Here is a 72089-nt window from a genome sequence, read left to right as displayed (position 1 = left end):
TGTTTCCTTCACATTTCACAGAACTGGTTCAAGAACAGTTCTCATCAGGGGTTGAAGCTTGACTAGTTGAAATACTGAGGTCAGACAACAACAAAAGAAAAGATACAACTTAAATCTTAGCAAATATAGAAGAATAATAATCTTGTCACTATTGGGGTCTCAAATGAGAGAACTTAAAGAATGATTAAAATGTCCTTATAGCTTTCTATCATCTGTTTGTAGTGACAGACAGGGAAGCCTGGCATGCTGCGGTCCTTGGGGTTGCAAAGACTGGGACACAACTGAGCGACTGAACTGAACTAAACTGATGGAAGTTCAGAAATCATCAGCTCCAAAACTCTAAGAACCCATAACCCAAGATGCAACTGTGTTCACAACTAAAGCTTCATACAGCTATAGAAAGTAACATAAAACCCTACTTTCTTGATAGAGTGGTAAATGATTTATTATAAATGATGAGTATTCTTTCTTTCATGATTGGCTTAAGAAACTTAGTTATTGACATGTGACAAAAATGAAATCAGCATGCTGAAGTGATTCCATTCCAATACTATAAGTAACATTTTGTGTGCGTTTGTTTGTGTTGGACTCTACCCAAGCCCATGGACTGTATGTAGCCTGCCAGGCTACTCTGTCCATGGGATTTTCCAGGCAAGAGTATTGGAGCGGGTTGCCATTTCCATCTCCAGGGAATCTTCCCAATCCACAGATTGAACCCATGTTGCTTACGTCTTCTGCATTGGAGGGTGAATTTTTTACCACTGTGCCACCTGGGAAGCCCATAAATGACATTAGTTTTGCTTTAATGTGTTTTGAAGCTAACATTAAAGCCACCTTTGACAATTCCATCTATTATCTTAACATGGAATATTGTGTAGTCAAGTTTATAGTGCCCTGCCACTAGTAATAACCAATGAGACATTTGTTAGCAGTTCCCCAAATAATGTCTTGCATGTTATCTTCAAACTTAAAATATACAGATTCCCCACATTTTTCCATTTTCCTAGTTCTTTACTTCATCTTATGCTAAGGTTGAACAAAGAATTGTCTCTATGTTTCTTTGCAGCTGTGAAAGTTTATTCTAGATACAGAACACCATGGGGAAGAAACACTTCTTTTCACAGTGTTCTCCATAGATTGTCTTCAATTTAGCTTAAATTAAACATTCTATATATGAAACAGTATAGGTCACTTGGGGGGAAGACAAAAGTAAATCATGTCTAGTTGGAGGAAAAAGCTTTAAAATGAAAAAAGAAACTCTTTAAAGGGACTCCTCATATACTTAGCCCACATCCAAGCTAGCATCCCTGACTTTAAATATGTCCTCTTTGATGTTTAAGAGAACTTCCCAGGTGGTGTAGTGGTAAAGAACATGCCTGCAGGAGACACAAGAGGTGTGGGTTTGATCCTTGGGTCTGGAAGATCCCCTGGAAGAGGAAACAGCAACCCACTCCAGAATTCTTGCCTGGAGAATTCCATGAAGAGAGGAAACTGGTCAGCCCATGGCATCGAAAAGAGGCAGACACAACTGAACAACTTAGCACACATACCTGTTTAAGAGAAATAGGGCCAGATTGAAATAAAAAACAAACAAACAAACAAAAAAAAAAACAAGCACATTCCTTTTCTCAGGATATGGGTTGGCTCTATAAATTCTGTCAACCTTCTCTCATTCTTCTTTCCATCACCAACATCAGCAGGGTAAAGCAAGACAGAATTACATTATCAAGGCCAAGAATAGCCAAGGTATTATTCAAGAAGAACAAAGTGAAAGACTTCCCTGTTGGTCCAGTGGTTGTGACTCCCTGCTTCCAATGCATGAGTGCCAGGGATGCAGGTTTGGTCCCTGGTCGGGGAACTAAGACTACACATGCCACATGGCATAGTCAAGAAAATAAAAAATAAAAAGAGGAAGAACAAAGTGAGCCAGTACTAGATAGTTATTTCTATTATAGAGATATAATCTTCAAAAGAAGAGTGTAGCAATTTACCAAGAATACACAAATTATGCAATGAAACACAATAAAGATATGTACATAACGTGTTAAACCAATTCATTAAATAGGTGACACCAGAGAATAATGGTGAAAGGAGAGTATTTAATTTTATTTGGCTTTGTTTTTAATTGTGTTGGTTTCTGCCATACATCAACATGAATCAGCCATAGGTACGCCTATGTCCCCTCCCTCTTGAACTTCACTCCTACCTTCCACTCCATCCTACCCCTCTAGGTTGTTGTGGAGCACTGGGTTGAGCTCTCTGTCACACGGAAAATTCCCACTGGCTATCTACATTTTATATAGTAATGTATGTGTTTTCATGCTACTCTCTCAGCTCATCCCACCTTCACCTTCCCTCATGTGTCCCCAAGTCTGACCTCTGTATCTGCAGCTCCATTGCTTCCCTGTAAATAGGTTCATCAGTACTGTCTTTCTAGATTCCACACGTGTGTGCTCAGTCGCTTCAGCCACGTCCAACTCTTTGCCACCTCATGGACTGTAGCTCACCAGGCTCCTCTGTCCAAGGGATTCTCCAGGAAATAACACTGGAGTAGGTTGCCATGCCCTCTTCAAGAAGATCTTTCCAACCCTGGGACTGAATCCATGTCTCCTGCATCTCCTATATCATAGGCAAATTTTTTTACCCACTGAGCAACCTGGAAATCTCTCTAGACTCCATGTATATGTGCAAATATATGATATTTGTTTTTCTCTTTCTGACTTACTATACTCAGTATAATAGGCTATAAGCTTATCCACTTTGTGAAAACTGATTCAAATGCATTCCTTTTTATGGCCAGATAATATTCCATTGCATATATGTGCCACAGCATCTGAGAAAGGAAATTTTAAATAAATTTTAAATAAAGGCTGTTAGGTAAGTTGACATTCATATAGGAAATAAAGGAACTTCATTCTTCCTGTGATAGCAAAGGTTCATTAATAGATGTGCTGCTGACATTGTTATGAAAGGTAAATTTAATACAAACTTTTGAAGAAAACATAGAGAATACCTCTGAAACTCAGATTAGACATAGCTATCTCATGCTGAATTTTTAAAAATACTTCTAAAAAGGGAAGAAAAATACATAGCAATGTATGAAGAAGATGAAGAATTTTTTCCATCAAAATGGGTTCTAAGAATGAAAAGGCAACATACAGAAAGGAATAAGATATTTGTAGCACATATATTTGACAAGCATCTAGACCTCAAAAGATAGCAGAGGAAAGTTTTACAACTTGATCAAAAATTAGTTTTAAAAAAAGCAAATTTAAGGAGGTATTTTGTAAAAGAAGGATGAATTTAAGTGGCCAAAAACATATGAAAAGTGTCCTGTTGTATTTATTATCAGTTCAGTTCAGTTGCTCAGTCATGTCCAACTCTGTGTGACCGCATGAACTGCAGCAAGCCAGGCCTCCCTGTCTATCACTAACCCCCGGAGTCTACACAAACCCATGTCCATTGAGTCAGTGATGCCATCCAACCATCTCATCCTCTGTCATCCCTTTCTCCTCCTGCCCCCAATCCCTCCCAGCATCAGGATCTTTTCCAATGAGTCAACTCTTCTCATGAGGTGCCCAAATTATTGGAGTTTCAGCTTCAACATCAGTCCTTCTAATGAACACCCAGGACTGATCTCCTTTAGGATGGACTGGTTGGATGTCCTTGCAGTCCAAGGGACTTTCAAGAGTCTTCCCAACATCACAGTTCAAAAGCATCAGTTCTTCAGCACTCAGTTTTCTCCACAGTCCAATGCTCACATCCATACATGACCACTGGAAAAACCATAGCTTTGACTAGATGGACCTTGGTTGGCAAAGTAATGTCTCTGCTTTTGAATATGCTATCTAGGTTGGTCATAACTTTCCTTCCAAGGAGTAAGTGTCTTTTAATTTCATGGCTGCACTCACCATCTGCAGTGATTTTGGAGCCAAAAATACAAAGTCTGACACTGTTTCCCCATCTATTTCCCACGAAGTGATGGGACCGGATGCCATGATCTTAGTTTTCTGATTGTTGAGCTTTAAGCCAACTTTTTAACTGTCCTGTTTCACTTTCATCAAGACAGTTTTTAGTTCTTCTTCACTTTAATGCCATAAGGATGGTGTCATCTGCATATCTGAGGTTATTGACATTTCTCATTTCTCCTGGCAATCTTGATTCCAGCTTGTGCTTCTTACATCCCAGTCTTTCTCATGATGTACTCTGCATATATGTTAAATAAGCAGGGTGACAATATACAGCCTTGATGTACTTTTCCTATTTGGAACCAGTCTGTTGTTCCATCTCCGTTCTAACTGTTGCTTCCCAACCTGCTTATAGGTTTCTCAAGAGGCAGGTCAGGTGATCTGCTATTCCCATCTCTTTCAGAATTTTCCACAGTTTATTGTGATCCACACAGACAAAGGCTTTGGCATAGTCAATAAAGCAGAAATAAATGTTTTTCTGCAACTCTCTTGCTTTTTCAATGATCCAGCAGATGTTGGCAATTTGACCTTTGGTTCCTCTGCCTTTTCTAAAACCAGCTTGAACATCTGGAAGTTCACGGTTCATGTATTGCTGAAGCCTGGCTTGGAGAATTTTGAGCATTACTTTACTAGCATGTGAGATGAGCACAATTGTGCGGTAGTTCAAGTATTCTTTCACATTGCCTTTCTTTGGGATTGAACTTTTCCAGTCCTGTGGCCACTGCTGAGTTTTCCAAATTTGCTGGCATATTGAGTTCAGTACTTTTACATCATCATCTTTCTGGATTTGAAATAGCTCAACTGGAATTCCATCACCTCAACTAGGTTTGCTTATAGTGATGCTTTCTAAGGCCCACTTGACTTCGCATTCCAGGATTTTTGGCTCTAGGTGAGTGATCACACCAGAGTGATCACTTGTTATCAGGGAAATGCAAATTTAGATTACAATAAAATTTCACTAGACATTTAAGGGACATTCTATAATGTAAAAGTGACCATAGCAAGAGGTATCAGGTAATTGAAGTGCTAGGGTGTCTCATTTTATACTGCTGGTGGGTAATACATTGTTAACAAACTTTTTAGAAAATTTCTTGGTAGTACAAACCTACACTGAATGTAGTCTACTAACTATCAATTTCATTTCTGAGTTTGTTACTAGTAGAAATGTGCACACCACACTAGAATGTTGAAGCAGCACTATTCAGAAGAGACACAAATTGAAACAATGCAAATCCCCATCAAGAGCTGAAGGAATAAAGTATGACCATTCTGTGGTCAAACATGGAATAATCTACAGAAATGACAATGAATGATTTATAACTTCCTGCAACAACATGGTTAAACCTCAGACATATTATTTTGAGCCAAAGAAGCCAAATACCAAAATATAAGGTTTTATTGATGTATAGTTTAAAAACAGGCAAAAATAATTTATGATATGAAAATCAAAATATTAATTACCCAAGGAGAGAAATGAAGAGATGACTGCATGTTAGATTTTTTTGGCATGTTCCTAATATTCTAGCCCTATATCCCACTGCTGGTCATAGGTGTAGTCAGTTTATAAATTGAACCCCGACTTTAAATTTGCATTTTTTTTGTTTATATGTTATATTTACAAAAATGTCAAAAAAGAAAAAAATATTTTCAACATTTTTCCAAAATCTTGCACCAATACATTTCCCCAAATTGTGATATTCAGTTTAAGAATAATATCATTTTCAATATGTTACTTGAAGGACAAAGTGATTTCAGCAAAAGAGTTGTTTGGGCTAGATTATACCCTCCAAGTTCTGCCCCAACTTCTCCTATCAAAGGTGAAATGATGTCACCTTAATCTTCTTAAAAGTCCAAGTGTTCCTCCAGAAATCACCATATAAAACACACACACACACACACACACACACACACTCTCTCTCTCTCTCTCTCTCTCTCTCTCTCTCTCTCTCCCCAGAGACACACACTCACATACAGCTTCTAAGGAAATAAAATTATTCTCAGACTCAATGAGGTCTAAATCCATATTAATAAAGACTGATTGTCTTCCTAAAGCAATAATCGGTAGAGATATTACATGCCACAAATGAAGAAACTCTTTTATATTATTATGCAAAGCAATTTCGATCTTATTTATAGCTATATCTGGCTTTCCCAAACTATATCCAGAGACATAATTGTTCATAATAAAGTGTCCTGTTATTGTCATTTCTCCTCCCAGACACCATTTGTTTCTCTTCGTTCAGGCTAAATAAGAAACTTCGTAAAGAAGCTAGAGTTTTCAGTGTTCCACTAACACAAGTTGGAAATGATTAGGCAAGGGCAACACACACTGCACCGAGACGAGTGCTGACATTTACAGCAAATGTCCCCGTGGCACGTCTCACCTGACTGAAGAGGGACTAAGGTTGCCAACAAAGGTCCGTCTGGTCAAGGCTGTGGTTCTCCCAGTGTCAGGTATGGGTGTGAGAGCTGGACGGTGAAGAGGGCTGAGCGCCAAAAAATTGATGCTTTTGAACTGTGGTGTTGGGGAAGACTCTTGAGAGTCCCTTGGACTGCAAGGAGATCCAACCAGTCCATCCTAAAGGAGATCAGTCCTGGGTGTTCATTGGAAGGACTGATGCTGAGGCTGAAAATCCAGTACTTTGGCCACCTCATGCGAAGAGTTGACTCATTGGAAAAGATCCTGATGCTGGGAGGGATTGGGGGCAGGAGAAGAAGGGGACGACAGAGGATGAGATGGTTGGATGGCATCACCGACTCCATGGGCATGAGTTCGAGTAAACTCCAGGAGTTGGTGATGGACAGGGAGGCCTGGTGTGCTGCAATTCATGGGGTCGCAAAGAGTCAGACATGACTGAGCGACTGAACAGAACTGAAGGTTTCCCAGGAAGTGCTAATGGTAAGGAATCCACATACTAATGCAAGAGATGTAAGAGACACAGGTTCTATCCCTGGGTCGGGAAGATCCCTTGGAGGAGGGCACGGCAATGCACTCCAGTATTCTTGCTGGAAATCCTATGGCCAGAGGAGGCTGGCAGTCTAGGGTTCATGCGGTCACAAAAGTCAGACACGACTGAAGTGACTTAGCAGTAGGGATAGTAAGTCTTCTATGTTCTTTGAGCCAGGAGAAACTTGCAGATGTTGACTATTTTTGGCATATAAAGCTATCCTAAAAATATCATTATTTTAAAATACAGTTTTTAGAAAAATGGTTAGAAAAATTAAGGTTGGATCTTTATTTTATATCATAGAACATCTAATCTATATGCTACCCAATAAATTTAGAAGTATGCATAAAAAAGTAGTCTTGCAATACCTAAAGCAGTAAAAACAAATGTAAAAAGATGACACTCTATGGGAAGATAATCAGAGAGGAATAGGATGACATATAAAGTACAAGTTTTATAAATATTTTAAACCTGAGAATAATCACAAATAGCATTAAAAAGATTAAAAAATAAGCTTTCAAATTTTGCAATAAGTATGACCAAAGTTAAATTTTAATATGTAAAAATATCATACACCTAAATTTATTAACATACATAGCTATAAAAACAGAAATAGATGTGAAAGAATAGGTATAGTTTTAAAAGAAATATATTACACTACTATTGAAGTAATTATTTAATTTAAAATAAAGTAAATTCTATTTGCTGCCAAAAAATTATTTAGGACTAATATTTGTAAGAGAGACTATAATGTGTCCAGAAATGATTACTGCTGGTGAAACATAAAGTTGTGGTACAGATCTGGAAACAATTTGGGAGTCCACCTAGAAAGAACAAAAGTATTTTCTATTTTCTTTGTGCCAGAACTAAATTCCTCAGAACTTTATGGCAATTTAGGTGAGCATATGCATTATCGAACAGCTTATAGGGGAAAAAAGAACTAATTTACAAATTGATAAAGAGATTGTTCAGTAATTTATGTTGCTCATATGTTACAGAATTGTATTAATCAAATATATTGCTCTTTTGAAGAATAGTTAATATAGCCTAATGCTAAAAGCAAATATTGAAATTTAAAAAAATATAATAATTCATTTGCAGGATAATAATTTAATGCCAATTTTACAAACGTATATCTTTTCTACCTACATTATTTTTATCCATCTATTATTACCCATATCTTCATTATTCATCTGATGAGTGAAAACATTCTCAGTATAACAAATATTAATTTTGGGGTATTAGAATTATCAAAAATTTAATCTCCTTTTTTTGTATTCTTATTCAACATTTCACAGGGACCACTTTTAAAATCAGAATCAAATTTTAAATTATTATAATGAAAATAAATTACTTATTAAGTGTTTTCACCTTTGCTTTTCATATCTCATTGTAGGTACGTAGGTGTTAGTGGCTCAGTTGTGTTCAAATCTTTGTAACCTCATGGACAGTAGCCCTCCAGACTCCTCTGTCCATGGAATTCTCCAGGCAAGAATACTGGAGTGGGATGTCATTTCCTTCTCCAGGGGATCTCCTCAACCCAGGGCTCAAACCCAGGTCTCCTGCATTGCAGGTAGATTCTTTACCATCTGAGCCTCCAGGGAAGCCCTATCTCATTGTAGTTGTCTTTTTACACATTTGCAAAATGTAGCCAGAATATGAAGTACACAATAACACATCATGTAAAAAAATAACTTATTTTCTTATTCAATCAATTTACCTTCTAAAACATACTGGATTTCTCCTCATTATATTCTACAAATAATTCTGTATTTAAACATAAAATTTTACTGAAAGCTTTTACTACTTCCAATCCTCTTTGCAACTAATCAGTTTCTCAAAGGATATATTTTTTTCTGCTGATTTCTGTTTCCAAGATGGTAAAATCTAACTGTTAGAACTAAATTACATATAATCACTGGAATCTGCACCTTCTCAGAGGTAGTAGAGGTGAGCAAATTAAATAGTTCTTAGTATATGAATATAATGTCAAGATAATGGCAGACAATGAAACTTTTTAGCATATTTCCCATCTAGAAATTTGTTTTAAATGGCATCTGTTTACCTTTCCTTTTCTTCCTCCAAGTCAAAAAGGAGAAGTCTGCTTGACTATAATATAACCATAATCTAAAATAAATACCATATTTTTTCATAAATCAAAAGCTTTGTATATTACCTTCATGAACAGCATTCAGTCTCATCAACCTCAACATCAGAAAGGAATACAGGATTCCAGATCAGCATTTCAATGTCTCTTTGTTTATGTGAAAACAATTTATTTCAGCTTAGCCAATCAAATTAGGAAGAAACTGGATGTATACCAGGATCAAGTATTTCTGCCAAGGTTTCCTTTCTATAAATAACACTAGAAAAAGAAACAGACAAAAATATCTCCAGAACCTGCTTAAATTTTAAGTCAAGGGTCACCTGGAAATGTTCTCCCATAGATGATTGCCAAAATTTGTATACTTATTAGAGAACTTTTCAAGCAACTAGATTTATAATTACACGTGAACTCAGAGAGCTTCTGTGAGTTTGACAGTGGTACTGACCTGATTCATATCTCTGAGTTGTCATATTCCAACCCTGTGATCCTGAGCCTATGTCCACGATGGTCTCTGTAAGGAATGACCTTCCTCCTCCTTTCTGCTTAGGTACCATCTCATTTTTCAAAGCCAGATGGAAAAAAGACGGTTGAATATTTCCAGGAACTTCCAGTCTCATTGAAGGGAGAATCTGTCTACGTCGAAAACTAGAAACAACTATGAACAAACAAATGGTAAATTGATCCATGAGTGATAAAAGTAGATAACATTGCTTAGGCTGAGTTTGGAGATTTTAAGAAAGCTGCTATACAAATGAAAAATAACATTTTATTATTTAGTTATGGCGTGAGATAAAATAGCTAGCATTTTATTTTTATATACAAAAATAAATTTATGGCAAAATTTAAATTCCAAAGTAATTAACTACTGTCTTTTCCATATGTCTTCACTGGAAATGGTAGGCACCCAGCGGGAAGAAAACCATCACTGACTGAATGGAGACATGTAATAAAATAAAGGAAAAAAAAAATGAGAGGATATGAGAAATGATGTAAGAAGACACAATTAATCATGCTTTAACTGGCCTCAGAGAGAACCATTTTAAAATGCAGGCTTTCACTTGACAGTAGCCCTTTTTCTCTATGAAGTGGCCTTTAGAAACCGATTGAAGTTTAAGACATCATCTGAGAGTGAGAAGGGCCTTTTGTTCCTTATTATTTATTTTACCTTCACGTCTCACCACCCTCACGTGTGTATCAGTAGGAAGAGGAGGGTATTCTGCAAGTTTTCCAGCTGCTGTGTATCTTTTGTTGGCAGTTAGTGAGGGATTATTGAAGGGCACTTGCTAAATTTGCATAGCATTATGAATTATGAGAACCACAATAAAAAAAACTGTTGATTTAATTTTGCTAAGATTCCTTTTTGTGGCCACATTGAAAGCAAAGCTGTGTTCATAGGCAACGCATCATGAGAAAATGTGCTTCATTTAAAATTGAGCCAGATAAGCCCACTAGACTTGTATTTAGCATGGAAAATGGCACCAGGATGTGGTAAGACATAAACACAGGTTCCAGAACACTGGCCTTGTTAAATATGCATAAAATGTGAACTACACCACACAGATGCATTTCCTTACTTAAAAGAACCTCATTTGGTGGTAAGCTAGGGAGTGAAAATGCAATGATTAAAAGTTTATATTACCAACACAGAAAAAGATGAAGGCTAGGAGGACAAGTGATATTTCTTATTCATCTCATTCTAAGCACTGAGCAAAGAATCAGGAAAAATGTGGCACTATATAATTCAGTCATGACTTTAATCATTTAACAAATAATACATTTCTACTATAGCAAATCTAAATATGGGGGAGAGGAGGGGAGGGGCTATAAAGTAAGGGAACCATATTCTAGTGATAAGGATAGTGGTTTTTGAATGACTGAATATACCAACTTAGGTAAATTCAGCTAAAGAAGTGGAGAAAATCAAAGCATAAAGAATTTAAATTCATATTTTTATTGTATGCATATTATCCATACTTCAGATTTATAGAGCATTTATTTTATCAAAACTTTAGATTTACTGATTATTACTTTACCTCACAGCAACACTCCAAGAAGATATTAACATATATTGTGAGTTTAATTTCAGATAGCATCAATAAATTAAATGTCACAGTAAAGTGAGTCACACAAAATTTTTGGCTTCCCAGTGTTCAAAAAGTGTATTTACACTGTACTGTAGACATGATTAAGCAACTGAACAATAATAACAACAAAGTATTTCTTTCAAGAAATATTTCAAGAATACACTTTGTTCATCCATGAAAAGCAATTCCTCATCCATTCAATTTCTGTCATGAAATTGTAGCAATTCAGTCACATCTTCAGGATCCACTTCTATTGCTAGTTCTTTCCACCACATCTACTGTACTTCTTCCACTGAAATCTTGAATCCTTTTAAATCATCCATGAGGATTGGAATCAACCTCTTCCAAAGTCCTATTAATATTGATTATTTAATCTCTTCCCATGAATAATAAATGCTCTTAATGACATTTAGATTGGTGAATTCTTTCCATAAGTTTTTTTAATTTATTTCTCCAAGAACTATCTGAAGAATCATCATTTATAGGCTACAGCTTTGTGGAAATATTTCTTTAATAAAATTTGAAAGTCAAAATTAACTCCTTATATCATGGGCTGCAGAATGGATGTTGTGATAGCAGAAACAAAAACAGAATTAATCTCCTTATACATCTCCATCAGAGCTCTTGGTGCATTATTAATGAACAGTTATATTTTGAAAGGAATATTTATTTTCCTAAGCAGTAGGTCTCCATAGTGGGCAGTAAATCCTTTTGTAAACAAATGTGCCTTCATACAGACTTTGCTATTACATTTCTAAAGCACAGGCAGAGTGGATTTAGTATCCTTCTTTAGGGCCCTAGGATTTTTGGAATGGTAAATGAGCTCTGGCTTCTATTTAAAGTCACCAGATGCACTAGCCCCTAACTGTGAAGCCAAGCATTGACTTCTCCTCTCTAGCTATGAAAGTCCTAGATGGCATCTTCTTTCAAATAAAGATCTGTTTCATCTGCTTTGAAAATCTGTTGTTTAGTATAACCATCTGTATTAATTGAGCTAGATCTGAATAACTTGCTGCAGTTCTGTGTGAATACTCATGGCTTCACCTTGCACTGTTATGGTGTAGAAATGGCTTCTTCCCTTTTTCCTCATAAATCAAACTCTGCTATCTTCAAAGGTCTTTTCTGCAACTTCCTCACCTCTCTGTATTAGCAGCATTGAATTGGGTTGGGTCCTTTTTTTGGATTAGCCTTTGGCTCTAAGGAATATTATGGCTGGTATGATCTTCTGTTCAAATCACTAATACTTTATCCATACTAGCAATAAATATATTTTGTTTTCTTTTCATTTCTTTGTTCACTGGAGCAGCACTTTTAATTTCCTACAAGAGCTTTTCCTTCACCTTAACATCTTGGCTAACTGGTGCTAGAGATCTGGTTTTGGCTTATGTGGACTTTCAGCATGCCTTCCTCATGAACTTTAATCATTTTTAACTTTTGATTTAAAGTGAGACTTGTGACTCTTCCCTTCAGTTGAACACTTGTAGGGTTGTCAATTGGCCTAATTTCAATATTGTTGTGTCTCAGAGAGAGATGTTGTGTCTCATCTCTCTCCCTAAGGAGAGGGAGAGAGATGAGGAAACAGCTGCCCAGTGGAGCACTCAGAATATAACAGTATTAAGTTTACCACCTTACATGGCACAGTTTGTGGTACTTCAGCACAATTACTTTGGTAACATCAAAGATCGGTGATCACTGTTTACCATAACAAATATAAAAATAATGGAAAAAATTTGAAATATTGTGAGACCCACCAAATGTAACACAGAGACATAAGGTGAGCAAATGCTGCTAGAAAAATGACTAAAGATGCTAATGCATTACAATGAGAGTATAGTGAGGCTCTAGGTCTATTGGAAGTCAAATCTTCTACCAACTTCGGCCTATTTGTTTCCAATCAGTCTAGCCATGTTCTTGGGCTATGTCATTCTTTTAAAAGTTATGCCCTGCCCCCTTCCTCCCTGCAGCATGCCTGTGGTTGCCTATGTTGATGTTCACTTTCTTCATTTCTGATGAAACTTCTGCAAGCTTCTATCCCACTACAATCAATGGTCAGTCTTCCAGCATAGACAGAAGGAAAAATAGGTTTTACTCATTTTTTCTTGAATTGTCTGTTTATCAGTGTTGTTTCTTGGGTGGTATCCTACTTGTCACCTATTTTTTCCAAAGTCTTAAAAGTTCCTTAGGATGAGGACCTTGTCTAGAATTCCTGGTTTCACTGTTTCCTCAACAGGACTCAACGTTCTGACTAGTGTCATTGGAGAGGTTACTATAATACAAGTCACCCTTTCTTTATTGTCTTATATCTTTATTTTCCATGATGCTGTTATATAAAACATACATGTGTTTCAGACATAATTAAAGGCTTGAGAAAATGAAATGTAATTACAGTGTAGGAGGAGAAAAACTTAGAAATGCATGCCACATAGCAATTTTCTAAGAGAACAAGGGTAGTTATTCAACAGGTTAAGCTTTAAGGAGGCAGCTGGGGAAGAAGGTCACTTTATAAAAAAACTGTTTTTAATCCTAATTTCTTTCGTTCCAACTTTTTTCTCTCTTCAAAAATTGATCTAACCTCTATTATTTTGCTAACCTTCTCTACTCATAAAATTCATCTCATGCCAAGCTCCATAGTCCTCCCTTTTTAATCAGGTGGGATTAATACACTGTAGGTGTATCAGGAAGCTCCAGATGGATAATCAAGGTCTCTATTTGCCAAAGAAAGTGAAGTCGCTCAGTCATGTCTGACTCTTTGTGACCCCATGGGCTATAACCCACCAGGCTCCTCCATCCATGGGATTTTCCAGGCAAGAGTGCTGGAGTATATTAATTACATGCCGAGAAGTACAGGGAATATCGAGTCTTCTTGACTGGATGATGAGAATTAAATTTTAGAATGCTTTGACTTCACCCCCTTACACAGTATTAAATATAAACTTAATGTCCCACGGTCATCACCAACTTGTAATTTGCATGGAAAATTGCTTTTTCAGTTGATCTTAGAGTCCACATGGGCCAATATTACAACTTTTAAAAATGAAATGTAACCCTCTTCTTCTCTTCTTCCCTTGAGGGTTTCCAAGCCACTTCCTCAAAGTACCTCCTTTTCTGCTGTCTTAACACTCCAACGGGTCTGTATCTACAGTTGTTCTGGCCATTAGCATTTGAATTGATTCAATTCCCTGGTAGTCCTCAACATCACCTAAACTCTTGTTCCATTTTTCCTAAAAAATTACTGTCTGCACTTCTGATTGTCTGTTGCAAGTTCGCGAGCAGCTCAGTTGGAGATAATCCACCCACAGTGCACTTCAAGGCATGGGTTCTTCCAGGATAGAGTATTTGCAGCGGGATGACTCTCTTATGTCACTTTTCCAGCGTTCTCTTCTTTTTTCCAGGTAGTATGGCGAGTTCTCCCTTATTTTCACTTATACCCACAACATAGTGGTATAGGTCCACATATCAATACATTTTGAATTTCTACACTTAACTCCTTGGTGGCAGGAAGCCCTTACCATATTTATTTGGACTTCTGTTAATAAAGATATTTTCTTTTCACCTTTGACCTTCTCAACCTCTGTTTTAAAATTAAGGGATGGGAACTAAGTCAGAGAATGTGCAGGACTTCTTTACTTTGTGCCAGGGATCAAAACATGGCATGACTCATGAGTATACCATGAGAAATGTCAGGCTGAATGAAGTACAGGCTGGAATCAAGATTGCTGGAGAAATATCAGTAAATTCAGTTATGCGGATGACAATACCCTTATGGCAGAAAGCAAAGAGGACCTAAAGAGCCTCTTGATGAAGTTGAAAGAGGAGAGTGAAAACTTTTAACTTTTAACTAAGAATTCCAAAAATGAAGATCATGGCATCTGGTCCCATCACTTCATAGCAAATAGATGGAGAAACAACAGAAACAGTGAAAGATTTTATTTTCTTGGGCTCCAAAATCACTGCGGATGGTGACTGCAGCCATAAATTAAAAGGTGCTTGGTCCTTGGAAGAAATGATATGACAAACTGAGACAGTCTATTATAAAGTGGAGACATTACTTTGCCAACAAAGGTCCATATACTCAAGGCTATGGTTTTTCCACTAGTCATGTATGAATGTGAAAATTGGACCATAAAGAAGGCTGAGTGCCAAATAATTGATGGTTTTGAACTGTGGTGTTGGAGAACACTTTTGAGAGCCCCTTGGACTGGAAGGAGATCCAAACAGTCAATCCTAAAGGAAACCAGTCCTGAATATTCATTGGAAGAACTGAAGCTGAAGCTCCAATACTCTGGCCACCTGATGCGAAGAGCCAACTCATTGGAAAAGACCCTGATGCTGGGAAAGATTGAAAGCAGGAGAAGAAAGGATAACAGAGGATAAACTGGTCAGATAGTTTCACTGACTCAATGGACGTGAGTTTGAGCAAGCTCCAGGAATTGGTGAAAGACAGGGAGGCCTGGTGTGCCACAGTCCATAAGTTGTAAAGATTTGGACACAACTGAACACTGAACTGCAGCAACAGTAACAACAAGGGATCACTATTCTTTTGTGACTATGTTGTGAAAATGTAACCAAAATATTTAAATTAATCAAAAAAGATGAATGGAATGAACTAAAGGCCACAGGGGAAAAACCAAAAAAATGTCTTAAGTTTGATTTCTTTCCAACTGGTTAAAAGCCTCAGACTGAGTAAAGCTGTTGGTTAGCTGTAGATTTTTTTTTTTTTTTGATCTAGAGCACATGGCAAAGTTTGTTCAATAAAACAGAAAACAACAAGGTTATGCTTTTTAATTTTTATTGTAACATATTTGATTTACAAAGTTGTATTAGTTTCAGTGTACAGCAAAGTGACTTGGTTACACATATATGTATATCTATTCTTTTTAAAATTCTTTTCTTGCTTAGGTTATTACAGAATATTGTGTAGAATTCCCTATGATATACAGTAGGTCATTGTTGATTATCTATTTTATATATAATTGTGTGTACACAGTTATGTTTTATTGCTCTGTGAGATATTAACAAGATTTTTATGCAATCAAGTAATTTTATTCTAATATTAATTTCATAAATTTACTACAAATACCCTAGTTTCTAAGTGTTGTGTGAACATTTTAACATCTTCCTAGTGTCCTCATTAATTAATGAATTAAATAAAACTATTTTTCAATGTGCCTGAAAGTCATGATTTTACCTTTCAAAAAATTTTACTTTAAATATTCTCCTCCCACCCGTGAATTTTCATTATGAATGTTCTTCTTCATCCTTGTGTGACTTCGCTTGACTATGTCCTTCTGATTTCTAGTAGTATTGACTCAATGGATGATGCTACATTTAATGGGCCTCACAAATTTCCTTTTAATTCTCCTTTTAGAGTCATTCAATTGATGCTATTATACTTCCCAGACCTCTGACCAACCAACTTAGGTTTTTTTAATCAGATAAAAAATCTTCTGATTTCAAACCTCATGTAAATATATATGAAAGATAATTTAATTATGTGAAGTTCATATGCCTTTTTACAGTAGAAATCCAATCACATATTTGGAATTCAAAGTTAGTTTCATGCAATTCAAACCATTTTAAGAGAAAAGTTTATTTATCCAGATTATAGCCTAAAGTTTCCAAAATTAATAAAGATTACTCTTCATGGAGCTATAAGCTTGGAGCCAAGAGACAGGTGAAGCAACCATTTGAACAGATTTGTATTGGGGATACAGTGTATTTAAAATTTCATTTTAGAATCTTACACAGTCAACTGGGTGTTATGCATATATATCAGCATTCTGTTCAAGATTTATATCAGAAAACCCAAAATAAGTACATACCAGAAACCAATTTCTTCTGATTATTATTACATATGGAATTCTAAAGCTCCTGCTCCAGTAGCACATGGATCTTTGTTATTGTAACTTGTGTCATGTCTAAGAGAGAAAATTTTACGTGATGGGCTGATTCTTGTCCACAACACCATGAATTTCTGATGTCTGAAAGGAAGTTAAAGGATGTGATAACATCAAGGTCCTCAAGAAACTGGATGGGACCCTCAAGAACTCATCCTAGGACCACTCTTCTAACTTCAAGAAAGATACCTGCTTCCCAGTCCTGTAGAACCACCGCTACCACCCCATCACTCAAAGAGGCACAGTTGATGATGCTTGCCTAAGAGCATTCTAGAAGTTGTATGAAATCCTGTATTTAAAAGCTATTTTTTGTTGTTGTTCGGTTTCTGGTAAACACAGCTGATTCACCTTTCATTTAAAAATATATTTTTATATTATCTATTTGACTATGCTAGGTGTTAGCTGCAGCATGTGGGATCTAGTTTCCTGACCAGGAGCTGAACCCAGGCCCTCTGCATTGGGAATGCAGCATCTTTAGCTCACCAGACCACTAGGGAAGTCCCTGGATTTACCCCTATGATAGTGATATAAAACTTCATCTTTAAATAAATTTAAGTAAAAATGAATTCACACTAGAAAATTGTTGAGTAAATAATAGTTCTGATGACATATGGTTGGGAAAAAAGTTCAAAATTCAAATGAGTGCACAAAAATAATCATACGCATTTGTGAAAATCAAAGACTGATTGCTAGGAAATCTAAAACAGAGATAACTCTTTACTGTATTACTTTAGTATAGTCAATGGAGAGTATACTCTGGCTTTTTGATCAAGCAAATCACAGCTCAAATGCCACCACTGTTTAAGGAGACATTGGTCCCAGGGTCCTCATTTATTAAATAGGAATCTTAGCCCGTTAGACTGGTATATGGATTAAATGACATTGCACATATAAAGTGAATGGTCCATAGGTGCTACTTGTTCATTACCTTTGACTCCTTCAATAATAATATTAGCTGTTTGTATTTATTAACGGCTTATGAACTGGAAGTAGGTCATCTTTGCATTCCATCATTTTTTTGAATGTGTCAGCAAAATAAGGCAAAGTCAGATCTTAAAACCTGTACTACTGTGGCACAGAGAAATAAAAGTCTGTGTCAATGGCAAAAGAAAAAAGCAAAAGAAAAGAAAGGAGGAAGGAAGGAAGAAAGAAAGGACGAAAATTATAGATCATGCACTGAAATGCCAAGTGGATGCAGTAATAGAGCAGGGTACGTCATGAGAGATTTAAGAAGAGAAATATCTTTTGTTGGTCTCAACAGTGAATTCCAAATGACAATAGTACTAACCCATTTTTTACTTTTTTTTTCTTGACTTACCACCATTTTTATCATTTTGCTTTTGATTCTAGTTTGTGCACAGAGAGGTTATTCTACTTGAGTAGTAATAAAAGTCAAATATTTGATTTTACAGCCTAAATATTTCATAATCTTTGTCAAAAGATTATAGGGACCTATACTATGTTGTTTGAGATAGGAAGGAATATATGGCTTGTTGGCCTATTTGTTAGTCTTTTAAAATTGTTCTTTAGACTGCTTTACTTGTGAGTGCAAATCCATTAAGAATTGCATGCCTACTGAGAAAGAATACAGCTCTTTGAAATATGAAAATGTTTTTTTATTTTGTGATTACTTTTGACTTGGGATTTAGTTTGTAGGATTGAAGATACAATTTGTCCATGTTGTATAACTGAGAGAAGCTTTAACCTTTCATTTTGCCTTGAAATAGGTTCCTAATTCTGAAGAGTACAAAGTAGATTATAGCATTTCTTCATTAAGTAGACTATCTTCCAATTGTTTTATATATATATATGTGTGTGCACATATGAAAATTAAAATATTTTTAAATTTCACAGAAAATAAGTAAAATGAATCAATGATCCTTTAAAAGTACTACTAACACAAATCTTTATTAAAGACAGTAATATTATAGAAACATTTAAAGAGTCCAAGATCACATAACCAAGATGACTTTTCAAAATTATATTACTGAAATACTTTTAGGTTTAAAAATAAATGATAGCTATACATTCATTCCTTGAGTTTCAATATGGCATAAAATATAAATGCTTTCTAAGATTATAAAAATATATATTTTATAAGATTTATAAGATTTTTATAATTTTTACAATAGTTGGATTTGTTTTCTCACAAAGAGATAAATTAATCGGAAATTTCTAAACTTCTCATACTGGTTTACTAACACTAAATCTATATAATGTATAGGCTATTAAAATGTAACTGCAGATTTAATTGAGTCGTAATTCTGACAAGATTTTTATAAAAAGCATAAATATACTTTATAGTATATCATATTGAAAAAAAGTCTTAGATTGTTAGATAACCAAAATCCTTTGATTAAAACTAAAATCAGTTAGTGAATTATCTTTAAATTCTAAGATAATTTCCAAGGGAGACTGAGTAATGCTTCACTGGTTACATAGCATAATGTAATTCTGTATTGTTTACCTCTTATTTGCGTGTGTATGGAGTGGCTACATCTTTGGTTCATGGTAATAAGCCTGTTCATTCTTGCCACATTCAGTTTAGTTCAGTCACTCAGTCTTGTCCAACTCTTTGTGACCCCATGGACTGCAGCACACCAGGCCTCCCTGTCCACCACCAACTCTGGGAGCTTGCTCAAACTCAAGTCCATCCAGGCGGTGGATGGTCCATCCAACCATCTTGTCCTCTCTCATCCCCTTCTCCTCCTGCCTTCAATCTTTCCCAGCATCAGGGTCTTTTCCAATGAGAGTCAGTTTTTCACATCAAGTGGCCAAATTATTGGAGCTTCAGTAAGGCAGAAAAGGATGTCTGTAGCTACACTTATATCTATTTATGAGCTGTCATAATTTGTTAAAATTGTACTTAGATGATATAAGGTTTCAGTATTCTCTCTCCTAGTTTTCCTTTTCAATATATTGTTATGCGTTAGTTGCTTAGCCATGTCTGATTCTTTGCTACCCCATGGTTTATCTAGGCAATAATACTGGAGTGGATTGCCATTCCCTTCTCCAGGGGATCTTCCCAACCAAGGGATCAAACCCGTGTCTCCTGCGTTACAGGCAGATTCTTTGCCATCTGAGCTATAAGGGAAGCCCATGGTGAATAGCAATTTTGGTTAATACTTATATCTAATAAGGGTTATTGAGATTATATTATTCTCAATAATCAATGAAAAAATCTCTGTGTTTGTAAAATTGAGGCACTTGCTTTCAAAGTAAAGAGAGTAATTTTGTTTTAAAGTACGTGTGATCCAAAATAAGGGAAAATCATAGTGGAAGAAAAAAAAACTTCAGTGTGTACAGCAACTGGTAGAAGGTATGAAGGAACTTAATTTTGTTTGGTTTGGTTTATAATACCTGGGCTTGCAAGGCTCTCTGAAGAGTGTTAAATTTTGACAAAGTTAAGTCAGTTTTGTAGGGCTTATCAATAATTTCATAAGGTTGCAGGAGACTCATGAAAATTTTGCTGTCAAACATGCATCGATGCAAAATTAAAACTTGTCTTTTTTCACTGTCAAATGGAAAATTAAGTCTTAGAAACTCTTGAAAAGTAAAAGTGAAGTCGCTCAGTCGTGTCTGATTCTTTGCGACCCTGTGGACTGTAGCCCACCAGGCTTCTCCGTCCATGGGATTCTCCAGGCAAGAATACTGGAGTGGGTTACCAGTTCCTTCTCCAGGGGATCTTCCCGACTCAGGGATCGAACCCAGGTCTCCCACATTGCAGGCAGATGCTTTAACCTCTGGTCCACCACGATAATAAAATACCATTATCTGTCTTCCATGTAAACTTTCTACATAGCAGAGATGCCATATCCTATTATAATAAAATTTTCTACTTAGGTTTGACTTTATATGCAATTGATTTATTGAAACAAAAGAATAAAATATTTCCTCATTTATGAAAAAAAATGAAGCTTCTTAAAAAACTATTATAATACTTTTTGTTTATCTGATCACTTTGATTAATTAGATGACCAAATACTTTTTCTCAGCATCAACAATCCTATCAAATTGGCTCTAATTTTTTGGTTTCCCTCAACTATCAGATCCAACCCCAAATTTAGAAAAAAAATAATATATTCAGGGACCTTTGTAGGTCTTCTGAAAAAGGTGAAAGTGCTCAGTGTGTCTGGCTCTTTGCAACCCCATGGACTATAGCCCACCAGGCTCCTCTGTCCATGGAATTTTCCCGGCAAGAATACTGGAGTGGGTAGGCATTCTCTTCTCCAGGGGAGTCTTCCCCACCCAGGAAATGAACCTGGGTCTCCCACAGTGCAGGGCTTCCCTGATAGCTCAGTTGGTAACAAATCCGCCTGCAATGTAGGAGACTTGAGTTCAATCCCTGGATTGGGAAGATCCCCTGGAGAAGGGAAAGGCTACCCACTCCAGTATTCTGGCCTGGAGCATTATACAGATGAGTCCATGGGGTCGCAAAGAGTCAGACACAACTGAGTGACTTTCCCTTTCCCTTTCTCCCTCATTGCAGGCAGATTCTTCACCATCTGAGTCACCAGAGAAGCCCTATGTATCTTCTAGACAAGTACAAAGATCTGTTGCTTTACCTTATATAGAAAGAGATGGTAGTAACAATTAGGGATGTTTACTGTGTTCCATATTTCATAATTAGCTTCACACTAAAATCTGTGTGGAAAGAATCATCAAAGTAGAAGAAACACATACAATCTTTCCTTTAGTTAAGACTATATAGGTCAAATACTATTAAAATCAGGATTTCAGAAATTATGCAGCTTATGACCCTAGGGATCTTTTTAATTCCTTCACAGCTCATAATATTTTGTTACCCTCAGGAGAAAGAAAGTAGAAAATTTATTCTCCCTCTTTCTGATTTTCTTATTCACACTAATTATTTGCCAGAAGCCTAGCTAAGAACTATAGGTTGGACTTTGTATTATTGATTTAAAACGGCAATCAAATTCCTACTGAAAGGACTTCACCAGACACTGTAAATTATTGGTGCTTCAAGGAATAGATAATTAGAAGTGTCTTCCAAGTTGACAATGCTTAGAAAATATTCATACAAGGTAGGTGGCCTGAGTCAATAATTCTAGAACTCTTTTCTGTCTGGTGGAAGACTTACTTTATGAAAACAGGCTGCTTACTTGAGATCCATAGTTACAAATGACATACCTGGAGAATTCTATGGACAAAGAAGCCTGGATCTGCAAAGGGTTGGACCTGACTGAAGCAACTTAGCATGTATGCATAGTAGGTGACGCTTTTCTGAACTGATATTAACAATTTTAATAATTTTTGTTATCAATAACTCTTCAGAATAGAGAAGTGCTTTGCTGAATCACCTCACCTTTTCTTGACAATCATATTATTTGTACAGGCTCATAAAAATCCATCCTCCTTTTTACCAAGATATATAATCGGACAAGTAGACTCATCACTTGTCAAGTTGATTGTGTAACCAATATCATGCCTGTAGTATCATACTAGAGAATAAATCTCATTTAATAAGATATGATGAACCTTTCTTAAAAAACATGGACACTCTACCCAGTATAAAGTAACAGGCAGAGTTTATGCTCTGGCCTAAAACAAAAAAAATCTCCATGAAATACAAGAAACATGAGTTATCAAGATACTAAACATTAGCAATGTGATGTAAATTGACATTCAGAAAATCATTATCCATTACTGTCTTTCGTTCTCTACTTTTTCATTCAGTTTGCAATTGCTTTTGAAACTAGATCGGATTTCAATTCAGTTCAATACGTCCTCAGCTTATACTTCCTTTATTTCTACTAGATAAAATAGCAGTGGTATAAATTTGACATTTGACTATGACCCACTAAAGTATATTCAAAAAATTTTAAATCCAATGGAGGATACATTTATAATAATAATCAATAGCTGCAATAACAAAGGATAAAAACAAAATAAGTATGTGGCTTTAGATGAATAAAAATGCCTATATAAAAATTATTATGTTACAGGAAGTATTCTAAGGTAGATAGGGAGAGAAAAAAGAAAGAAATATGAATAATTATTTTACTATGATTATTATTATTATATAATTATTATACTACAAGCAGTCGGACACAACTGAGAGACTGAACTGAACTGAACTGAACTGATACTGTATAAAGTATAATTTACACCCACAGCAACCTTAGGTTTTACAAATGAAGGAACTTAGGCACAGAAATGAGAAAACTGGGAGGTGATAAAACCAGAATCTACATTTAGTTCCAATATTTTTGACTGTATGTATCATTTACACTGATAGTTAATAATGTAAGCTAAAAAAAAAAAAAAAAAAAATGTAAGCTAGATAGCCAGTATCATCTTTTGTGTGTGTGTGTGTGAGCTGTTTTTAAGCTACTCTGCTCCTTAAAAACCAGTATTTTTTATGTGTTGTATAAAATCTGACTGTGTTCATTTAAGAAGTAGCTGGCACATAAAAATAATATAATCATTAGCAAAAAACACAAAAAGCCAAAAGAGCCCATTTATTCAAGGAGCCAAGAAAAGCTTGGCATATCAAAGAAGTGACATATTTTGACATGTATTAGAATGCCTTCTGATGTTTCTGATCAGAAGGGCAAAGTATGAATGAGTCATTGTGTAATGGCCATTTTTCATTCATAGCCATTGGTGCTTTGCAGTTGATTGAGTAGATCTGATTATAAGAAAACCTGTGGCAGACAAGCAAAAGCTTGTTGCAGATTATTTTTTTCTTTTCTCACCAAAAATATCTTGTGTTAATACCAGCTTATGTACTTTCAGTAGTGTTTAGTGGATAAAGATTAAATGGTTATTTTTTTTTTTACTCTATAATAGGTAAAACTATATTAGAAGTTAAAATTATTGATGAAATCTAAAATTATTATTTAGTTATCTAAAAATTGTAATAATATATAACAATGAAAAGAAGAAGCAAGTACTCTGGAGACAAAATGCTAAAGAATAAGGTAGGATATTTCCCCTCTTCCATCAGAAAGACATAGAAAAACATGTATGTGGCAATAATTTTTTTGATTACCCCACCTCCTCATCTCCATACAGTTTTCAATGAAGTTTCAAAAAATAAGTAACTGTGACTCAGATCCGAGGTAGGATGCTTGTCATTACATAAATTTTAAGAGAAAGATGACAGTCTTTCATCAGAAATCACTTTGGAGGCTGTCACAGTTATTGATGGAACAAAAAGTATAATTTAGATCAGCACTGTGGTTATTTTTTAATTGTTCTGTTTTTATTTAGAGAACATTAGAAGAATTGAAACATCATACTTCTTTGTTCCTTGCATTGTCGTCTTAAAATCAACACATTTTTCTCAAGCACACAAATACTTTGTGTTGCTAAAGAAACATGAACTTTGTCACACTGAGGTTCAGATCACACGTTATTGAATTTCTAGCTTGATTTCTAGATCAAAATAACATGAAGTTATGAATAGCTTAGTTCTTTTCAGAGAAGGTTCCAGATAAAACACTGCTTATTTAGAAATTGGCATTTCCTTAAACTATAATTCCACTTAAAAAATAATAAAATGTTACAATGAAGAGAGATTAAATTGAACAACTTACTTCATCAAAAATTAAATATTATTATTCCCTATGACAAAAAATTGACATTCCAGAAAAATATTTCTTAAATACAGTCTAGAAATCTAAGATTAATTGATAAATTATCTAATCTGTAAAACAAGGGTACTATCTTGTTCTGGTAACCACTAGATGACAGGTGAAGTGCTAATTGCTTCATTTAGTTTAATCCTCATAACCATCCTAGGAAACAGTTATCAGAAAAATGAGAAAATTGATTTAAACTTAGCATTAAGCAAAGATCACATAACCAAGAAATCAGTCCAAGAAGTGTTTGACACATCTATCCATACACACTGTTCTCAAACTTATTATCTTCCATACAATATTCACAAGATAGAAAAGAGTAATTTCTGTTACAATAATAAAATAAGCCACAAAAATCTCAGTTAATCAAAATGTCAATGAATAAAATGTGTTTGTGTTCGGTCGCTAAATCATGTCCGACTGTTTGAAATCCCATGGGCTGCAGCATGCCAAGCTTCCCTGTCCTTCACGATTTAATGAGTCAGCTCTTCACATCAGGTGGCCAAAGTATTGGAGCTTCAGCTTCAGTATCAGTCCTTCCAATGAATATTCAGGGTTGATTTCCTTTAGGATTGACTGGTTTGATCTCCTTACTGCCCAAGGGACTCTCAAGAGTCTTCTCCAGCACTGCAGTTCAAAAGCATCAACTCTTTGGTGCTCAGCCTTCTTTACGGTCCAACTCTCACATCCTTACATGACTACTGGAAAAGCCATAGCTTTATCTATATGGACCTTTGTCAGCAAAATGATGTCTCTGCCTTTTAATATGTGATTTAGGTTTGTCATAGCTTTTCTTCCAGAGTAAGTGTCTTTTAATTTTGTGACTGCAGTTACTGTCCACAGTGATTTTTAGAATGTATTGCTACCCTTGAAGGAAAATATATTTGACACTGACTTAAGAATATGAAAGCAGACTTTATTCAATGGAGGTGTTATGCAATGGATGTAGGAGCCACTACAATGGGGCCTTGTCCTAGGGAAAGAGAGAAGAGACTCAACTCTGATTTCAACAAGGACAAGTGGGAATTTATAACTAAGGATCAGTGTGGGGATAAGAATCACAGAGAAAACATCAGGAATAGGATTTTTGTTACACTAAGTCAATGTAATTCTTGCTGACTGGGTTGATAAAATATTCAGGGGAGTCAGACACTAAGGATGAGTGGTGATTTTTGCTAAACTAACTCAGAAAGCTTGTTTCTCAGGGCAGAGAGGGAGATCAATGTTTAGTATGGTTCAGCAGGGGGCTCAAAGGAGCCTGATTAAGATGATATCAAGAAGAGACTCTTGGTCATCACTTACACTGAGTGTCTGCCAATGTTCACAGAGCAATTCTGAGACTCAGAGTGAGGGAGAGTCCTCTCTGTGGCTCCCCTGTTTAGTCGCTTTGGTTGTGAGGTCAAACAATGAAAGATGAAGCATAGGCATTTGAGTTCACCAGACTACACGGAGATTTGCAAATATAAGAAAAGTGGTATATTTGGTAACATTGATCTCTGCCATACATTTATGTGATGCTTTACAATTGGACAGAACTTTAGTGAGCACTTAATAATAATTTGTAAAGTTTTCTCAGTGAAGCCCTTTCCTTCTTCTGGGACTGTACCCTGTCAGGCTCCTCCATCCATGGGGATTCTCTGGGCAAGAATACTGGAATGGGTTGAATGCCCTCCTCCAGGGGTTCTTCCCAACCCAGGGGTCGAAATCAGGTCTCCCACATTGCAGGCTGATTCTTACCATCTGAGCCTCTAGGGAGGCCCCTTCCTTCTTCTACCTATTAAGAAAGAGACTAGAAATCAGAACATTCCAAAGTTTTATGCCTGGCCCAATGTGAAGGATTATGATATGTTTATGTCTTTAAATATATGTGTGTATTTGTATGAGCATGCAAGTTAAACCTTGCTTCAAGAATGGGAATAAATTGAGAGTGTTCCCCATATCCTAAAGAAGTTCTGTCTGCTCAGGTGTATATAAAAATCTTATCCTACAAGTTAAGATACCATCCCAAATAGCTGATGCTGCTTGGTATTTTTCCCTGATGTGTGGACAAAGACGTCAGTTCTAACCATCTCAACCTAAGTATTGAGGGGTAGAGCTCACAAAAGAATCTGAAATGTCTTTGCACTTCAAATTTAGCTATTAATATAATCATTTCATGGCTTCCCCAGTGGCTCAGCAGTAAAGAATCCACCTGCAATGCAGGAGACACAGGTTATCCATGAGTCGGGAAGATCCCCGGGTGGAGGGCATGGCAACTCACTCCAGTATTCTCACCTGGAGAATCCCATAACAGAGGAGCCTGGTGGGCTACAGTCCATAGGTCACAAAGAGTTGGAAATGACTGAAGCGACTGAGCACATTATCATTTCAGGGGGACTCAAAGATTTACATGTAATCTCTGCTTTCTGCTTTAAAATCTATCCTTCTACAGCCTCCTTTTCTGATACATTCAGTAATGATTGAGCAAAAAGTACAAAACTGCTTTTTTTTCTCCAATTATTGTTTGTTATATTCCAACTTGGTTTTCAAACTCTTTCAAAAATCTTTACCCAAATATTTATTTATTCATCTCCAAATACTTAATTGGAATGATGGTGATAGAACTGCCACTATTTCAAATGCCATGAATACTGAAGTAAATAAGACAGATAGTGTTCCAACATGCAAGGAACTTACATTCCAGTGGCATATATATATATATATATATATATATATATATATAGATAGATAGATAGATAGATACAGACATAGACATACATATAGATATAGGAATTAATATAGAAATGGAGGTAAATGTAAATATAAATATGATGTAGATGAGATATAGATGTAGATATGGATATAAATGTAGATATAGAGATTGTGTCACCATGCCAATGTGCTTAGTCACTGAGTTGTGTCCAACTCTTTGTGACCCTATGGACTGTAGCCTGCCAGGCTCCTCTGACCATGGAATTCTCCAGGCAAGAATACTGGAGTGGGTTGCCATGTCCTCCTGCAGGGGATCTTCCCAACCCAGAGGTCAACCTGTCTCCCTCACTGCAGGTAGATTCTTTATCGTCTAAGACACCAGGGAAACCCAGATATAGAGATAGAGATATATATTCAAATACTTAGACATATAGTTTAAAAGTACATAAGCATGCCAATGAATAAAACAGTTCATCAGGAATCTCCTAACTTTCCTTACATTGCTCTTTGAGTATTTCCCCTGGATAGCTCATCTGCATGCGCTTGTCAGTGCTATAGGAAATTCAGATGAATTTCTATGAACTTATTATTCTGGGTTTCCCTGATGTCTCAAATGGTAAAGAATCTGCCTGCAGTGCAGGAGACTGGGTTTGATCCTTGGCTCAGGAAGATCCCTGGGAGAAGGGAATGGCAACCCACTAGGATAATCTTATGTTGTCCTTATTTAAGTTATTTATTTAAAATACTCTAAATCTTCAATTTTATTAAAACAATAGCTCTAGACTCTTTTCTCATTTAGATAAGTGCTTTTCTGTAAGGGGTTTATTTTCTTAGAGACTCTTATTATTTTACTTTAATTTGCTTCATTTTATCAATTTTAGTGTAGCCACTAAGAATGAGTGTAATTTTTCTTTAGTCCCCTAAGAAACTCTGGCAACAGAGCCATTACTGAAATTTCATGTACCTGCCTTACTGGGAACCCTGAGATCTGAAAGAATGACAGTCCAGGTTACAGTTGATTTCCTATGCATCTAATCATCCGAGATCCTACAGAAATCATCATATCTGTGTTGGATGCTCTTGGTACAGAGTTAGATCATCATCTACTCCACTTCCCCTCAGCCCTACTCCCTGAAACAGTGTATAAGGATGAGGAGATCCTGTTACATGGAGGGGGGAAAAAAGAGAATAAAACCAAAAGTATACAAACAAACGAGCCCTTGGTTTGACTTAGAAAATGTTTGACTTTGATAACCCCAAGCAGTAGTGGTTTCGAGAAAACAGGATATCTTCATCAGAAGATTTTTTTTTAAATAAGAAATTATTAAACATTTTTTATCTCTAGTGTAAAACTGCATGTACCTAAATAGAAAGAAACAAAACCCTTTGAACTCAAATAATAAAATTAAAGGGGGCACTGCAGTACAATTTACTGCATCCTTTTTATATATAATTTCCAAAGTTGTTTATATGTGATTTTAGAAAATGCCTCATCCACTTTGCTAAAATAAACCAAATATCAAGCTATTTGAAATATATTTAAACAAACTTATTTTTCTCACTCTTTTTCTTTGATGGTCTTAATCAAAATAATTTCATGATATCATCAGTTCTTTAATAAAAGTACAAAATGTTAATAACTGCAAAGTGTTAGTTTTGCCTCAGTTTTCTAAATTTGTTCATGCAAATATTTTCACCATTTTCTTTTTTACCCCATTCATAACATGGCCATTCATTCAGTCAGCATGACTTGATTGCTGATGGAAACATCAGCAGGTTTTCTTTGCCCATTATGTATCAGTTCAGTCGCTCAGTCGTGTCTGACTCGTTGCTTACCACGGACTGCAGTACGCCTGGCCTCCCTGTCCATCACCAACCCACGGAGCCTACTCAAACTCATGTCCATGGCGTTGGTGATGCCATCCAAGCATTTCATCCTATGTCATCCCCTTCTCCTCCCACCTTCAATCTTTTCCAGCATCAGGGCCTTTTCAAATGAGTCAGTTCTTCACATCAGGTGGCCAAAGTATTGGAGTTTCAGCTTCAACATCAGTCCTTCCAATGAACACCCAGGACTGATCCCCTTCAGGATGGACTGGTTGGATCTCCTTGCAGTCCAAGGGACTCTCAAGAATCTTCTCCTACACCACTGTTCAAAAGCATCAGTTCTTCGGCGCTCAGCTTTCTTTATAGTCCAAATCTCGCAACCATACATGACTACTGGGAAAACCACAGTTTTGACTAGATGGACCTTTGTTGGTAAAGTACTTTCATGACATCGTCTTGATTCTTCTTTTGGAAAATCACCTCCGCTTTTACTTTCAACACATTAATTCAGCAGACCAAGACCCTACCTCCTTCCTTTGGTGGTGTGCACTTGATTTTACCTCTCCAATCAGCATATTTCATGTGTTCTGGTCAAGTGGTTTGTTAAAAATTGCTTATTGATCAACAGTTTTCTTTTTAATTCTGTGAATTTCTTGCTTTTTTCTTAACTTTTTAGGCTTTCTCTCAATTACAGCTAAAGAATTCTGACAAATAGAAGTACCTATTATGTGGCAGGAATCATGCCAATTTTCCTGCTTCCTTTTTATATATAATTTCCAAAGTTGTTTATATGTGATTTTAGAAAATGCATCATCCACTTTGCTAAAATAAACCAAATACCATGCTGTGTAATATATATTTAAAGAAACATATTTTTTTCCATTGTTTTTCTTCAATGGTCTTAATCAAAATAATTTTATAATGTCATCAGTTATTTAATAAAAGTGGGTTAAGAATTCAGTTGACAAAGTTTTTGCAAACATAAATATATTATGCTTGCTTTTGCTTCCTAACTTCAGTCTTCTTTGACCATCATCCCCTGACTGCTTACCCATCTTCTATCTCAAGCTGGCCAATGAAACTCCCTCAAAGTGCTATGTTGTTTCATACAGTATTTACATTTATTGTCAATTAATATCAGGGATTTTATTTCAAACACAAAGAATCATCAACTTTAATAATAAACAAACATTATTACCATTATTTCTAGCTATCCTATGGAAGAATTTTAGGGCCACAAGTTGGGATGAAATGATAAATAAATAAGGCCCTACATGATCTTTTATCTGTTGAATCTGCTCTAAATAAACTGCTTGCAGATTCCACACTGGCCTGAGATAAACTTCATGTAAATCTGTGGTCATAATAGGGGATATAAGTGAGAAAGGGTGCTTGAAACTCATATTTTTCAAGCAGTCCACTTCTGCAGACCTAAGAAGAACATTAAGTATGTGCTCGAACTGTGGCGTTTCCATTTATTTCACAGGAGACATTATCCTTCTCATCAGGACTATTTCCAATTTTTGATCAAATGAATGTTCCCTGTATTGCAAGGAGCTTAGCACTGTTCTTGTCTTCAACATCTTTAAAAGCTCCATGCCCTTCCTCTCTCCTTATATGCCCTACCAACTGTTTCCTTAAATGAGCTTTTGTGTTTCCCAACAGTCAGGAGCCAGCGGGATGTTTTTTCAAAGGGATGGAAGGGAGAGAGTGGAGCGCTTCATACTTCCCCCAAGTGTATTAACTGGAAAGCTCTCCCACTAGAGTGATGTACAGAAGCACATCAACCTCTGGTACTCTGACCCAGACACTCCAGGTGGAAGCTCAGCTCAGTTCCTACTAAGAGAGACACATAAAGCTGCTATTGTCACAAATTCAGCCAGTAATGGATCAACTGGTAATTAAGTGAAGATGGCTGTTGGGGAGAGAGGTGGCTTCATAACAAAATCTAATAGGGCTGAAATTCACTTTCACACTTCCCATCTCTACCAATTAATGCAGCAACTCAGGATCTAGTTATTTATATTCAGCTTGCCAAGTCACCTTGCTGAAAGAGTTGTCTCTAATTGCTAAAAAGTTTGCTACAAAGAAAAAATCACATATATATATATATATATATATATATATATATATATGGAGAGAGTGAGAGAGAGAGAGAAAGAGGCTTACCAGGTGGCTGGTAAAAAAAGTTCTGCCTGCCAATGCAGCAGACAAAAGAGACAGAAGTTCTATCCCTGGATTGGGAAGACTCCCTGGAGTAAGCAATGGAAACCCTCTCCAGTATACCTGTCTGGAATATCTTGTGGACAGAGGATCCTGCCAGGCTAGAACCCATGGGGTTGCAGAGTTAGACATGACTGAGCGTAGACACACACATACACACACACAGAAAAAAACAACTTCTTAGAAAAGAAGGAATGCTTGGAGTGAGTTCTGAATGGAATACTAATGAGAGCGACTAGCTAAACACTTAAAGATTCATTATCTTCAGTTTTGCTCCAGAATTGAATTAGTCTCATACCCAAAGAGCCAAGGATAGCTGCAGAGAAATTGACAACTAGGTACTTTTAATATAAGCCATTGTCAGAGCCAGGTTTGCCCAAATCATACACAAGACAAATGCACAAGTCTGCATATTAAAATCATTTGTGGAACCTTGAAAAATACTGTTATGTGGATCCCACCCCTAGAGATGCAGGTTTTAATTGGGCTTGTTGGCAGCCTTTGAATTGGGATTTTTAAAAATTCCACAGGTGAAGCCGAGGATAAAGACCACAGACCTACACAGCTAAATTTTGTCATAGTTTTCTCTTTGCAGCAGTTACTTTGATTTTTAAACTGACAATCTGTGTAGCCTTCAGGCTGTAGTAGCTTAAAGATGGAGGAACTTTAAATAGGCAAACAAAAATGTTGCATCAATATTCATCTTCCTAAAGCTTCTGGTTCCTGCTCTTTTAAGTAGATCTTGAATGTGTCTTTCTTATTTCCTGCATCTTAAATGTAGATTTAGGGTTTGCATACCCTGCACACTAGAAACACTCTCATGTGGTACAGTTATTTCCAGCTAATCTCTAGGATCAGGCATCTGATCTGCTATGCTCCTCAACAAATGGAAAACAAGAAAAACATTAATAATAAAAGGGAATTTTCTTTATCCTGTACATCATTTTCAGCTATGGAGTCCACCACCTCAATCTGAGGTGATTAGCAAGTAAATTTGCATCAAGAAAAATAAAGGTGGGTTTTTATTAAACATAAGTACATAAACACAACCAACCTAGTTTCTTCATAATTTCTCATGGAAACAAGTGTAAAGTGATTTATTTTCAAAGAAAGAAATAGCATAGAAGGACAATTAGAGTGGCAAAGAAAAATATGGAAATGTAAGACAGATGGCTAGTGGTAACAAATTTAGAAAACCAGCTAAAGTAGAAATTTAAGATAGCCAGACAGAAAGACAGAGAGTGACCTGATTTGCATTGCATTATCCAGAATTGTGCAAGAATTTGCTAAACTCCAGACCTCTGCAAATGGGGTTAGATGGAGTTAAATACAGGAAAAAGTTTGAAAATCTATTTACGAAGTTTTTGTACACTTTGATCTGTACCTGCCTGACTCACACTGGCAATGACCCTTTTCCTGCAATAAAACAAGACTGAAGGTGTATCATCTACAAAGTGTCAGTAGTAAAGTTTGAACAGGAGAAACACTAGGCAGAGAAGAGGGCAATTTCGTCAAAAAAGAAATCAGGGGGTCGGGGATCAAATGCTTGCCTTGATAAGAAAACAGATACATCCCATTTAGGAGTGTAGTCACTTGAGTTGAAATTCCAGCTTTTCTTTTTTTAGCATCAGCAATCACTAACAGGCACTTTAATCTTCTTTTCGGTGATTTTTTTTTTTTTGTGTGTGTGTGTGTGTGTGGCACTCATTTTGGTTTGTTGGGCTTCCCTAGTGGAGCTAGTGGTAAGGAACTCTCCTGTTAATGTAGGAGTTGTAAGAGACACAATTTCAATCCCTGGGTTGGGGAGATCTCCTGGAGGAGGGTATGGCAACCCACTCCAGTATTTTTGCCTGGAGAATCCCATGGACAGAGGAGCCGGGCTACAGTCCATGGGGTCACACAGAGTCAAGCGGCTTAGCACACATGTATGCTCGTTTGTCACTGGACTTAACAACTGTTACTTATGTGATCACTTGCTCAGTTATGTCTGACTCTTTGGACACCATGGACTATAGACCACCAGGCTTTTCTATCCATGGAATTTTCCAGGCTAGAATACTAGAGTGGTTGCCATTTTTTACTCCAGGGGACCTTCCCAACTCAGGGATCAAACCCGTGTCTCTTGTGTTTCCTGCATTGGCTGGTAGATTCTTTACCCCTGTGATACCTGGGAAGCCTCCCTGTTACTTATACCAGCTCATTTAACTCTTTTCCTCCTGGGAATTCAAGCTTCGCATATAACAAGTTCTGTAACCTTAGGGAATTTAGTTTCTTTCTTTGTGTCTCAATTTCTTTTTCTAAAAAATAAGTATGCAGTTACTAAATTTATATATAGATTAAATGGGTGAATATATGTAAAGCACATTTTTTAGTGCTTGGCAAGAAAATAAGTTTTATATATATATATGTGTGCTAACTACTCATCATCACTCTGCTAAAGTTTGAGAATAATGATAAATAAATTTATACCCTATAGCCAGAAAATGAAAGATTATTTGTAGAGGGAAAAACACATATATGTGAATATAATATGTATATACATGTGTATACATATATATATATGCATATAAACATATATATTCACAAACATACACATAAAATTCCCAAATGAAATACCCCAGGCAGATCATGTAGCGTAAAACCCACCAGGTAAATGACCTCATTGACGCACAGAGTTTCCGATCACCTTTGGTGAGATACCTTTCTTAGTTTTATGCAGCAGCCAAATGTCATTAGCTGTTTGAGGAAATTATCTTTCAGAACATACAGAAAACAAATTTACAAAATGACTTTGGAATAAATGGAGACAATACAGAGAGAATAAAACTGCAAAAAGGATCTATAATTAATTTCTGCTGAAAAAGAACACATTGCACATATGAAAAAGCAGCCTGCTATGAAAAGGAATATTTACAGAACAAAACCAGCATCTGAAACTGAAAAATAGAGGAGAAAGTGAAACTCAATATAAGGGTAAGAAAATATTGTGGAAGTCTCCCACTAGGTATACTAAAAAATCACTTTAAGATAGGAGACAATAAAACAATATTAGATGATCAATACAAAACATCTGAATAATGAGTACCTGCAAGAAAATCAGAAAAAAAAAATAAATAAAATTTAGGAAGTTAGCAAAGAATTAATTCAAGAACATTATTTAGACTGAATGAATTGTGTGAACTATAAAGAAAGCTGAGTGCCAAATAATTGATGCTTTAGAACTGTGGTGTTGGAGAAGACTCTTGAGAGTCCCTTGGACTGCAAAGAGATCAAGCCAGTCAATCTTAAAGGAAATCAGCCCCGAATATTCATTGGAAGGATTGATGCTGAAGCTGAAGCTCTAATAATTTGGCCACCTGATGCAAAGAACTGACCCATTGGAAAAGACCCTGATGCTGAGAAAATTAAGGTGGGAGGAGAAGTGGGTGACAGAGGATGAGATGGTTGGATGGCATCACTGATGCAATGGACATGAGTTTGAGTAGGCTCCGTGGGTTGGTGATGAACAGGGAAGCTAGGCGTACTGCAGTCCATGGGGTCACAAAGAGTCGGACACGACTGAGTGAGTGAACTGGACTGAACTCATGTTTAAAACATTTAACACTTCCTGCATAATTAATGAAAATAATCTATACTAAGGGACATTCTCACAATTTGCAGAACAATGAGAGAATTGAAAAGGCACTAGTATTTTCCAGTAACAAATATTAATCTAATTGTATGATCAATTATTATAACACTATTTAAAAAAAAATCCTATCTCCCTTGATCTAAGTGCCAAATCTGCTTTAAGCTAAATTTCTATATGTGAATACGTTTATTTCTGAAATTTTTATTTGAAGCATTATAATAACACTTCCTATATCATAAAAAAAGTTTCCTGATTTTATTTTTACAACTAAAGTCATCTTTTTCTACATTTTTCTTGTTGTTTTTTATTTTTCTTATAAAGAAGTTTTGCTGTTCCCAGTCATTTGCCCTTCCATGTAAAGTTTTGCGTCAACTTGTCAAGTTCCAATGAAAACTCCATCACTAATTATATAGGGATCTATTTAATAAATTGCTTAATTTCAGGATAATTGACATCTTTAAATATTTCAGTCATATAAATGAACATGGTATATACATTTATGTACTTTTTAATGCTTTTTAATACAAGCTTATTGTCTTGACATAGAAGCCTTAATGCCTTTTGCTACATTTGTTCCTAACTATATTACATTTTTGTTACTAAAGAAGCCTTTTAATAAACAATTTGACACAATTTTCAACCTTATGGAGAGTTTGCAAAAACAGTCCAAGGAACTTTTTCCCCTGAATCTACTGAGAGTAAGTTGCTGACATAATGTCCCCTTACCCAAATACATTGTTGTGTATTTTCTACAAAGAGATTTTTAAAATATAATCATGCTGCTGCTGCTAAGTCACTTCAGTTGTGTCTGACTCTGTGTGACCCCACCCCTGGGATTCTCCAGGCAAGAACACTGGAGAGGGGTGCCATTGCCTTCTCCGAAAATATAATCATAATGCCATCTAAATCATTAAATTCAGGAAATTCACATTGTATTATTATTAAAATTTCAGGTACTACAAATAAAAATGTAGAAGAAGTTCTGTGAAACAGTGGAAATGTTGGTCACTCAGTCATTTCCAACTCTTTGTGACCCCAGAGACTGTTGCCCACCAGGATCCCTGTCCATGGAATTCTTCAGGCAAGAATACTGAAATGAGTATCCATTTCTTTCACCAGGGGATCTTCCCAACCCAGGGATTGAACCCAGGTCTCCGGCATTGCAGGCAGATTCTTCTGAGCCACAAAGAAAGCCCACCTGGAAGCTACTATAGCTCATTGCTAATGGTGGTTTTGAAATGGTTATGAATGTTTATAAATGCTCTAAAATGATATGATCTTTTAAGATATAATGTGATATTATATGTTACTTTTCTCTGTGAGATTTATGAAGAGGGTCAGGATAAATTTTTTTTCTGATGCCAGTGATGGCTAAATGGCTGTCTTGGAGGAGAGTGGTTATGTTTCTCCAAGTTTATTTCTCATTTGCTATTTGACTTTCTCTCAATTTCTATCAACATTTTGCTCTTTTGTGCCTTCTAGTTGCTATATCATAGTAGTATATTATATATAATGTGTAAAAATAGAACCATAATGTGGGAGCTTATCATTAAACATCACCAGGAATACCAGGGGAAGCTTGGTGACAATGTGAAGTCATGCCACTACCACTATGACTTTGATCAAGAATCATTACACTCTTACCCTGATTTGTGCCTGTTTAATCAATAATCATGTCTTAATACTAACACTGAATTCAGTAAATGGATGCTAATGGAAATAGATGTGATATATTGTGTGATTGTTCTCAGTCACTTCTGGCATCAACATATTGTCAATATAGCGTTACAATTCTCCCTCTAGAGTAAGTGCACTTGATGTATTAATCTTGGATTTGTCCGTGGAACTAACTTTGACCAATGGGATGTCACTGTTTCTAATTTGAGTAGAGGCTTTAATTGTGCAGCATTTACATTGCTCTGTTGTGCTCCGATGCACTGTAAGATAAGCATACTCCCTCCAGGTAGCTGTCAGTCCAATAAGGATGCGAAGGCCTTTGGGGGAGGACCTGAAACCAAGGCACATTTAGCACCAAGACAAACTGATCCCAGCTTAAGTCAGTAGAACCCCAGCATATCTGCAAACCTGTAGAAAATAAAATTGCTGTAGGTCAAATTTAGTCTTTACTGATCAATTCACTTCTGCTATCAGAATAATAAACTATTGTCATGGGTTATCAGAGGAAAAATTTCACTCATAATCCAGATCCACCTGAGACTGTATAAGTTAACAAACAAGAAACAAGTTCATTTATCATAGTCAGAGTTTAAATATCAACATATGTGGTTTTCATTCAATGTATGAATAGACATTCAATATAAAAAATTTCTATTTGACTCATAATTTTTAGTTAGTATTGCATAACATTCAAGTTTACACATAGAAGTTCTCTAGATTACTCACCTGTGTGCACACTTTCAATAAACAAAGTATGCTGTTTTAAAATTATATTTTTGACCCTATTTGTTTTCATCATATTCATTGAAATGTAATTATATTCCTGTTGAATCTGTAATAAAAATAAATAACCTTCTGTTATGAATGTCTGCTTTTTTAAATTTTGTTTTATTTTTTCTAGCAATTCATTCTTATTATATTTTGCAAAATGTCACAATAGACTAGGAACATTTTTTAAATAATCCCTCAATGGAGATATTTGTGAAACACTGCCTTACAGAATAAATGACCCATGTAAATGTGGCAAAGATGTTTCATGATGCAAATAATATAGTGAAAAGAAAGAGGTGTATGTATACATGAAGGTGCTCATGTTAAATCATGATGGTACAGTAGTTATTGAAGGCATACATGTTACTACAGATAGTACTGGGACAAAATGATAGCTATCTAGAAAGTGTCATTATAAGACTTGGGAAAATGATTCTACCATCTCACACAAACTCTGTAAAAGGAAAGACAGAAAGAGGAGGAAACAGAGGAGATTGCTTCCTAGTGGCAAATGCCACTAAGAATTCTTAGCCATAAACTGTAAAATCCGTTCCAGCTACCTTAAGGAGCAAAGAAATTGGTAAAGGATATTAGAGTTCACACAATGCCTGTGAGGTCCAATAATCACGCAATTACTACCATTTACATGTCTAAAGAAATCTTGCTACAAAACATCATTGCTACTTCCGCTCCTCATCTATGATGTCAAGGAATGATTGACAGAAGACCACTATTTTTGCCCTTGAAGAAATAAATACACCAGATTATAAAACACATGTGTACTCATGTGGAAGAGCTGTAATGATTCCTTCATCTCATGTTGCAAAAAGAGAAGGGTTCTAGAAGATTTAAAACGATAGTCATAGGAGCCCAAGAGATACCAGAAGTTAACAATACTGTATCTTAGGGATCTACTGGATTACTAATCCATTACTGCAGTAATGCGGTATGTAGTCCTCCAGAATATCTGTGGCCATCAACAGATCTGTGGTCCAACACACTAGTCTGTGAGTTGGCTGTGGCTCCAACGCACTCAGCTGAGCTCACCTGGATTTAGCTCCAGGTTCAGCGTTGTGTTCCAGTCCACTCCAAATGTCTCCACATTCTCCTTGAATCAGCAGCTACTGGAGGCATATTCGTTTTGTGACAGATCACAAGAGCAATGTGAGCTAGTCAAACTACATAAGTGCATTTCAAGCTTGTGTTCATACCACATTCACTGATATCTCGTTGGCCAAAGCATGTGATGGGGCCAAGTCAATATTCATGAGGGGAAAAGAAAAAGAAAGAAAGAAATATTCTGCACTCACTCAAGCGAAAGGTGCTGCAAAATCATTAAAATCAGTGACAGAGGGTGGGGTAGGAGTTGAAAATGCGGGGAATGAGTGAAAATGGCAGATAATTATCCAGAATTACTGTAGCTCAATAGGTTAGGAAACATCCGCCTCTAAGAACTGACACACAGAATAATTTGATCATGTTCCAATAGGGCAAAAGTATAGTAGCTCCTGTGTAAAGGAGAAACACAATATCAAGACTTTTCACCAGTCTGGTGAAATGTAGAGCAATATTATATGGACAGCTCCTACATTAAGGTTTTAGTCAGGTATATATCATGTGATAAAAGGATATTTGGATATAAGGATATTGTATACAAAGGCACTAGAAGGCATGGGAAGGGAGGATGTAGGTAGAATTTAAGAAACAGTCAACGGTGACATCTGCAAAGTAGTCGAGGACCTCATGGAAATCTGTCCACTCTCCTCGGAGCCAGTCCACATATCCTTACAGCATTACTCATAGACCTTAATGTACACCTAAAATTTTATAATGTACATCTTTATTGGAGTATAATTGCTTTACAACATTGTATTAGTCTCTGCTATACAATGAAGTGAATCAACTGTATGTACACAGACATCCCCTCCTTTTTGGGCCTCCATCCCACCCACTATCTCCAACCAACCCCCTTACCCCAACTATCGAGGTCATCACAAATGACTCAGCTGAGCTCCGTCTGCTTCACAGTATGTTCTCACTAGTTACCTGTCATCCACATGGTCGTGTATACATTCAACACTAACCTCCCAGTTCACCCCACTCTCTACTTCTCCTGAGGTGCTCACATGTCTCTCCCCTACATCTGCCTCACTATTTCTGCCCTGAAAATAGCTTCATCTGTACCATTTCTTCAGATTCCAGACATTTGAAAAAACAAATTAAATAGGTGTATGGGTAGGAATTAAAAAATATATCTTAAAACAATCTCAGGATATTAATTTTACTTCATCCAAAATAAAGTGAGGAATGCTGCCTTTTCAAAATTTAATATTTGTCATCCATAAGTATCCTAATCCAGCAATTTAGGCCATAAAAATACAGCTAGATTTAAATTATATTTTCAGTTTAAAAGTGAGTATTAAATCCACGAATTTTCTACATTTGAATTTTCTTTTGGTTAAAAATAAAATTCAAATCATTCTGTCAAACATGAAAAATGCACAGTGATTACTTTTCCATATGTGTGATACAGTTATTCCTTAATGCGTTGATTATGGTCTTTACATTATGGAGCATGCCATCATAATGTGTAGACACTTTGTTTTTCCAAGCTTTAGCTTTTGCTTTTTTCTCATATGCCATCTGGCATTGGGAAAAAAAATTTTTTTAATGACATGAGATTATAGGACAGTTTTAAGGTCATTAAAAACAAAAACAAAATCAGAAAAAAATAAGTATGTATGCTGCTGATTTATACTAAAAGTTGGACCAAATTCTTTACTCATCTTGTAGAAACACCAAAAGCTTGCTTCATATTACAATGATAAACAGGAAAAATTTTCTTCTCAATAACCGTCTTGCTTATGAATGTATCAACATTCATATTATCAGATACTAAACAGAATAGACACTAACTGAATAGTCTTTATTTCTTTTTACAAAACTTACTATGTCACTAAGTACAGTGGTTATATCAGTACCTCACCCCCATTCTTTTTCACCATAAAACTCTGCAAAGAGTGCAGAGTTGATTTACAGCCTGGAGAAAGATCCTTACTCTGGGTAACTACTCAGAATATTCCACCACTGCAGCTGCAATAGTGGAACATACTTCCATGCAAAACTCATTTGTTGACAACACAACCCTTAATAGTCTTCTATAGTTCAGAACTAGTTAGTTTGTTCAATTGCTCAGTCATGTTTGCCTACTTGAGACCCCATGGACTTCAGCATGCCAGTCTTTCCTGTCCTTCACTGTCTCCCTTCACTCAAACTCATGTCCATTGAGTCAGTGAAGCCATCCAACCATCTTACCCTCTGCCATACCCTTTACCTCTTGCCTTCAATCGTTCCCAGCATCAGGGTCTATTCAAATGAGTCAGCTTTTCACATCAGATGACCAAAGTATTGGAGCATCAGCATCAGTCCTTCCAGTTAATATTCTGGTTTGATTTCCTTTAGGATTTGCTGGTTTGGTCTTATTGCTGTCCAAGGGACTCTCCAAAGTCTTCTCCAGCAGCACAGTTCTAAAGCGTCAATACTTTGGCACTCAGCTTTCTTTATAATCCAACTCTCACATCCATACATGACTACTGGAAAAAACCATAGCTTTGATTAGACTGACCTTTGTTGGCAACGTGATGCCCAGCAATGAATCTGAAGTAAAAACATTCTTACTTTGTATTACTATTATGTTCAAAGTCTGCATATGTTTAGTCATACCAGCAATTCTGTGCATTTCTCAAATTGCAATTAAAAAAGTACTTTTTAGGTTTATATGTTGTATGACAGGGTCTTTTATGTCATTCTGTAAAAGATAATATGCTGAGTTATGATGTCACTGGAATGTGGTACTTTTAGTCCCAGATTCACCTTCAACAGTTCTAAGAAAATATTGTTGGTGCAGACTTTCTTGCTACTTCCCCACCACATCATGCATGTTTTGGAACAGAATAGTAAACAGAAACATGAAAAACAGTCAGCAATTCTTTGTTTCATCATATGAGATATTTTGAAAAACATAGACATTAACAAAGTAGATATTGTGTGCATGTATGCTAAATCGCTTCACCCATGTCTGACTCTTTGTGACCTTATGGGTTGTAGCCCATCAGGCTCTTCTGTTCATGGGATTATTGTCAAATAAATTTGTCATCCACTTACATGCAGTTGCAAAATTCCTGGAAAGTATTTTCATAAAATAATTTGCAGAAATCTTTTAGTGCAAGAGTAATACAAGAAATGATGTTAGATTTAATGAAGCCACTAAGCGATGTGCAAATAAGCCAATGTTATCAAAATATCCTTTTTAAGTTTTCTTGTGTTTTATTTTTTTTTTAACATTGGCTAACACAATGCATTTTTAACCCAATCTGCAGTTTTTATAGAGTAACTTCAGTTATTATAATATCTACAAGCCAAGATTTCTGGCAGTAAAGAAATTGGAAGTCTCATCTTAAATGGTAAAACTCAAGAATAACTTTGTATGCCTTGAAGAAGAAAGTCAGCATACCTTAATTAGCCAATCTTCAGAAATTAGGGAATTTAAGTTACAGAATTAAAAGGTCAGTGAGAAGTATCTAAGGCAACAATGTATAGCTACTTGGGCAAGCTGTCAAGGACCAGCTCTCACTTTCTGGATAGCTATGGAATAAATACATGCTTTAAGGATGCCAAGAGAAAAACCTTACTTCATCCTGCTTTATTCTACAACAGAGTTTGTGGAAAATTCAACAATGAAAACAAGAAAGATTCCAGAATTCAAAGCTTACTATAGAGAGTCTAATGAAATGTATCTTTGGACAATGAGTCAACAACCATAAGGAAAAGATCCTGAGGCAACAGGGGGTCTTCTTAAAAATGAGTCTAAAGACAGGATGCCTCAAAGAAAATCTTATGAATAACATGCACCAGAATAAAATCCCATAAACCAGTGTGATTGTCATATGTACATACACAAAGGAAATCCCTATTTTTATTTTTTTTCATTTATTTTTATTAGTTGGAGGCTAATTACTTTACAATATTGTAGTGGTTTTTGCCATACATTGACATACATGAATCAGCCATGGATTTGCATGTATTCCCCATCCTGATCCCCCCTCCCACCTCCCTCCCCATACCATCCCTCTGGGTCTTCTCAGTGCACCAGCCCTGAGCATCCAACCTGGGCTGGTGATCTGTTTCAACCTTGATAGTATACTTGTTTCAATGCTATTCTCTCAGAACATCCCACCCTCACCTTCTCCCACAGAGCCCAAAAGTCTGTTCTATACATCTGTATCTCTTTTTCTGTTTTGCATATAGGGTTATCGTTACCATCTTTCTAAATTCCGTATATATGCGTTAGTATACTGTATTGTTGTTTATCTTTCTGGCTTACTTCACTCTGTATAATGGGCTCCAGTTTCATCCATCTCATTGGAACTGATTCAAATGTATTCTTTTTAATGGCTGAGTAATATTCCATGGTGTATATGTACCACAGCTTCCTTATCCATTCATCTGCTGATGGGCATCTAGGTTGTTTCCATGTCCTGGCTATTATAAACAGTGCTGCGATGAACATTGGGGTGCATGTGTCTCTTTCAGATCTGGTTTCCTTGGTGTGTATGCCCAGAAGTGGGATTGCTGGGTCATATGGCAGTTCTATTTCCAGTTTTTTAAGAAATCTCCACACTGTTTTCCATAGTGGCTGTACTAATTTGCATTCCCACCAACAGTGTAAGAGGGTTCCCTTTTCTCCACACCCTCTCCAGCATTTATTGCTTGTAGACTTTCAGATTAACTTTATTGAAGTATGGCTGGTTTATAGTGTTGTTCTAGTTTCAGGTATACAGCAAAATGATTCAGTTGTACATATACATATATTCTTTCTTTTTTAGATTCTTTTCTCATATGGTTAGTACAGAATACCCAGCAGGGTTCCCTACGCTGTAGAGTAGGTCCTTGTTGGTCATCTACCTTAGACATTAGCAGCGTGCTTAGTAAACTGCTTACATATACAAGCTCAACAGCTGAGGTTTTGTATTTTAGCCAGAAACAACTATGTAGTTATTTGTAATGAAAATACACTTGACATGTGGTTATTTGTAACGAAAACACATGTGATTATTTGTAATGAAAATATACTTCCTTAAGATTCAATAAGATAATCCATGTCCAATGTGATTTTTGAATTGCACATGCCATTCTGCTGCCCAAGCAGGCAGAACCATGTAGTGTGGCCTTGTATTATTTGCATCTCAATAAGAACTACTCAGACTCTCTCCTCAATGTCAAGGGTCTATTGTCCTTGCATTCATGAATAGAAATTCTCTCAGCAGAACTATCTTTGCAGGAGAACAGCAAATATCTCTACAGAACTGAAGAATTGAAAACTGCCAGTGTTCTCAATTAACAAACTATCGCCTTGAAAAGGTCATTTCTGCAGCATTTCTCACTAGGCTTTGAGCTACTGAGATTAAATCTTTGAAACTCAGCCACAACAGATGACAGATTCTGCTTGCAAAGCCTGTCACATAAACTGGGGTGGAGAAAAATGTATTCTTCTGTGCTTCCAAACTCTCTACCATAGGTAATACCTTGTTTAATCTTCAATTTTTTCAATTAGAAATTAAAGAGTATGGCATCTAAGTAGCCCTCGGGTATTTATTTGCATAATATTTATATGTCTTTTAATTTTTACAGAACTGACAGCTAATAGTTTGGAGGAAAATAATTATCCCCAATAATGCCAACCCAACAATTTCTTATCCCCATGGAGGGCACTTGTGCCAATTAATAAGAAAACTTCATCATAAGAGAAAATGATGATGCTTCCATTGCCAAATGTAGGTCAAGTATAAGCACGAATCTTCCCAGAGAATGAAGAATCTGAATGACTGCCTCATGCATCTTCTTTTGTGGATTTCATAGATTGAGCTGCCTTAGAGAAAGAACATTATGAAGGAAGAACAGGGGAAAGAGGTCTTCTGAGAATTATCTTACCAACCATAGTGCTCCAGTTAATGGTGTCAGAATGTGATCAAGAATTAGAAATTCTAAATCCTGTTCCTACTGCAAATACTTTGAGAGAGATATATGGGTAGAAGAAAATACCCCTAACCAGAGTTTTGATCCAAAAGTTCCAGATAATGTCTTGGTGAATTCACCAATAGTTAATGGGTACTGTTGCATCTTGGGCCAGATGTCTAAACTATTGTCAATATTGATAGCTTCTTTGGCCTTCATTTTCTCCAAGCCCCATACCTGTAGGTACTATCCATTGGAACTGTAACAGAAATGTCAGAAAGATATATAATTGTTGTTATATTTATTTTAAAACAATTAATATTGCAATCTTTCATCAGTTTGGACCTCCAGGTGGCTCAGATGGTAAAGCATCTGCCCACAGTGCGGGAGACCCAGGTTCAATCCCTGGGTCGGGAAGATCCCCTGGACAAGGAAATGACAACCCACTCCAGTACCCTTGCCTGGAAAATTCCATGGACTGAGGAACCTGGTAGGCTATGGTCCATGAGGTTGCAAAGAGTCAGACACTACTGAGTGACCACTTTCACTTTATTTCATCAACATAGAAAATAAAAACAAATTATTAAACTCTAGCTAAGATCATATAAGGGAATGGTGTCTACTGATTAATGTCTGACTTTCATACCTAAGTTTATATCTTGCTACATCTAAGCTAATATTCAAACCCAATCTTGATCTTTAGTGCTTTTCGCCAAAGTAAAGGCAAAAGAGATAAAAGAACAATGGGATATATAAATACCTTCTCTTTATTATGAATTCAAACTCATTAGTTCAATTATCTAGGTAAGCTTCCCAGTTGAATGTGTCAACTTGTTCAAAACTGAGCTTCTAATATGCCTACCAACCCCACAACTCAGCTCCTGCTACTATTTTCCCTTTCTCAGTTAACAGTATTTCAATTATTCATTTCTTCAATGAAACAGTCAAGGAATACACTTGACCCTTGAACAATACAGGTGCAAAATGCCCTAGTCAACTTATACATTGATTTTTTTTAAAATAAATTTGTATCTGAGGATGATCCCTGGTTGGTTAAAACCACAGGTGCAGAACCATAGATAAGCAGGGCTGCCTATGAAGTTACACCAGGAATTCTATAGGCAGGAAAGGGAACCCCATACTCCTAACCCCTTCATTGTTCAAGGGTCAACTATATTTGAATCCACTTTTGCTTTCATACCCCACATCAAGGAAAGTGAAAGTCGCTCAGTCGCATCCCATCTCTTTATGACTCCATGGAACATAAAGTCCATGGAATTCTCCAGGCCAGAATATTGGAGTGGGTAGCCTTTCCCTTCTCTAGGGGATCTTCCCAACCCAGGGATCGAACTCAGGTCTCCCACATTGCAAGCGGAGTCTTTACCAGCTGAGCCACAAGAGAAGCCCAAGAATACTGGGGTGGGTAGCCTATTCCTTCTCCAGCAGATCTTCCCAACCCAGGAATTGAACTGGGGTCTCCTGCACTGCTGGTGGATTCTTTACTAACTGAGATATCAGGGAAACCTGATCAAAGTCATCAGCAAATCCTACCTGTCCTATGGTAAAATATATATATATCTTCTCACTATTCCTCAGTGCTTTTCCAAGCTATAATCATCTCTCAGATGATTTATTTCCTTCTTATTGTTCTCTGTTCTCAATCTTGTTTAGACTATTCTGAACATAAAAACCAGACATTACTGTATGCTACTTCCCAGATCAAAATTTCCCCAGTTTTCCCATTCACAGAAGAGAAATACCAAAGTCTTTAATATTAATATAATCACAAGATCTAGATGGTAAGGAGGCTGTGACCTTTCTGACAGCATCTCTCTGCCTTGTTCCTTTCACTCTTTCCTGTCTCTTTGATGATTGTCAAACATCCCAGACTGCAAGGAGATCAAACCAGTCAATCCTAAAGGAAATCAATCCTGCATATTCATTGGAAGGACTGATACTGAAGCTGAAACTCCAATACTTTGGTCAACTGTTGCAGAGAACAGACTCATTGGAAAAGACCCTGATGCTGGGAAAGATTGAAGGCAGGAGGAGAAGGGGGAGACAGAAGGTGAGATGGTTGGATAGCATCACCGACTCAATAGACATTAATTTGAGCAAGCTCCGGGAGTTGATGATGGACAGGGAAGCCTGGCGTGCTGCAGTCCATGGGGTCAGAAAGAGTCAGCCATGACTGAGCAACTGAATTGCACTGAACTGAATGGAAGCATTCCAGACACGCCCTGCCCTCTGGACAGGAGCTGTTCCCTTGGACAGTTGTAGCTCCTCTGTCTAAATGTATAGTTCTGCAAATATTTTCCTGCATCTCTTCCTTTCCCCTGTCACAAATTTGCTCATGTTCTTGTTGAGGTCTTCCTTGGCAATTCTGTTAAAAATGCCAACACTAACTTCCCTATCCCAACATGCATACATGTAATACTTCCTATCCCCTGTGCTGTCCTAAGGCTTCTCATAGCACTTGCCAGTATCCTTCTTGTCTGCTGTAACTTCTCCCTCTGTACTTCATTTCTCAGCTCCCCTCACTAGAGAATAAAAACTTGCTCCCTTTGCATGGCTAGTCATGAGCAGTACAGAATTTGTCCAGCACAAATGATTTTCCTAATTCTAGGCATTATAAATATGTATTGGAAAAAAAGAGGGTTAAGGGAATACTGAATAGTGTGATTGATAAAAGGAACATATGTGAGAATTATATAAAGAAGAAGAGAATAGGTACATTTTAAAGTACATTTTAAAAAGTTTGAACTTCCCTGGTGGTCCAGTAATTAAAACTCCACACTTCCACCACAGGGGGCATGGGTTCGATCCCCAGTCAGGGAATTAAGATCTTGCACGGAAATGGCCACCCAGTCCAGTATTCTTACCAGGGAAATTCCATGGGCAGAGGAACCTGGCGGGCCCCAGTCCATGGAGCCACAAAGAGTTGGACACGACTGAGCAAAACACTACTATATATACTAGGCCGTATGTCAGGTGGCACTAGTGGTAAAGAACCCGTCTGCCAATGCAACAGACCCAAGAGACCTGGGTTCAATCCCTGGGTTGGGAAGATCCCCTGGAGAAGGAAATGGCAATCTACTCCAGCACTCTTCACTGTAAAAGTCCCATACACAGAAGAGCCTGGTGGGCTACAGTCCATGGAATTACGAAGATTTAGACTTGTCAGTAGTCAGCAATGTGTATGGCATGCTTTAAAAAAAAAAAAAAAAAAAAAATATATATATATATATATATATATAGAAAGAAATATAGAGTATTTATTTTTTTAAAAATTAACAATAGCCAAACATAAACACTTCAACTCTTCATATCTGTCATCTTAGTATTTTTCCAAAACTCTATGCCCTATTTTCCAAAACATTTTTTTCTGTATGTGACAATCTCACCAAGATTTGTCCCACCCAAGTAGTAACCAGGCCCAACCCTCTTCGCTTCTAAGATCAGATGAAATCAGGTACTTTCCAGGTGGGATAGCCATAGACAAAATTTCTACACAGAAATCATATACACATAATCAAAGACGATTTTAGAGTCATATGTTATGTTGATGCTTTCTTTTGTTATCAAATGTAGGAAGTGAAAGTGTTTTTCCTCCAGAATGAAAATATTCAATCTATCTTTCCCAAAACATCTTGTGAAAAATACCATATATTTTATTCTTAAGAACAGAACTCTAAAAAATTACTTATGTGGCATACTAAATGAGTCAATGTTCGTTTTTAAGGTAGATGCTGAAAATGCCAACTTCCTTTTAAAATAAAGACTGAGTTTCTTTTTACCAAAAAATACCTCTGTTTATGAAATAATATGATTTAATGAGTTTTCTAAGAACAAATAAAATACTCACACTTTTTACTTCACACATATACCAATTGAATCATAAGTTAAAAGTTCATTACATAAGAAATGTAATTAAAATGGGATTTGGCACACAGTTTTTATTTTTCTATCCAAAATAATCATTAGCAAGTTTCCATGGAAATATTTCTGTACATTAATACCCAATGTAAATAGCTATTTATTCATCTATCTAGAGTCAGTGCAAAATTACCATCATGGTTCAAGTATATTTGGGAGGAGGACAAATACACCAAAGACAGCTGTTTTATCTTTTGATATGGACAGGATCCATGTAGGTATCAATTGCTTCAAAGATAACCTAAGAGTTAACATTCTTATTTGGAGACCACACAATGAAAAATATTTATTCATTAAGCACAAGGCCTAACTAGGTCTTACCTTTTGGTGATTTTGCAGTATGACTCACTGCTCAATAAAGATTTTGTCAGAGCAGGCATTAAAGACTTAAGAGTAATTACTATTCAAAGTACATAGTTACATTGTGTAAGTCATTTGAAGCAAAGTCTACTTAAAGCAGTGTGAACTGAATGGAATCCATGTTGTCAACCTACTCTATGTATTCTACCTCTGTTTGAATGAATGCTGTTTTTAATGCTCAGAGTTGTATTTAGTTATTCAAAATAATGTGTTTCAAATTTGCAGCTTTGTAAACTACTCTGGTACAGGATATTCTGAAGAAGCAAAAAAGAAAAAAAAAATTCTTTCAAAGATAGAAATAAAACTATTTAATGTCAAGAAATCTGCTAAAAACTCAATTCAACATCTAAATATACCATGGCCCTTCACCACAGCAAGCATTATTTTACAGTTCTAACAAAAATTGTTCTTTATTCTTGAACACTTAGACTATTGTTTAGAAAAGGAATTTATTTCTCTCTTTTTGATATTTTATAAACTCCTATATTTGTTTCATTTCACAGTATTTTCTTTGGCTTCTTGCAATTTTTGCCAGCAAGAAAAATGTTGGTGATTAGATGTTTCTAGTCCTCTTTCACCCCAAAACTTGCACATTTGTGTGTGTGTAAGTGTATGCGCGCAACCACACACCCAACATACACCTGTGTTTATAAATTCTCCTGAGGAAGCCATTAATGGAGCTTCACACAGAAAAATTTAATGGGGATAGCAAAGAAAGTAATAATGATTTGAAAAAATGGGGGAAAAAATCCATAATTCATCTGATAGTACAAGGTCACTGGGCTTCCCTCATAGCTCAGTTGGTAAAGAATCTGCCTGCAATGCAGGAAACCCCGGTTTGATTCCTGGGTCGGGAAGATCCTCTGGAGAAGGAAATGGCAACCCACTCCAGTATTCTTGCCTAGAGAACCCCATGGACAAAGGAGCCTGGCGGGCTCCTTTGCAGTCTCAAGAGTCAGACACGACTTAGCAACTAAAGAGATAGAGAGAGATAAGGTCACTTCCCCTGTCACAGGCATTTCAAACTGTCTTTTCCACCCTTAGATCCTCGCCCACCACACACTTACCTCACACACACTAACCAAAAGTAAAGTGATTGGGTTACTCAGCAGAAAGCTCAAAAATGGAGGCAATAATAAAAATTTACCTTATGTGTCCGAATGTAATATACACTAGAAGGTAAGGTAATCTTCCGTATATACACTGAGAAATTTCATTCAATGTTTTATTGGTTGACATGTTTCTACAACATTCTTTGAAGATACTTATTTCATTAATTTCATTGTAATAATGCATAAAATTATATGTCCTAAGCAGTAGTGTAGCAATTAAAAATATTGCTGTTTTTATGCTAGTATTTTATAAAAACTTATTAAAGCTCTCTTTGTCCCTCTTGAGTGTTGGTGTATGGGTTCTTACTGGAGTCACTGTTTGAATAAGCTAGGTTTCTATAACATACAAAATTCACTTTCATCAAAGTCTTGTGACATCATGCATGATATATATTTCCATCACTGAAAATTTTATTCCAGCCACAGGACCATTCATATCCATTACAACAAGTTTGTCTTATTTCTCATCCAAAGTTATGCTTGTGATTGCTAACTCTATTGCTATTTACAAGGAGATTTTGCAAGGGCTTCTTTCAATTCTGTTTATCCTAGTTACTATGAAAAAGCTACCAGGACTAGTCATTCAGTCTGACTTAAACTTGCTTATGTGCTAAGTCTTTTCAGGCATGTCTACTCTTTGCCACCCGTTGGACTGTAGGCAACCCCCCTCCTCAGGCTCCTCTGTCCGTGGGTTTCTCCAGGCAAGATTATTGGAATGGGTTGCCATGCCTTCCTCCAGGGGATCTTCCCAGCTCAGGGATTGAACCTGCATCTCTTATGTCTATTGCATTGGTAGACAGGTTCTTTTACTGTTAGTATCACCTTGCTAGGAAACCCTACTTATGCCCCTCCAATTTTCTTTTCCTTGTCACTTTGATTGTGTCAATGGACTTCTATAAGCATCATGAACAAGCATTGATTGAGATCGTTTCCCACACATAATGCTCCCCAAGTATAATTTTGTTATTCACGTTAAAACTGAGAGATCATTAGATAATATAAAAAACATATCTCTCTTCTAAGATGGGAGGAGTGTTTGGGAGGCAAGAAATGCTATAATATGGAAATCATGCTACTAGTTCTACTGATAGAATTCTTTGACTCTTCACTCTTTATCCACTCCAAAGTTAACTGGACTGGTGTGACAAAAATAAGTTGGACAGTAGATAAGACATTCAAGGAAAAAGCAATCTGGAAATTTTGAATTTCTGGGACCTAGTGCCTCTCCTTCTGAATGCCCATATGCCACAGGAATCACACACTGTTCTTTCTCAGGAAGCCTTGGGGAGCCATCAAGCAAGAGTAAATGCAACTCATTTACCAGCTGGATATAGTCTATGCGACCAAAATATAAGGGGAAATGTCCTAGGGACATGGCAGCTTCATGAAAGTTTATGAATTGGCAATCATGGAGCTTATCATAATCAGTAACGCCCTAAGATGTGGTAACATCAAGGCTGGCGATTAGTACATGAAAACTACAGGTATCTTTTCATGCTGAGTCAAGTAGACTTAGCTTAGAAAGATGTGAGAGATGAAGGAAATAGGCTGTAGTACTACAAACTTCCTTTTTCCTTGTTTTATCTTTACATTTAATCATCACTGCTAATTCTTTCTACCAAAGTTTGTTATGTAGCAGGTATTATAGTATGTTCAACAGATTGTCAGTCAGAATTTACTGTATGATGCAGGGTGTTCAACTCCGATGCTCGGTGACAACCTAAAGGGGTGGGATGGGGTAGAAGGGGGAAGGAAGTTTAATAAGAGTGGAAGGTCATATGTATACCTATGGTGTATACCTATGACTAATTCATGTTGATATATGGCAGAAACCAACACTATATTATAAAACAATTATCCTCCAATTAAAATAAAGAAATTAATAAAAAAAGAAAGAGAGAAGCAGAAAGATCAGTCCCTGATTGAAGTAACTGGCAGCTACCATAGACTATTTAATAGTAATAATATTGCAAAATTAATAGTATGTATTAAGTACGTACTATGTACACTCTGTCAATCACTTTACAGAAAACAAAGTACCTAATTCTCTCAGCAACTTCATCACAAGTATTAATGTTACCATAGTGTGAAAAAAATGAGACTAAGTCTTGAAGAAGTTTAAGCAATGACCAAAATTACACAACCAACAAGTCCTGAGAATAAGAGTCAAACCCATGTGCACCACATTTATATAATAAAGGTTTGGTAGACATTTTGTGTGTGATGTTTTTTGGGGGATGGGGTTTAAAGGACCTATTTGGGGCAAGGTTAACGCTTCTTGGTTTGGGTTATTTTTTAATAACTATTCAGGAAACCTCAAACAGTAATAGAATTCCCCTCTACCTATCATCAAGAATTAGTGGTTTAGTGTTCTTTTACATTATTTTTAGGAATCAGTAAAACAATCTGAATCTAACATTTAGCTAAAAGCAAATATGGCTCAATATATCCTTGGGGAAAAAAAATATATATCCTTGGCTTTCTAATTCCCAATCCAATTAAGGTCAGACTGACACATCAGCCATAAGAAAATAAAACTACACTCATCCAATCTGAATCGATAGTATGAATACTTACTGACTTTAAGAGCTTGTCTTGATTTTAAGTGACAGTGTTAACTGATCAAAATAATTAAAATAAGGTTTTTGTAGCCTTTTTAAATTGCAGTTAAAACTTGTGTTCATATTTCTCACCATTGTATTTTGGGGCATGATGTCAACAGATGAAACTAGCATGCATGCATCTGATGGACGAATACTGACAAGTCTAGCTGACAATCCAATGGGATGTGAAAAGAAAAATGAATGAAACAAAACAAAAATGTATCCAGTAGTCCTCATTTGAAAAGGCTTCAGAAAACACAGTCCTCAGAGGAAAGTAATTGCAGACAAATATTTGTGTTTGCAAAACTGAAACGCCTGGGAAAGGCAGAAATCACTGTTTCAGTTCCTCTTATTTTTATATCCTTATTGATCAGAATGCTGTAATTTTCATGGTGCTGGGGGGAAAAGACAAGCAAGTAAGAGTGTAATTACTCAGAAGAGAGGTTTGGGAGCAATTTTTGTAATCCATAACCTAACCCTAGAAGGGACAAAGAGTAATATTCAAAACTGTGTTCACAGGAGATTCACTCTTATTGATTTGATTATATTTGAACACCTTTCCTAAATTACTATTGTCATTGAATCTTATCTGTATAATTATTCTTTAATTTTAAAACTTCCTTTGCATTGGTTAGGGTGAGAAAGCCTCTCCAAAAGTTGAATACTGTTCTTTACTTAAAATATGTTGTGTGTTATGTTCCATGTAGGGAGAAAATACCATTAAATAAAAATCTTTTGTTCTGCACTAGGAAAGAAGAAATGATTAAAAGTAAGTGGCTCTTGACAATTTTCAACTAAGCATACCTCTTAAATTAAAAATTCAATCTGCCCACATTTGCCTTTTGACTTCTAGATGTTGTCAGTACAGATAGGACAAATAGAAATAATGATTTTTTTTTTTTTTCTTTTCAGGATAAACTGTGATGTCTTGGGCATAGGGAGGAGAACAAAATTGTTCCCTTTCTAATTGGTCTATTTGAATGAGATTATTAATTTTCTCTTGCAAATGTATTAACACAGGAACAGATCAAAAATAATGCAAAAAAAAAAAAAACCACACAAAAGTTTATCTATTAATCATGCAGTTGGCAAACCCCCAAATATAAAAGTTGCTATGAATATTCTGTTCACTTTTTTTGAGATCCCCCACCTCCACCCCCAGCATCACAACTGCATGGATTTTATTTCATTTCATTTCATTTGCACTTGTATATGTGTGTATATATATATATATATATATATATATATATATATATATATATAATGTACTTTTAGAAATGTTCAGAATCATAAAGGATTAATTCACTAGCTCACTGATAATTTTATGGTAATTAGAGGAATTAGATGATATTTCTCTTCCTATGACAGACAACAAGAAAGTCCCCAAAGGTGAAAGGAAGTAAAGGTGGAAAAGCAAGAATTAAGACTGCAGAACCTGTATGGAAAGGCTATTCGTGGTTCCCTGGAGACTCAGATGGTAAACGGGGCTCCATCTGCAATGCAGAAAACCATGGGTTCGATCTCTGGGTTGGAAAGATCCCATGGAGATGGGAATGGCTACCCATTCTAGTATTCTTGCCTGGAGAATCCCTACATTTTATGATTTCTCTTTAATGTGAAAACTGCATACCTAAGACTATCTTCTTGCATCTTCATGAATTTCTATACTGTTTCTTCTCCAGTATAAATTCTCTTGAAGTGAAGGAAGTGATGGTAAATTATGACAACCATTTTCTCAAGGAAGAGTAAGATATCACTCCAATGAAAGAAAAATGCATTTTAATTCTGAAATTTAGTGAAACAAGACCAGTGTTTGGGCCTAGAGATGTGAATTTGAATCCCACACCAATGAACTCTGTGTTTTTGAGAAATTTAAGCATTGTCCATTATCTGAAAAACTGTAGATTAAATTAACTAATTCAAAGGATTTCCTGAGGATAAAATGAAATAATCAATGTAAAAAGGCACCACTGTAAGTACTGAAGGTGTATTGCAAATGTACATAGTTGTCATTCTCATCTCTTTGCTAGATTAGTAACATGGAGCCAATCCAGATATTTTCTACTGACTTACATGTGTAAGTCTATGTGTATGTGCATGGGTTAATTTAATAATATTATAATATCTAGGATTATTACAGAGGAAGCTCCTTCCATTAAAATTAATAATATTTGTACTCTAAATTAAAATTTACACACAAATTTTAACCCTTGGAATTGTCTTCTTAATATACTTTTGCAGTGTCTGTCAATGACCAAATTACCTCAGAAACAATATTCTCAAAAAAACTGTCCTAAGTATAGCAATTTGATTTACTGAAGTTAATTTAATTTCTGGCTTGCATTTGTAAGTAGGGAGAATTATAACTGCAACCTATGAATCTCCAAACATGCATTTTCTTTGGATCAATTAATAAAGCAACTAAACTCTGACCCATAGATTTCTCTTTGCCAACCGAATTTCTGCTATATTAAATGGCATGATGCCAATTGGGCAATAGTTTTGCCTGGAAACATATGACCTCTGGGAAATGGACTGAGACCCCCCTCAACTGAGGGGACAGCCATCTGTTAGTAGCAGGTAATGAAAAATAAAGTCTACTCTGTAAGCCAGGGAGCATTGATTAGATTTTTGCTAGACAAGACCCTATCCATCCCAAATGAGCTTCCAATCTTAATTCGTTTTCTTCACTGTGATCTAAGTTGGGGTCTCAAAAAATGAAAAACTAACAGGATGCTCTGATAGACTTTGCTCTAATATCCAGGATTGTTTAATAATGAAAAATAAAAGAAAAACAATTATTTTTGCCTGAACATTGACTTATGCTGAGAACATGCATTTGAAGACCAAAAATAAACTATAGGTTTCTCTAGCATAGTAGTTTTGAGGTACTTTCTCTCTTCATGCCTGAATGAAGCTGGTCCTTATAGTTTCATCATCCTGAATGTCTTAACTATGTAATAATCATCTATAGCTTGAGTAGTTTTTCATATCAGTCTCTCAGAAGCTTTCTTTTATTCTTTACACTGTACATTATAAATTTTCATTTAAGTAATTAACTAGGGATCATTAAATTTTAGAAGGGTCAAGTGCTATGTAAATAATAAATAATAAAAATAAAAGTATATTAAAAATGGTCTAGGGCCAAATGTAAGTTTTATGAAAACATATGATGAGAGGAATGATAAACTATAATGTAAATGTAATAATTTACATTACAATAATATGATGTATTATAAAATGCAATGTAATATAAAGACCACATCTACTGTTTGGGTTTAAGAATTGATATGATATAATAGCTCACATTTATAAAACACTTCTACTTTTCAAGCATTTCATACTGAATTTTCAATTCCCTTATACCAAGTTCCTAGAAGAGTTGGGAGTACATTATCAGTAACCATGTTCTAGTCAAAACAAATTTGCAAGGTATGTATTATTAATAGCTCTATTTCACAGATGAGAAAAAGAAGAATAAATTAAGAGACTTTCAGTTCCCAGTTTTGAATGTAAGGAACTTGGAAGTCACCACTTTGTCTTAACAACAAATATTTATAGAAGCTAAAAAGATTGAAAAATCTACAGTTCTTGCATTTGTGAGAGGATTGAGGATAGCATAAACCACTGGCCCAATTATAGAGACATAGGCAGCCAAATGCAGTGAGGTATGGCTTCTCTGAGAGGAGACTAATGAGAGAAAGTGGTCAAGGGAACCAGTGCTGGGGTAGGAAAACCCGAACTACAGTGGAGGAATTAACTCTCAGTGCTCTCCCCACTGAGAATTAAAAACTACAAGTGTACCTGGTCATATGGAGGACTCCACAATATTATGATGTCCACTTCCAGGAGTTCCATTAGTTCAGTTCAGTTCAGGGCAGTCGCTCAGTTGTGTCCGACTCTTTGCAACCCCATGAACTGCAACACTCCAGGCCTTCCTGTCCATCACCAACTCCCGGAGTCTTCCCAAATTCATGTCCATTGAGTCAGTGATGCCATCCAACCGTCTCATCCTCTGTCGTCCCCTTCTCCTGACCTCAATCTTTCTCAGCATCAGAGCCTTTTCAAATGAGTCAACTCCACATCAGATGGCCAAAGTTCTGGAGTTTCAGCTTCAACATCAGTCCTTCCAATGAACACCCAGGACTGATCTCCTTTAGGATGTACTGGTTGGATCTCCTTACAGTCCAAGGTACTCTCAAGAGTCTTCTCCAACACCACAGTTCAAAAGCATCATTTTTTGGTGCTCAGCTTCTTTATAGCCCAGCTCTCACATCCATATATGACTACTAGAAAAAACATAGCTTTAACGAGATGGACACTTGTTGGCAAAGTAATGTCTCTGATTTTAATATGCTGTCTAGGTTGGTCAGAACATTTCTTCCAAGGAGCAAGCATCTTTTAATTTCATGGCTGCAGCCACCATCCACAATGATTTTGGAGCCCAAGAAAATAAAGTCTGTCACTGATTCCATTTTTTCCCCATCCATTTGCCCTGAAGTGATGGGACCAGATGACACAATATTCATTTTTTGAATGTTGAGTTTGAAGCCAACTTTTTCACTTTCCTCTTTCAAGAGACTCTTTAGTTCCACTTCACTTTCTGCCATAAAGTTGGTGTCATCTGCATATCTGAGGTTATTGATATTTTTTCCAGCAATCTTTTTTTTTAAATAAATTATTCAGATCCATTTTCTAGATTCCGTATATGTGCATTAGAATTACAATATTTATCTTTTTCTTTCTGACTCATTTCACTCTGTATAATAGGTTCTAGGTTCATCTATCTCATCAGAACTGACTCAAATGCATTCATTTTTATGGCTGAGAAATAGTCCATTGTGTATATGTACCACAGCTTCTTTATCCACTCATTTGTCAATGGGCATCTAGGTTGCTTCCATGTTCTAGCTATTGTAAATAGTGCTGCAATAAACAATGAGATACACGTGTCTCTTTTAACTCTAGTTTCCTCAGGGGATATGCCTAAGAGTGGGATTGCTGGGTCACATGATGGTTTTATTCTAGTTTTTTAAGGAATCTCCATACCATCTTCCATAGTGATTGTATCAATCTACATTCCCACCAACTGTCCAAGAATGTTCCCTTTTCTCTACACCCTCTCCAGCATTTATTGTTTGTCAACTTTTTGATGATGGCCATTCTGGCCTGTGTGAGATGATATCTAATTGTGGTTTTGATTTGCATTTCTCTAATAATGAGTGATGTTGGGTATCTTTTCGTGTGTTTGTTAGCCATCTGTATGTCTTCTTTGGAGAAATGTCTGTTTAGGTCTTTTTTCCACTTTTTGATTGGGTTGTTTGTTTTCCTGGTATTGAGTTATATGAGCTGCTTGTATATTTTGGAAAATAATCCTTTATTAGTGGTTTAATTTGCTATTATTTTCTTCCATTCTGAGGGTTGTCTTTTCACCTGGCTTATAGTTTCCTTTGTTGTGCAAAAGCTTTTAAGTTTGATCAGGTCCCACTTGTTTACTTTTTTTAATTTCCGTTACTCTAAGAGGTAGGTCATAGAGCATCTTGCTTTGATTTATGTCATCGAGTGTTCTGCCAATGTTTTCCTCTAAGAGTTTTATAGTTTCTGGCTTGACATTTAGGTCTTTAATCCATTCTGAGTTTATATTTGTATATGGTGTTAGGAAGTGTTCTAATTTCATTCTTTTACATGCAGCTGTCTAGTTTTCCCAGCACCATTTACTGAAGAGACTGTCTTCGCCCCATTGTATATTCTTGCTTCCTTTGTCAAAAATAAGGTACCCATAGGTGCATGGGTTTATTTCTGGGCTTTATATCTTGTTCCATTGGTCTATATTTCTGTTTTTGTGCCAGTACCATACTGCCTTGATGACTGTAGCTTTGTAGTATAATCTGAAGTCAGGAAGGTGGTTCCTCCAGCTCCATTCTTCTTTCTTAAGACTGCTTTGGCTATCTGGGGTCTTTTGGGTTTCCATATGAATTGAGAATTTTTTTTGTTCTATTTCCATTGGTAATTTGATAGGGATAGCACTGAATCTGTAGACTGCATTTGGTAGTATAGTCATTTTCACAATATTGATTCTTCCTACCCAGGAACAAGGAATATCTTACCATCTGTTTATGTCATCTTTGATTTCTTTTATCACCATCTTATAATTTTCTGTCTACAGTTCTTTTATCTCCTTAGGTAAGTTTATTCCTAGAAATTTAATTCTTTTCATTGCAATGGTGACTGTGATTGATTTCTTAATTTCTCTTTCTGATTTTTCAATGTCAGTATATAGAAATGCAAGTGATTTCTGTGTATTTATTTTGTATCCTGCAACTTTTAAAAATTCACTGACTAGCTTTAGTAATTTTCTGATACTATCTTTAGGGTTTACTATGTACTGCAAACAGTGAGAGCTTTACTTCTTATTTTCCAATCTGGATTCCTTTTATTTCTTTTTCTTCTCCAATTGCTGAAGCTAGGACTTCCAGAACTATGTTGAATAATAGTGGTGAAAGTGTCTTGTTCCTGACCTTAGGGGGCATGCTTTCAGTTTCTCACCATTGAGAATAATGTTTGTTGTAGGTTTATCATATATAGCCTTTACTATGTTTAGGTAGGTTCCTTCTATGCCCATTTTTTGAAGAGTTTTAATCATAAATGGGTGCTGAATTTTGTCAAAGGCTTTTTCTGCATATATTGAGATTATCATATGGTTTTTATCTTTCAATTTGTTAATATGGTGTATCACATTGATTGATCTGTGTATATTGAAGAATCTTTGCATTCCTGGAATAAATCCAACTTGTTCATGGTGTTTGAGCTTTTTGATGTGTTGCTGAATTGTTTGCTAAAATTTTGTTGAGAATTTTTGCATCTGTGTTCATAGGTGATATTGGCCTGTAGCTTTCTTTTCTTGTTTTGTCTTTGTCTGTTTTTGGTATCAGGGTGATGGTGACCTCATAGAATGAGTTTAGAAGTGTTCCTTCCTCTGGAATTCTTTTGAAAGACTTTTGGAGGGAAAGGCATTAGCTTTTTAAATGATAGATTTGATAGAATTTTTCTGTGAAGCCATTTGATCCTGGACTTTTATTTTTTGGGAGATTTTATCACAGCTTCAATTTCAGTGCTTGTAATTGTGTTGTTCATAATTTCTATTTTGTCCTGGTTCAGTCTTAGATTGAACTTTTCTAAAAATCTGTCCCTTTTTTCCAGGTTATCCATTTTATTGCCATATAGTTGTTCATTACAGTCTCTTATAACCTTTTGTATTTCTGCATTGTCTGTTGTATCTTCTCCTTTTTCATTTCTAATTTTGTTGATTTGATTCTTCTCTTTTTTCCTTGATGAGTCTGGCTGAAGGTTTCTCAATTTTTTTTTATTTTCTCAAAGAAACAGCTTTTAGTTTTATTAATCTTCACTGTTGTTTCTTTCATTTCTTTTTCATTTATTTCTTCTTGGATCTTTATGATTTCTTTCCTTCTCCTATTTTTTTCCTTTTTTTTTTTTTGTTGTTGTTCTTTTTCCAGTTATTTTGTGTAAAGATAGCCTGTCTATTCATTTTTCTTGTTTCTTGAGGTAGGATTGCATCACTATAAACTTCCCTCTTAGAACTGGTTTTACTGCATCCCATAGGTTTTGAGCTGTTGTGTTTTCTTTGTCATTTGCTTCTAGAAATTTTTTTATTTCCCTTCTGATTTCTTCAGTAAGCTGTTGGTTATTTACAAACATGTTGTTTAATCTCCATGTGTTTGTGTTTCTTACATATTTTTCCTGTAACTGATATCTAGTCTCATGGTGTTGTGATCAGAAAAGATGCTTGATATGATTTCAATATTCTTAAATTTACTGAGGTTTGATTTGTGACCCAAGATGTGGTCCAACGTGTAGAATGTTCCATGTGCACTTGAGAAGAAGGTGTATTCTTCTGCCTTTGGATGGAATGTCCTGAAGATATCAATGAGAGCCATCTCATCTAATGTACCATTTAAGACTTGTGTTTCCTTATTAATTTTCTGTTTTGATGATCTGTCCATTGTGAGTGGGGTATTCAAGTCTCATACTATTATTGAGTTAGTGTCAATTTCTCCTTTTATGTCTGCTAGTGTTTGTCTTATGTATTGAGGTGCTCCTATGTTGGGTGCATAGATATTTGCAATTGATTGTTATGTCCTCCTCTTGGATTGATCCCTTGATCATAATGTAGTGTCCTTCCTTATCTCTTGTAATCTTCTTTAAGGTTTATTTTATCTGATATGAGGATTGCTACTCCAAATTTCTTTTGCTTCCCATTTGCATGGGATATATTTTTTCATCCTCTCACTTTTGGTCTATATGTGTCTTGAGGTCTAAAATGGGTTTTTTGTAGACAGTATATATATGGGTCTTATTTTTGTATCCATTCAGTGAGTCTGTGTCTTTTGGTTGGACATTTAATCCATTTGCATTTAAAGTAATTGATATATATGTTCCTATTGCCATTTTCTTAATTGTTTGGGGTTAATTTTGTAAATATTTTTTTCTTCATTTGTATTTCTTGACTATATAAGTCCATTTAACATTTGTTGTAAAGCTGGTTTGGTGTACAGAATTCTCTTAACTTTTGCTTGTTTGAAAAGCTTTTGATTTCTCCATCAATTTTTTAATGAGATCCTTGCTGGCTACGGTAATCTTGATTGTAGATTTTTCTCTTTCAGTACATTCAATATATCCTGCCATTCCCTTCAGGTCTGCAGAGTTTCTGCTGAAAGATCAGCTGTTAAGTGTGTGGGGTTTCCCTTGTATGTCACTTTTTGCTTCTCCCTTGCTGCTTTTACTATTCTTTCTTGGTGTTTAGTCTTTGTTAGTTTGATTAGTATGTGTCTTCCTGTGTTTCTCTTTGGGTTTATCCTGTATGGGACTCTGTGTGCCTCTTGGACTTGATTGAGTATTTCCTTTTCCATGTTGGGAAAATTTTCAACTACAATCTCTTCAAACTTTTTCTCATACCCTTTCTTTTTCTCTTCTTCTTCTGGTACCCATTTTATTTGAATGTTGGTGCATTTGTTATTGTCCCAGATGCCTCTGAGACTATCCTCAGTTCTTTTCATTTTATTTACTTTATTTTGCTCTGCAGAAGTTATTTCTGCCATTTTATCTTCCAGCTCACTGATTCATTCTTCTGCTTCCAATAGTCTGCTATCAATTCCTTCTAGAGTATTTTTAATTTCAGTAATTGTGTTGTTTGTCTCTGAATATTTATTCTTTAATTCTTCTAGGTCTTTGTTAATTGATTCTTGCATTTTCTCTATTCTGCTTTTAAGGTTTTTGATCATCTGTACTATCATTATTCTGAAAACTTTTTCAAGTACTTTGCCTATTTCCTCTTCATTTATTTGGACTTCTGTGCTTCCAGTGTGTTATTTCATTTGTGTAGTATTCTCTGCCTTTTCATTATTTTTTTTAACTTATTGTGTTTGAGGTCTCCTTTTCCCAGGCTTCAAGGTTGAATTCTTTCTTCCTTTTGGTTTCTGCCCTTTAAGTTTAGTCCAGTGGTTTGTGTAAGTTTTTTATAGGGTGAGATTTGTGTTGAGTTTTGTTTGCTTGTTTTTCCTCTGATGGGCTAGGCCGAGTGAGGTGGTCCTCCTGTCTGCTGATGATTTGGTTTGTATTTTTGCTTTGTGTGCTGTTTAGATAAGGCATCCTGCACAGGCTGCTATTGGTGGTTGCATGATGCCAGGTCCTGTGATGCCAGGACACTGGTTTCCTTGGTGTGAGTCTCACTATTGGATTCCCCCCAGGGTTAGTTCTCTGGGGGTCTTGGGCCTTGGATCCAGTGCTCCCACTCCAAAGGCTCAGGGCTTGATCTTTGCTGAATGACAAAGATGACTTCTGGCTTTTACTGGAGCCCAGAGAAGAAAGGATCCCCTGGTAGTTTTAGGTTGTGATTCAAATGGTTTTGGTCCTTGAGATAACTTAAATTCTCGTAACTTGTTTTTTCAAAGTCCCACGGTGGTTGCTCTGACTTCGGCCATCTGGTCTTCATTTCAAGAGGGTAGAAACAGAAAGGGGAAAGGACTCCCCAGCAACCTTCATTCCAGCTTGTGGTTCTTCCAGCTTGGCATTTCTTACGGCGTACTGTGCATATAAGTTACATAAGCAGGGTGACAGTACACAGCTTTGGTGTACTCCTTTCCCAATTTGGAAGCAGTTTATTGTTCCATGTCCAGTTCTAATTGTTGCTTCTGGTATTCTCATCTCTTTAAGAATTTTCCACAGTTTGCTGTGATCCCCACAGTGTAAGGTTTTAGTGCAGTCAATAAAGCAGCAGTAGATTTTTCTGGAATTCCCTTGCTTTTTCTATGATCCAAGGGAATGTTGGATAAAGAATATTTACCAAAAAACCTAGAGTTAAAATTATACTTATTCTAAAAACTCAAAGCTTTTCCAGTAAGATCAGCAACCAGTGAAGGATGTGCTCTCTCACCATTCTTTTCTGACATTGTACACTAAGCAATTTGCCCTGTCACACAAGCAATTTTAGCGAAATCCTGGATGTAAATGTAAGTCTAACTGCAAAAGACTCTTACTTATCCCACTATACACTGTTACTTTATAGTAACTCACTAGACAATTAGTATATACTATTCTCACCTAATCTCCATATCACACTTTCTGAGCAAGTTGTTGAATAAACTGTCAATTAATAGTCACATAACTATAGTTTCATTCTATGAATTATTTTATACCACTGTATTTTATTTGAGTTACAAAATACATAAAATAATATTAATTCTGATCCTTAAATCACTGAGTAAAACTGTTTTTCTTTTTAAAAAAGTAGATTTCAGAGAAACAGTTGGAGAATATTAGTAGTAACAAGAAATAGGTATATTGGGGAAATTGAGGAATGCAGAGAAAATCAGTGTGACTAGCATAGAAGAGTAAGGAGAACATTAGTGAGAGATGGCTAAGAGGAAGCCACAGATCAGAGGATGTGAAGCTTTAAGCTTTGCAAGACATAAGTAAGCTGAATTTCATTGCAAGTGAGAAGGAAAACTATTAGGAGATTTTTCCTAAATTCAGACAACCACACACACTGCTGGCTGTATTGAGAATGCTTTTTGGGAGTGAGAGAGGAGAACATCAGAGTAAAAGTATAAATACCATTTTTAGAACCCATTAAAATAGCACATTATTAAGATAATGCAATTGGGATAGGTTTGTAGCAGACGAGATGGTGAGATGTAGCAATATTTTAGACATAATTTGAAAATAAAATTAAAAGCATATCTTAATAGGTTTCATGTAAAATGTAAGAAGGTCCCCAAGAAAGACAAAACAAAGCATATGTGCTTCCCTGGAAGTCCAGAGATTGAGACTCCACACTCCCAATGCAGGGGACACGGGTTCAATCCCAGATTGGGGAACTAAGATCTTGCATGCTGTACTGCATGGCCTAAAAAAAAAAAAAAAATCCTTATAAACTACTTTCAAATTCTGTTTTAAATTTTTAAACAATAAAATAGAGTACAGAATCCAAAGTCAGCTAAGAAGGGAGGAAGGTGAGAGAATGGTACCATGCCATTAACATAAACAGAAGCAAACACCAAAAATGGAGGTACTGATAATTGAAGGTCTCATAAAAGTTAAAGAAATAATGGTGTGGATACTTTGGATACCAGAAAAGGTAAGCTGGGAGAAGATGATGGCCTGTATGGCTGATTCGTGTTGATATACTTGAGAAACCAACATACTATTGTAAAGCAATTATCCTCCAATTAAATATAAATTAATTAAAAAATGATTTTGGAAAGTGAGCATTCTGTATCAGGTTATGGTTTGGGGGTGAAAAGGGAATGGGTTGCTAAGGTAATATCACAGAAAGGTAAAAATAGGATAGAAAGTTGAGATACTGAAAATCCCAAGCATTAGGTAGGTTATGAACATGTAATATCAGACCACCTGACCTGCTGCTTGAGAAACCTGTATGCAGGTCAGGAAGCAACAGTTAGAACTGGACATGGAAGAACAGACTGGTTCCAAATAGGAAAAGGAGTACGTCAAGGCTGTATATTGTCACCCTGCTTATTTAACTTATATGCAGAGTACATCATGAGAAACACTGGACTGGAGGAAGCACAAGCTGGAATCAAGATTGCTGGGAGAAACATAAATAACCTCAGATATGCAGATGACACCAATCTTATGGCAGAAAGTGAAGAAGAACTAAAGAGCCTCTTGATGAAAGTGAAGGAAGAGAGTGAAAAAGTTGACTTAAAGCTCAACATTCAGAAAACTAAGATCATGGCATCCAGTCCCATCACTTCATGGCTGATAGATGGGGAAACAGTGACTGACTTTATTTTTCTGGGCTCCAAAATCAGTGCAGGTGGTGATTGCAGCCATGAAATTAAAAGACGCTTACTGCTTGGAAGGAAAGTTATGACCAACCTAGACAGCATATTACAAAGCAGAGACATTACTTTGCCAACAAAGGTCCATCTAGTCAAAGCTATGGTTTTATCCATCTCATTAGAACTGATTCAAATGAATTCTTTTTAATCGCTGAGTAATATTCCATGGTGTATATGTACCACAGCTTCCTCATCCATTCGTCTGCTGATGGGCATCTAGGTTGCTTCCATGTCCTGGCTATTATAAACAGTGCTGTGATGAACATTGGGGTGCACATGTCTCTTTCAGATCTGGTTTCCTCTGTGTGTAATGAGATGGATGAAACTGGAGCCCATTATACAGAGTGAAGTAAGCCAGAAAGATAAAGACCACTACAGTATACTAACACATATATATGGAATTTAGAAAGATGGTAACAATAACCCTATATGCAAAACAGAAAAAGAGACTCAGATGTATAGAACAGACTTGTGGACTCTGTGGGAGAAGGCGAGGGTGGGATGTTTCAAGAGAACAGCATCAAAACATGTATATTATCTAAGGTGAAACAGATCACCAGCCCAGGTTGGATGCGTGAGACAAGTGCTCGGGCCTGGTGCATTGGGAAGACCCAGAGGGATCGGGTGGAAAGGGAGGTGGGAGGGGGGACCGGGACGGGGAATACATGTAAATCCATGGCTAATTCATTTCCATGTATGACAAAAACCACTGCAATGATGTAAAGTAATTAGCCTCCAACTAATAAAAATAAATGAAAAAAAAAAAAAAAACAAAGCTATGGTTTTTCCAGTGATCATGTATAGATGTGACAGTTGGACTATGAAAAAAGCTGAGCACCGAAGAATTGATGGTTTTGAACTGTGGTGTTGGAGAAGACTCTTGAGAGTCCCTTGGGCTGCAAGGACATCCAACCAGTCCATCCTAAAGATCAGTCCTGGGTGTTCATTGGAAGGACTGATGTTGAAGCTAAAGCTCCAATACTTTGGCCACCTGATGCAAAGAGTTGACTCATTGGAAAAGACCCTGATGCTGGGAAAGATTGAGGGCAGGAGGAGAAGGGGAAGACAGAGGATGAGATGCTTGCATGGCATCACCGAGTTGATAGACATGGGTTTGGGTGTACTCCGGGAGTTGGTGATGGACAGGGAGGCCTGGTGTGCTGTGCTTCATGGGGTCACAAAGAGTTGGACATGACTGAGCGACTGAACTGAACTGAACTGAACATGTAAAAGACGACATGCATTAAATTCAATATATAATATGCCACAATGTCATTCTGTGAGCTAAAAACTAAATTCTTCAACTAATAGCTAGGCATGACTAGGAATGCTAGAGATGTTAGCTCCCAGATGAAGTGGAATAAGATGGCATGAAATTCAAAAGATCTGGGTTTTTGTTTATGCTATTGTTGGTATTCATTTTAAGAAAGTAAAGGAAGGGACTTCCCCAGCGGTCCAGTGGTTAAGATTCCACACTTCCAATGCAAGGGGTCTGGGTTCAATCCTGGTTGGGTAGCTAAGACCTCACATGCCATGGGCATGGGAAAAGAATAAAAATAAAAAATAAATAAATAAGGAAGTAAAAGAAAACGATTGGGAAGCTTCTGCAATTAGGAGGAACGAGGAGGGGGAGATATCTTTAAGTTTCACAGAAAGAAGAAAGTCCCCTATGACTTGAGGGAGCTGAAAGGAAGGTGGTGAGTTTGGTAGACTGACAGTTTTCAATTAAGAAACAGAAGTAAGGAGAACAGAGAGAAAAGGAACTTTTAAAAGAGTTCTAGTGAGCATGGCAACAGTCATTCTGGCATAGGAGTGAGAGGTATGCATCATGAATAAAACTTGATAATGGCCTGTACAGAACAGCATGAGTATGCAATTTTGCATACTGTTAGGAAGTCCAAAAGGACTGAATTTCACTAAGTGACTGAATATCAGTCGCATAAGACATGACAATCTCAGAGAAGAAGGTGGACAGTTATTTTAAGCCAGAGTCCTGAGTATTTAGCCCAAAGAAATAGAGGACTCATGGTAATTCAAGTTTCTGAGCAGAGTCAGGAAGAAATGAAAATATATTTCAGCTTGGACCTGTCAAAGAGTAACCAGGGAATGTTTAGTCATTAAAAAATCAACTTGGAGATATGAGTCATTGATATTATTGGGCTGTTACACAAAATTTACACACAGATGTGAGTGAATTTGGACTATTTTCTTGAAACAGAGGAAGAAAAAGATTGATAAGAGAGGGCAGAGAAAAGAAGGGGATAAAACCTTAGACAATCTGGGAATGGTGAGCCTTGGTTGGTTTTCATTTGTGGATGAATAGATTAGCTGTCACCTATCAAAGGTAATCTGGAGTGTGTCCCTGAGCAGACTGACTCAGAGATCGACTGACTCCCTGGAGCACCGTGACAAGCTGTCTCCGCACAGTGCCAACTAGTGTCCTTCCAGTGGGACCTGCACCGTGCCATTCTGGGTTTGTGCCATGTTACAAAATGACTCAGACCCTAATGAGTCTTCCTGCCAAAAGAAGTCTGAGAAACCTCTATGTCACACTACACCAGAGAACTTGGAGAGATACAAAGCTGAAATGTTATGGAAAATCATACAAAACTTTCTCCCACAATTGGAAGCAGCATGTGTTTGCAGGCCAAGAAGATACTTATCCGTCAGGTTTCTAAAATTTATCCTAAAAGTTTAATAATCATATTACATACTGTGTTAATGATGTAATAGAAAGTGTACCATTTTCAGGCTTTATCATCACTCCCACTGAATCCCTGGCTATGTGCTTCTCCTCCAAGTCCATAGAAAGAGCGAGAGTTTGAAAAGTGAGGAAGACTCCTTCTAAGGATTTCCCTAGAAACGACTTGTGTTTCATTGGCTTTTGCTGTGGTGGCTGTCTATTTTGAATCAATAATGCAAAAGATGATATTTCCCTGATTAGCTTAGGACACAGTAAACCAATCCACAGTAAACCAATGGGTAAGTCACTTTTCTCCAAGTATGGGGACTCCTTAAGAGAGATGTGGACATCTGAATAATATCAGTGAAATAACTAAGAAAAGAAGAAATTGACAGTGGGAAAAGAAGCATGTGTACTTAACCAAACAGGACACATAGCAGAAAATGTCAAATATAACTCTGTTCCAAGAATATTGTTCATATGGGAAACATTCAGTTCAGTTCAGTTCAATCACTCAGTCGTGTCCGACTCTTTGTGACCCCATGAATCGCAGCACGCCAGGCCTCCCTGTCCATGACCCATTCCCAGAGTTTACTCAAACTCAGGCACTCATCTTCTGTCATCCCCACCCCCCCTCCTCCTGCCCCTAATCCCTCCCAACATCAGGGTCTTTTCTAATGAGTCAACTCTTCGCATGAGGTGGCCAAAGTACTGGAGTTTCAGCTTCAGCATCAGTCCTTCCAATGAACACCCAGGACTTATCTCCTTTAGGATGGACTGGTTGGATCTCCTTGCAGTCCAAGGGACTCTCAAGAGTCTTCTCTAACACCACAGTTCAAAAGCATCAATTCTTTGGTGCTCAGCTTTCTTCACAGTCCAACTCTCACATCCATTGAATGTACTTATACATTTCCACCATAATCAGTGGGGTAAAATAAGTAATCAACTGAGTATTTCCATGGTTAATAAAAATTCCTTAGACTTGCTGTTGTTGTTCAGTTGCTCAGTTGTGAAAGACTCTTTGTGACCCCATGGACTGTAGCACGCCAGGTGTCCCCATCCTTCACCATCTCCCAGTTTGCTCAAACTCATGTCCATTGAGTCGGTGATGCCATCAAATCATCTCATTCTCTGTCATCTGACAGAGACTGGCTGACTCAGCCAAGAGTTTTGTGTACCTTCAGCACTCAACTTTCCAGGTTTTGTCATTATGTGATAGCCCCAAAGAGTAAAAATAAAACCAGGTGACTCCCTTTCTTCCGACTTGTTATTTATAACACTCTACTCATCTGGATTTTTACTTATACTGTTTTATCCAAGTTCAGGGCTAGCAGTTTGGCTACTTTAAAATAAAAAATAGATTGGCTTTGAATAATTCCTATGACTGAGCACAACACCCAAATGCAAATTTGTCTTCTTAACTAGGTGATGTGTATGTGTGTGGGGGGAGCTGTGTGGTGGGGGTGGAGTGGGGTGGTAGCAGTAAGTCCTTTCTTAGAAAAGGACACTATGATCTCAAAGGCTTCCAGTCTGGATAATTTATGTGTCTAAGGAATTCATCTCTTTCCCGCAGTAGTCAGCTATGCTAGGTTCAAGCAACACACTCACAAAAATATAGATTTCAGTTTAATTCTCCCCTGTACTCCATACGCTCAGCAAGAGCTCTAGGGTCATGAAGAAAAGAAATGTAAATGCAAACCAAACAGATTTTCTTAAAGGTATTTTTGCTATAAAGAGAAAAAACCATAAAAATAACTCTGTATTACTACCCATATCTAGCTTGTTAGAAGTTTCTCCTCCTGTCAAACACACTGAGTCAGAGGTCAAGTAGGCAGAGCATTGCCATTAAAGAAATTTGATTCTAGAAAAAAAGTTCCTAGCAAAGAACTTTTGCAGGACTCACTTTGGTGCTAATGTTTGGTTCTACAGAGACCAATAAGCTCACTTTCAGTCTCAGACAGAATGAAAACAATCCTTTTTTATTCTATTTTCATCTTAGCAGATACTTATTAAACACAGACTATTGCCTGGTCACCAGGCTTGTCAGCTTTTATCCTAAAGATGGAGCCAATAAAGAGTAGAGAGGAAAAATATACATTTTCTCGAGTACTTCTCAACTTGCTAAATTTGAATTCCTGTGAAAAGACTAAAAAAATTTGACTCTAACTTCAGTCCTGGAAAATCAGAGCCTTCTTTGTGCACTGGTGGTTCCTATTGTTTATGAGAAGCACAGAGTGAAGTAATATGAAGTGTAAAATATTCCTTATGAGAAGCTTTTTTGTCTTGGCAATTTTTGTCTTCCTCCTTTTGGTGGTGGGAGTGGATGTTGAGGTTTTTCTGAAGCAAGAATATTTTTGGGTAGCCAGATTTTGCAAGAGAGCTCATTTAAATCATAGGCTTCCTAGCACATGTCAGGTAGGCATGTTATGAGGAACAGAAAGGATAAAATAGGCTTCAGGAATTTCTTGCCATCTTGGTATGCTTTTAAAACCTTCTGCTTGGGGAGCCAACTCTTTCTAGTACAAAGCCACATTGCTGAGATGCAGTTCTTCCATATCATATTGAGAGAGAGAGAGGTAACTGAATATGGATCAAACAGAAAAGAAATAAATCACTGAGTTTGTGGGGTCAATAACTAGCTCCTTGAAAATAGCAAAATAATTTTTTTAATCATCATTTAAGATTTCTGCTATTGATTTAGAAAATCTAAGTCACTTATGTCATCTATATGAATTAGAAGGCAGAAAGGAGAAAAAGGTGGAATCAGGGAAACCGATTAACAGCATTTTACAGTCTCGACATGATAACAGTTTAATCTAAAAGAATTGAAGTGGGTACAATAGGAATGTGTGGATTTGAGAGATAGTTAGAAGACAAAATTTCTAATACACAGAATTGCGAAGGAATCAATTGCTAGAATTTTAATGAGACAAGACCAGAAACACATAACCCTTCATATCTATGATACATATTTACAAAGATTCATCTGCATATAAAAGTTCAGTTATCTGTAGGTTTTCATGTTCAAATGTGAGCTTCACAAGTTCCAATTCACTTTTATTCTTCCAACTGCTAAAATCTAACTGTCCCAACTTATATGAACAGTTTCAAAGTGGATTCACTGTACTATGTTTATACGGAATACTAGCCCTGGAATGCTCTTTGGAGGTTTAATAGCAACGACTTTCTTCCCAAAGTAGTGCTGGGCTATGCTCTCAGACAATGACAAAAGTCTGGAAAATTCACACATTCAATTACTTTGAATTCAATTATTGTCACTCTCAGTGCTTCTGTAAGAACATAGACCTAAAATGTTTAGGTATTTTTTTAAATGATAGGCTGAATAATCCATACTGGATAGACTAGAAATGCAGAAACTTGAGAGCTGAAGCTTTAAACTGAAGAAAGAAGTGCCCATAAGTGGAAATGAAGATAAAGACATGATCAAGCTTGTGTTGGACATGATCAAGCTTGCCATCTGGGTAAAGAGAACCTTGTGGTGAGAGGTTAGAATACTTGAAGTAATGTCTCTAGAGGAGTAAAATTTAAATAACAAAGGAAAACAATAGATAACAAATTAAAAGGTAGACATTTGAAGGTGACTTAAGTGAAAAAGAAATGAGAAGGTCCTTGGCAGCCATGACATGAAGAAAACCAAGAAGCCAAAATGTTAAAAGGATTATTATCCACATAGACTTGACTTCAATCAAAGTTATATGTGCTTTAGTCAAATGGCATGAACAGGTGCTGAGTTTCTTGATCCCTTGTGGAGACTGAATCTAGAATACAGAAAGTGAACACAAGCAGGTGAGTATGTAGAGAATTGAATGTTGTAAAGTTTTGTGCATCTCAAAGGAGCAGATTTGTGTTTAATAAATCAAGATAGAAGAGTAGTAGCCCCAAAATAGCATAAAGATCAATTTCAACCTACTGGGAAGTAAGTACATCCTTTATTAGAAAAAAAAATAAGATTGAGAGAAATAAGTTTAAGATCTCTGGTGGATCCATTCTTCTTTAGTTGTGATTACATCTGACTTTATAGCTTTACTTTTTGATCATCTAACCTGATCTTTCTGATCAGAGACATCTAATGTCTAATCCCACCAACTATGTCATGCTTTCATTCATATATTTAGTTTTAGCTGTGCTTATAGTACCTACTCTAGGGATTCCCAGATGGTTCAGTGGTAAAGAATCCTCCTGCCAATGCAGGAGAAATGGGTTCAATCCCTGGGTCGAGAAGATCACCTGGAGAAGCGAATGACAACCTACTGCAGTATTCTTGCCTAGAAAATCCCATGGACTCAGGAACCTGGCAGGCTATAGTCCATGGGGTAGCAAGTCAGACATGACTTAGCAACAAAAAAGCAACAACATAGTACTTACTCTATAGTATTTATGAGGCTCAATTTGACAAATTATATACTTTTAGGGCCCTGCTGAGATGTAACTTACTTGTAGATTCCCAACCTTCTCCTTCCCTACAGTCATCAGTATATCACCATGTACCAGCAGATCTGACAGCACCTGTCCATCTGTGTCTGTGGTGTTTTAACATAGTTCCATTAAC

The sequence above is a fragment of the Odocoileus virginianus genome, chromosome 10, assembly GCF_023699985.2.
Source record: "Odocoileus virginianus isolate 20LAN1187 ecotype Illinois chromosome 10, Ovbor_1.2, whole genome shotgun sequence".
NCBI classification, from domain to species: Eukaryota; Metazoa; Chordata; class Mammalia; order Artiodactyla; family Cervidae; genus Odocoileus; species Odocoileus virginianus.
This window is presented reverse-complemented; position numbering follows the sequence as displayed.